We start from the raw sequence: 71,420 nt of genomic DNA, 5'->3' as shown, positions 1-71,420 counted from the left end.
GGAACTGGGAGTCTACTGGGCAGTGCAGCATGCTAACTCAGGATAAGGTATTAGAGATTGGGTGAGAAGAATACTTTGTAATTGCCTGAAAGGCTTCAAGATAGGAACAGCCAGGGATCTTGAAGGGTGGGATTGAGAAGTATGGACAGACCTAGGCAGGGTGCTGAAGGCTGGGGCTGAGGAGTGTTAACAAAGCAGAGGGGAGCTTTATGCTTGGCTCTTAGAAGAACTGCTAGCTCTTTGCTTTCATGAGCATGAAAGTTATCCTGGTGTGTGTGGCGGGGGGGGGGGGGTTGTTTTGTGTGTATGTGTGTGTGAGAGAGAGAGAGAGAGAGAGGAAGGGGAAACAACAGTAAAATCTTACTGAGTAGGTAGCCTCTGAAATGTTCAGCTGCAATAAATCTGTTAGTGCAGGGCCACGAAAACCATCCCTGCCTGTGGGATGTGAGCTGTGGTGACAGCAGGTGTTTAGTAGTAGTGGTTTAGAAGCAACCTTATTTGAAGTGCTTCCTTCTGAAAATTGGCAGCTGTACTGGGTTTGATGCTGCAAATACGTGAACTGGCACTTCAGACAACAAAAACAAAGGGTAGGCAGAAACTGTAGTTATCAGAGGATGGCTGAAGTGGCATTTTGTGCAGTGAAAAGCTACATTTGTCACTGCTTTAAAGGTGACCTACAGAGTAGAAAGACTTGTTTGTACCCCTCATTTTTAGACTGGGTAAAGGAAACGTGGAAGTTTAGTAAGAAAGTCCTCATACAACAGGCTGTCAAAACTTTGTTTCCCTCAGTCTTGCCATAAGACTTCAGGGCTGAAATAGAAGTCTTCTCAAAACTTAGGTAAGGGTTAATTGGGGGTGGGACATGAATCTTCCGCAAAGTAAGTTTGTCTCAACTGTCTGCCAAGTGTTAGAGCTAAAGAGAAGCTAAGTGATTTTTAAGCAGGTCAAGTAAAAAGTGAGCACCTGTGCAACTATGCAGGCATTTATCCAACAATGGATGACATTGGGACAAATCTGCAGACAAGCCCTCAGCTCACTAGCTTAAGAGTTAGACTTCCTGAGGGTTGCCAGGTCCTGCATGGTGGGTGGGGAATGTTGGGCCAAGTGACTTGCAGGTGTGCTATTTCAGATTGGGGTGTGTGTGCCCTGTGCATGCCACAATGTATGGTGCAGGGAGAGAGAAATTGGGCAGATAATTCAACAATTAGCTGACAGGATCACTGTATCTAATTTCTATATAAAAGAGAATTAAATGTTAGGCCTACTCTGTTCTAATACTAACATATTCTGACCTCTTGTGACAAGTCACTTAAGGGACACTGATTGGTCTTAAAATTTTAATATATTCTCTGTTACTAACTCTGCAGAGTGAAGTAGAACCCAGGAGTTCTGACAGTGTAGGCCCCACTTCCCTTCCAGAGTGGAGATAATGGGTTACAACAGGGGGCAGATACAGTGAGGCTCTATATAAGAAAGTTAGACCAATGGTTCATATAGCCCAGTAGACTATCTTCTGGCTGTGGCCAATACCAGGGGTTTCAGAAGGAATGACCAGAAGAGGCAATCATCAAATGATCCGTTCCCAGTGCCTGCAAACAGAGGGTAGGGCACCGTCCCTGCCCATCCTGGCGAGTAGCCATTGATGGACTACCTTTCTTGTTCTTATTGGAACCCTATTATAGTTTAGGACTTTCCATCATCCCCTGGCAAAGAGTTCCACTGGTTGTCCACAAAGAAATAACTTTTGTTTTTTAAATCTGATGCCTATGCATTTCATTGGGTGAGCTGCTTCTGTTAGTGAAGGAATAAGTAATGTTTCTGAATTCTGTTTTTCCCACACCATTAGTGGATTTTTCTAAACCTCTATCCTCATACCCTTTAGTAATTTCCTTTCCAAGCTGAAAAGTCCCATCTTTTTTTTCAATCTCTCCTCATATGGAAGCTGTTCTTTACCCCTTATTCATTTCTGTTGCCCTTTGTTTACCCTTTCAAACCAATATCTTTTTTTAGATGGAGTAACCTTTTGTTATCTCAATCACCTTGCCTCCCTCTGTTTATAAAACTCCCTGCCCCAAAGGCAAAGCTGAGAGCAGCTGTTGCAGTTGAGAGCTGCCTCTGGAGCGGGGACATGCCCTTTAAGCAGACCTTAAATATGAAATCCAGGGGTTCAGAGTTGGCGGAAGCCTTACAGATTCTGCTCTTCTGCTAAGAGATGCCTTTGGAGGCACTGCCACTCTAGTGAAATAGCACGGTCATAACAGCGAGAAGTCCTGTGGCACCTTAGACTAACAGATATTTTAGAGCATAAGCTATTGTCAGCAAAGACCTGCTTTGTCAGGTGCAATGTAGTGGAGATTCCAGAGGCAGGCCTAGTTATAGAGGCTCATGAAAAGGAGGGAGTCCCATGCAAGAGGAAGGCCAGAGCTGATAAAGGTCAATTCAGTCAGGGTGGGTGTGTCTCACTTTGTGACACTTCTGCATTAGCTGCTGGAAGTGGGGCATGTCCTATCTGAGCCTGTATAATTAGATCTGTATCTGGAATCTCCGCTACATTGCATCTGATGAAGCAGGTCTTTGCCCACGAAAGCTTATGCTCCAAAATATCTGTTAGTCTGTGTCTGCAGAAACAATGAGACGTTCTAGGGCACCTTATAGACTAACAGGTCTACCCCTCTGAAGTGTGCCATAGGGATATCATTGTTGAGGTGGCAACTGTACATGCTTTTTGGTCAAAAGTGTTAAAACATCCACTTCCTCTTATCCCATGACTGCTTACTTTGCTTAAGAGCCTTTGGTATAGGGCCTTGTCAAAGGTGTTCTGAAAGTCCAAGTACGCTGTATCCAGTGAACAGCTGGAGGTGTATGAAAGGACTCCCAAGGGGGCACATGTCCCCCAGCTGCTGTATGCAGGACTGGGAAGGGGCTGGCCAGCAGCTGGTGGGGTCAGAGTCCCTAGGTGTCCTTGGTGACTAGTGGGGGGCCTAGTATTTTCAGCAATGGTCCACCCCCTGCACCACTTAGCAGGGGAAGGGGAACAATGCAGCTCCAGCTAGCTCTGCTCTTCCAGCCTGTGCAGGTGGGGGCAGAGCACAGAGCGATGCGGCCAGAGGAGCTGGGGCCACTTTGTTCTGTGTCCCCTGCTGCTGTCTGAGTGTGGGGGATCTGGACCCCAATTGCTGGCACCAGCCCTCTGGCCATTCTATTCCCTGGGCTGAATTGCTGGGGGAGGGGCGGGAGGGACGAGGAGAGGCAGAGGTGGAAAGAGTGTGGAGAAGGGGTGACGAAATGGGAGACCTAGGGCAGAGGGCGGTTGTCCTGGCCCTCCACCAAGCTGAGATGGGGGAGTCATGTGGCCAGTGGATTGCCCTTATTGACATGTTTGTTGATTCCCCCTCACCTTCCCCCAAAATTCTAATAGATTAGTGAGGCATGATTTACCTTTACAAAAGCTGGGCTGACTCTTCCCTGCCATGCGGGGTTTATCCAAGTACTGAGAATTCTCATACAAAAACCAGCACCCCCTAACTCAGGGGTGAGCAAAGTGGAGGGTAGGTCCCCTTGGGGGCAGTGTGAAATTTCTAAAGGGGTTGCAGCTGCTTGTCAGGTGGTAGTAGTAGTAGGCATCCTTCAGTTTGCATAGACTATGGATTGCGCCAGCTAATAAAAATGTTGAAATGTGTTAGTTTTTCTCTGTGTATTCACATTTACATACCAATTAAGTTCTTATATTCTACAGACTTATTTTCTTACATGTGCCAAAAGGTATTTTTTTTCTTATGAAAAGAACTGAAATTTGTCTGCTGGGGCTACGTTGGAGAGGTTGGGGGGGGCGGGGCTGCTAATTGCAGGGATGAAAAATGGGGCCTGATGTAAAAAGTTTGCTCACCCCTGTCCTAACTCACACATCTTGGCGGAGACAGAGACTGAGGGATGAGTTCCACCTATTGTGTAAGAAGCATCTCGGTCTGCAGGGCATAGCTGTTCTAAGTTCCTGTTCAGAATATTGCTTTGCCCTGACCTCGTTCAACTCATGGGTGGACAGAACAAAATGACATGGCAACTGCTCAGATATAACCAGTTCATTCAGCTAATCCAACAGGCAATACAGAAAAAGGGTTAAAATGCAATTCTGTTCTTCATATCCAGGTCACACAGTCCTGCTACTGGGTAGTTACTATACCTTCCTCACTAATCTGAGCAGCTGTAGAGCCAGTTAGTTTATTCTGTGCAGCTGAGATGGAGAAAACCAGTCTAAGGACATGATTTACAAACTTCTAGAACATAATGTGAATTATTTGTCAGTTTCATTCAGCTAGCACTTAACCAGGCCAGACTGTACTTACTGCATGAATAGCCACAGAAGCAGTGGGAAGGAAAGTCATAATCAGCTTTTGTGTTCTTAGATTATTTTATCCAGACTAAGCAGATTTGTGCTTTGTTGGTGTCCTTCCTTTGCCTGCATTTTATGCTTGACTGTTACACCCGGTGACATTGTCTCCACAGAGTGATATTATAGGAACCTGACAGAGAGAGAATCTTTTTGCACCTGAACTTTAATGTTCCTCCTGACCTTTGAGAAAAATCTGTCATTCTATTTCATTATAACTTATATTGCAAGACTTTTGGAGCTGCAACACTGCCTTGTGTTGTCTGTAAAGAGCCAGGCACACTTATGGGTTATATAGAAATTATAATAAAACACTGTGTTAACTTGGAAAGTATGAAGGACCAGACTCTTCCAAATCTAAATGGAGTTGTGGATTACACTGTTTTACTGCCAAGGACATTGGCCCAGATCCTCAAAGGTGTCTAGGCTCCTAGCTTCCATTCTTTCCACATAGGAAGTTATGAGTCCAAATACCGATCTGGGCCTTTGACCCCGGTTAGTAACTAGATCTCAGAATAGACCTCAGGACAACCTGAGCTCTCAGTCACTTTAGCTGGTTGGACTCTTTCCTGGAGGCTGTGCTGTATGTAGCTGGAAAGGGGATTAACTTCTAAATGTGCAGTATGGTCTCTGATCTGGCCTGTGAACTCAGTGTCCCGACAATCTGACCACCTTTGATATGCTCATTCCTTGGATTTGTACCTCTGATGGCAAAGTGGAGTGTGATCGGATAAGGTCCGCATTTAACGAAGCAGTTATTTCTGTTGAGCTATTGCATTTTATTTCCTGGTACACTGGAAGACAGGTCCTTGAATAGATGTATTCCTTGGTAAGGTCTTTCCTGCACTTCTGCATTGATTTCTGCTTGCTGCACAGGAATAAGTAATCACTGAACAGCAGTATGTGTGTTTCCCCATTTGAGAAGGGGGATGGTAATGCTGCCTTAACACTTCTGATTAGTTAAGGTCTGCAAAGCCTTTATACACAGCAAGAACCACATCTTCCAACCAGTCCTTATCTCAATGAGCTGTTCAGGACACTGGGCTGATGTGCAGGAGGAGGGCTGAGAGGGAGATGCCCATACCACATGGAGCTCAAGGCTGAAGATGCTTTGGAGGGTTCCACCCTGCCATGACTATGGGGATTCAGCCAGCTCTGTCCCTCCTCTGCACAGCCCCTGCAAATCCTGCTCCATTGTGCCACTGGTACGGCCAGAGAGCCGCCTGGAGCAGAGGGCAGGATTTGCTCTATATGAATGAGATGACAGCGATCTGTCTCCCTCTTTCTATATGGGATAAGCCAGCTTTCTAGCAATAGGGAAATCTCTCATTTTCAGAAGTGATCCCATATGTAATCATGCTATCGTTATTTAATGTCTTCTCGTCGCCTCAGCGTGTGCGTGATGGTGAGCAGGAGGCATGAGAGCTAGGTTTTTAAATGATGCTGAACAGGTGTAAGCTGGCAGAACAGCTCAGCAGGGAGCGGGGAAAAACCTGTAATCAGCTAGGCCTTTTCCTCATGTGTTAGTGTTCACAACAAGAAAGTAAGGTAAGCCAGGCTCGGAAAGGGAACCTGGAACTTTCCATACTGTCTGAGGTGCTTCGAGCCCTCCCTTCCCAATGGTTTTGTCTCCAAAGCAGCCATTTATAACCCTGCTCCTCAGCACCTATAAGGGGGAAATTAAATTGGGATTAACCCCTCGTTAACACTGAAAACAAGGTAAATCCAACATTGGGAACTGGAATACCCATAAATCTACGGGGAACACGTAATCTCTCTAGACATTCAATAATGGATTTAAAAGTAGCTGCTGTTCTACAAAAGAATTTTACCACAAGATTACAGAGGAAGACATCTGAACTAGAATTCATTTACAAATCTGACGCATTCAACCTAGGCCTGAACAGAGATCTTAACTATCTTATGCATTACAAGGACAATTTCCCCACCTTTGATGTTCACAGGAATGGGACACATCCTACTTAATTTGCTTCTATTAGTGATAGACAACAGTTTTTTTCCCCTTCCAGCTTCACCCCCATCTCCGCCGCCCTGCTATATAAACCCTGGATTCTGCTTTTCCCACTCTGTTAATCTGAGGAAATGGGTTTTACCTGTGAAAGCTCCTGATCTAATAAATATGTTAATATCTAAGGTACCACAGGACAGCTTGTTATAAGGCAAGGGCCCTGTGCACTGTGAGAACAGGGAAAGCCATTTATTAGTTAAAATTCAAAATAAGAAAATTTGCCCAGCCTCCTTTTGATGAGCTGAACCCAAATAGCACTACGGCAATGGAGACAGATTTTTCAGACAAGATGTTTATTTCAGAAGGGCTCAGACTCCCACTGGCTCTTATTTATTGCTGTTCCCTTCAGAACAGACCACGTGATGTCATTGGTGGCCATTGTGAAATCCCAAATTCCAGGCAGGAACCAGGAACACTTCCCAAATTAAGCAAATGGTATTTGAAATAGCAGCAAATGAGCCTTGAGAAAAAACAACTTGGAAACTGCATAAAATAAACGAGGGAGCATTCCAAAGCTGTCCTATATCAATGACTCTTTATTTCAAATGCACTTACCCCCAAATTATCCAGCACCCTGCCAATAAAGAACTAGGATTATGAAGCTGATTCAAACTACAGGGGCTGTGTTTTAAGTTTGTTTATGTGGCATCAGTATATAAAGACTTCCTAGGCAACTTATAATATAATACAATTTTAAAAGGCTCGATACATCCAGAACATGAGATAATCAGTAAAAGCGCTTTTCCCCGAGCTGCTCCTCTGTTAGAAGAAAAAGGGAAAGAGCATAAAAAGGCCATTCTGGCACATTCAAGTGCATGCCCAGCAAAGAACCATCAGCTTGTTCTACCCACAACCCAGAGTTAGAAGGATGATTTAATAGGCTTCTAGACCAGGAGATCCAGGTTTAATTCCCTAGTTCACCACAGACTACCTTTGTGACCTTGGCAAAGTTATTTTGTCTCTCAGCTCTTCAACTGTAAAATGAGGACATCACATACAGGCTTATCGGTTTGTCTTTTTAGCCCTCTGTTGAGCAAGATAGTCCATTAAATACCTTGTTTTGGCTTTCTTGGTGGTCACTTGATAATGAGTAGGATGTCTTCATGTCACCCTTCTACTTGTGAATCTGTTGATGGCTGATCAGCCCAATTCTGGAAATGCAAGTCTTATCGCAGAAGAGGCAGGTGCTTGTAGCTGTTGGAGGGGCACAGGGCAGTTTTTGATGCTCTTTTCTTCTCCATCTGTCCTCGTCTGCACTGCAGCAGAACCTTTCAAATTGCACCACCCCCTCATGGATTACTGTTCTCCAGTGGGGATGGTCTTGGGCAAGGTTCTCCCAAGTGTCAACACTGATGCTGCACTTTTTCATGTGTGCCTTCAGCATGTCCTTATACTGCTTCCACTGGCCACCAGCACTCCTCTGTCCTTCCTCCAATTTGGAAAACAGATTCTGTTTTTGGAGGTGCTGATCAGACATCCAAAGTAGGTGACCTGACCAACAAAGTTGTTGATGAATGAAAATGGCTTCAATGCTGGTCATGTTCGACTCTTCCAGGACACTAGTGTTTGTGCGTCTGTCCTCCCAAGAGATATTTAGAATTCTCCTAAGGCAGCGTTGATGACATTGTTCAAGCACTTTCAAATGATGTGTGTATGTTGTTCAGGCTTCACATGCATATAGTAGCACTGGAACAACCACTGCACAGTACATAAGGAGCTTTGTCTAGGGATAGATGTCCCAGTTCTCAAAGACCCTTTGTCTCAGGCAGGAGAGCAGAACTTGCACGGCTGAGACGATGATGGATTTCTGCATCAATGTCAACTTTAGTGGAAAGATGACTTCCAAGGTATGTGAAGTGCTCCACATTTTCCAGCAGTTCTCCATTGACTTCAATAGAAAGTGAATGAGATTGTCCCACTGGTGAAGGTTGGTGGAGCGCCTTGGTCTTTTTGATGTTCAGTGTGAGGCTGAGACTCTCGTATGCTTCAGCGAAGGCACTTTAGATGGTCTGAAGGGCTTTTGGAGAAACAGCCACAATCATATGGTCATCTGCATAGTGGAGCTCCATGATCAAGGTTGTGGAGGTCTTGCTTTTAGCCTTCAGTCTCCTGACACTGAAAACCTTCCCATTCCTCCTATAGAAGGTCTTCACACCATCTGGAAGCTTGCCATCAATGAGGTAAAGGAGCATGGTTTAGATACGATTTCTCTTAAGATTCAGTCACTTGAGATTTCTGTGAAACAGATGGGGGAAAACCCCAACTGGAAGTGATTTCCAGCCTGGAGGTACACCAATAGTGCAGGATCCACAGCAGCCTGTCAGGCAGATGGGCACCCTCTTTCACCCACCCTGCCTCAGGTCCCGCCCTCCTGCGCCCAGGGAGCATGGGGCTGCACCATCCTCTTGGCACCCTCCCCTGCTGAGCCACTTCTCTGGCCAGGCTCCCAAGGCGCTGGTGCAAAATGCACCCTCAGGGCTTAACCTCTTCCTGCCCATGCTATAGCCAGGGGATAGGAGGTGGCTGGATTATGTCGGTGGCCAGCAGCAGCCTGGAGGTTTTAGCTGCCTTTCAACACTGTGAGGGCAGGAAGGGCAAGGTGCTTCCAGCCATAGAAGTGAGGGGATTGCAGGAAGGAGAAGGAAGAACTAGAAAGACATGGGCCTGGTAATCCCATCCCACTCTTCCCGCTCCTATCCTGTGATTGGATGCAACTCCTGCCCCTTCCGTCCTGCACAGTGCCAAAAGGCTGTTGCTGGTCACATTTTGGCATAAACCCTGGCAGAAATCTGGGGAGGGGAGCATGTGACCCTGAATGCCCCCTGTGTGTTGCCTTGGGAAGATGTGTTGCCAGGCACCAGAACATGCAGGTTCAGCCCAGGGACAAAGGCAGGCAGGGACGGCAGAAAGCCCCTGGCAGAGATGCTGGGTCCCTCTCTCACATGAGTTTGGCTGGTCACTCCATCTCCTGTGAGAGAGTTGTATGGGTTACCTCCCCCATGTGAAACCTAATGTCTCACAGGTAAGAAGGTAAATGAACAGAATCCGACTATGGAGTATTTATTTTTAACAGGGGTCAATCAACTTGATATTAATTTGAACATTTGTCCTGTGTCTTGCTGATTGCTTGCCATTTAACTTACTTGAATATGTGTAATTTGACCAGGTGTCCGGTCTTCAGCACAGGGAAATACAGCCACCCTGCACTTGCTGATTTCCTGAGGCAACATGAAGGGCCTGATCCAGCACTCACTGGAGTCTATGGAAAGACTCACACTGACCTCAGTGACCTGTGGATCAGGATCTCAGCCTTGTTCTCGCACCTTCTCTCCCAGAACTCTAAAGCTTTCTGCATCTCTGCCCACGGTTCTTTCCAAAAGCTTAGTCTGGCCTATGTGTTCCTGGTGGCCCATGGGGCTGAGCTGACTGGACAAATTAATTACCTCTCTCCTACCTGGGCCCATTTCCAAACTCAGTTCCCTCCCTCTGTGGTGATGTGTGTTTCCAGGCTCCACACTGGACCAGAGTGTTACTGAGTGCAAGGAAAAAATAAACAAAAAATCACAAGGAACCAGGCAACTGCAAAATAAGAAACAGCTAAATATGAAAGCTGAGTATTAGGGAGACATACACACCTCTCAGGAGGTCACTGAGTTCAGTCCCCTGCCTTCTTGGCAGGACCAAGCACTGTTTTTTTGGTTCCAGATCCCTAAATGGCCCCAAGGATTGAATTCACAACTGTGAGTTGAGCAGGTCAATGCTCAAACCACTGAGCTATCCCTCCCACTTCATGAAAGAAATCATTGAAGGAGAAAGGTAATAAGGAGCTAACTACATTCTGCAAATGGATAACAGCTCCATTGTCTTCACTCGACACCACAGTCCCACATCAATCATGTCTGCACATCTCAACAACAAAAAAATTACTTCATTAAACTACCCCAAGCAAACAAAGAGAATGTCTAGCTCCATCATTTCCTCGTTGCCTGCAATACATTTAACCCCGCTTGCATTGGCACATCTGTCCCTTGTGGAAGAGAGGAACTCAGGGCTGACAGAGCGTGATAATCTTTCCTCCTGGCTTTGAACTTCGGGTTTGAGGAGATGGAAACATCTGACAGATGAACAGTAAAAGTGAAAATTAAACCATAGCAACAAAAAAACCAAACAAACAGGGAAGCAGGTGATAGAGGCACTGCCAATATCATGGGTCAGGTCCTGGCTCCCCAGCTGGCAACTTTACAGTTCTCAGGAAGCAGAAAACAAGAGGTGACAGTATCGACAGGAAGGAGTGATAAAGAGGAACCTAAATCCAAGCCCTAGCACTTTGCTAGAAGCTCTGCTGCAAATCTGCATAAGCCTGATTCAGTTGCAATGGGGTTTTTAAGCAATGCTGTAACTTTTAATATTTTTTCCTCTTTGATTTTCTATTAAGTGGGTTTTGACATACCCTAAATTACTGCTGACAGGGATCCTTTAAAGGCCTGCATCAGGCTAGCAGTATCAATAGAAGATTGAAGTGAAGTATCAGGACTAATGTACAATACACTGCCATGTGTTGAAATGCGGCTCCTTAGAGCTGCACACATGGAGCGCCCTCTGCCTGCTCTGCGCATGCGTCCCATTGCTTGGTGGGACAAGCGTGTGGTGGCAGTGGCTCCTCCTGGGTTCTGGCCTGGAGCCACAGGGATCCTGCAGCCCTTGTGTGGGTCTAGCCCCAGCCTGACAGCTCCAGCAGCGGCTCTGGTGAGTTGTGGGCACTTGGGGTCAGGGGAGGGCTGTGGCGATCCTTTAATTTCTATTGGACGCCGCTGCTCTGGATAAGCCTGGTACATTCAGAATCCAGGCATAGAGCAGGTCGTGTGGCACAAAGAATGGGGTGTGTAGCTGCAAAGAGCAAAGGTCGCACTCCATCCTGAGTGTGCTGTTCAGGGTGTGGCCACAGCTGGGCTGGCCCCAACTAGGCTTTGTCTTTAAGCAGCACAGTCCGTGGTCTAACTTCACTGGACAGTTTGAGTGAATAGCATTGAAAAGTTTAACAACCAGGGCTGTCTCAAGGTGGGGGAAGGCCTGGGGTAACCTCCCCCCGCCCGATGCCCAGCCACAGGGCCTTGGGGAATCTTCCCCACCAATGTGCCAGGTCCTCCCTTCCCCACCCTCCAGCAACAGGGCTGGGGTTGGTCACAGCAGGAGTAGCAGCAGGGGTTGCCTCCCCTCCTCCTGCACTCCCTATGCAGGCGGCGGTAGCAGCATCCTGCTCCGCTCTGCTACCCTCCCTCCCGCTGAGCCTAGCTTCTCTGCAGTGGGCCAAGAAGGCAGTAGAGAAGAGCAGGCTGCCGCTCCCACCAGTGCAGGAGGAGGGGGATGACCCCTCTGCTGCCATAGCCACACAGAACACACGGCCTCAGGTAATTCCCCCCACCCATAGGACATCTGGGGCGGCTACTGTGGGGCCCCCAAAGGAGCGGCGCCTGAGGCAGCTGCCCCACCTCGTCCTGTGGACGGGATGGCTGTGTTAACAACTATGCCATGAGGCAGTTTGTTCTTACAGAACCCAGCTCATGGAGCAGGAGACAGGAGCACTCTCAAAATTAGATACAGTTTGGTGCTCTGCATCTGGTACCACGAGCTTGAGGCTGTCACACTGGGCAAGCCCCACACCTCTTGCTCCTGCCTATGGAGGAGCTCTGCATTTCATGAAAAACACCAGTGGCCAAAATCAGAGGGGTGAGGCAGCAGCTGGCTGGGTTTCACAGAACAGGCTGGGCTCAGCTGTGGGGTCATTGTTTACAAACAATAAATCACGCAAGGGCTGCTCACACAAACATTTGGGAAAAGTCTGCATCACCACTTTGACCTCTCATCCAGCTGTTTGTTGCTACATAGAGACAAATTGGGGCCCCACTTCAGAAACTGAGAAACTGTTACAAATGCAAGTAGCAAGTGGCACATGGAACAATGACCAGTTCAGAGAATTTGGGGACCTTTTGCCCATTACATACGTCAATACTTCCTCATTCTGCAGAAATTCACATTAAAACACACAGTGTCTTTATTGTGGAGTGGGTGGAATTGAACACAGCATCCTGATTGGCTGGAGAGGTTTATAAAAACAGGCATTATTTCATTGCATCATCTCAGATGTCTCCCCTATGGGATTCTGTCAAGAGTTAAAGATCAGGATCTCTGTTTGGCAGTGTTGACACCTACTTTTAAATACTTCCCTGACACACTAACCTTAGAAAGTTGTCATGGTCTCATAAAGTCTAATAGGAACACACACTCTGTCTTCTCCTTCATTTCAACCACAGCTCCCTCGTTCTGAGGCTACTTGGATGGTAAAAAACCCTCCAAGGGTAAAAAAAAACCAAACAACCCCATGCTGGGACAGGATAGCTAGGGAAAGGAGAAAGCTTCCATAAAGCCCTTCTTAGCCAATTGTGCACTATTGTATCTTTAATAATAGGAATTCCCCACTTCCTCTCAACTCTAGCTGATAGCCAGTTTGTGCTGAAATAATAAGATGGACGAGGATGTCTCTTTTGTTTTGGCTAATTTTTTTTGTCTGCTGAATACAGGAATTAATTCAGGGAAGCACTAAGCCATGGGTTATGCAGGGGGAGATGATCCCCATGTTCTCTTCTGACTTCATAATTTAGGAACTGGAAAGTGACACTGAGTAGTTAAGTACCAGTCATTCCCCACTGAACTTTTCAGTTCATGCTGTTTGCTTGTTTGGTTTAGTCAATGGGACTACCCCTGCCCCTTTAAATTAAGCACATGTGCAGTTATTTGCTGAATCAGGACCTCAGCCTGTACACTCTTCAGAGCAGGGACTCTGCATCTATAGATGTCAGTGTTTAACAAATGTTAATGCTAGACACTAATAATAAACCACGGTGAAAACATCTGCCTGTTGTCATTGCTCAAGCCCAAAGTAAACAACAAGATGGACAATGAAAAGTAAAAGTATAGATCTAAAATCATTCCAATACTAATGATATAAAGCACTGATACTAACAACACAAGGAAAGATTTTAAAATGTGTATTGGTTAGAACATGATAATACCCATTTCAGTTGAGCACCTCATCTTATATTTGGACAATTGTTGCATTCTGTAATTAAAAACAACTGTTGTTTGTTAGAAAGTAGTAGAAAAATAAGGGGCAGATGAGTTTTAAGGAACATAATGGGACACAGTGACCCTGTGTTCCTTCTTGAATAAATGGGCATAACAAGGATAAGGGTAGTCTCATCTGTTTTCAAATCAGTGTCTCTAAGTGGTGGTGGGAAAGCAAAACAAGATGATTGATCTCCCCTCCCAAACATATGACATGTATAAAGAATGCAGAATGGTTTCTAAACAGGATGTGTTTTGAGCTGGCCCAAGCTTTTAGAAAACTTTCCAGCTGCTGTGAAAGTTTAATGGTGAAACATCTGAAATAAGAATGATAACAGGAACAGTTTCAAGGGCTAGCTTCTGTACCCACACACAGCCCCAGGACAGCACATGGGTGCTGTGGTTTGCCTGAACAGAACTGTTTGCGGGATTAAGCCCTCTGATTCCCAAATGAGAAGACGTGACTTTAAAATAATCGGGCATGTGACTGTACTGAAAGATATTTGAAAATCATCTGCTCCCTCTTCTGTTTCCAATGGCATCAACTGCAGCTGTTGCTGAGGATGGAACAGGCATTGTGAATGCCACGGTTACCAAATAAGTATGTATTTGTACTGCAGTCATTCCTGACTATCAGAGCCTTTGACCACTAACGTGTGCTGGGCAGGAAGTGCTTTTGGTAGTTTCCTAAGCATTAAGCACACAGAATCATAGAACACTAGAACTGGAAGGGACCTCAAGAGGTCGTCAAGTCCAGCCCCTGCCCTCAGGGCAGGAACAAGCACCATCTAAATCAGTGGTGTCCAATAGAAATGTAAGGATTGCCACAGGCTGCCCTCACCCCCACCCCTTACAAACTGCTGGCGACTCACCAGAGCTGCCGTGGCTGGAGCTGTGTCTGGGGCACGCCGTGCCAGGCTGCAGCTGCCAGAGCCACAGAAGGAGCTGCCACTGCCACGTGCTTGTCACACCATGGGGCATGCGTGAGGAACAAGAACAGGGCGTGGCACATGTGCAGCTCTAAGGAGCCGCATTTCACCACTCCCTGGTGTCCAATTTGCCACATGTGGCAAACGGAAAGCGCATTGGACACGTATTGTCAGCTCTGGCCCTGCCTTTTACTGGGACCCCACTCTTTAAATACCCCTCTGAAACCACCCCCCCACTTATGCATCTGATGAAGCGGGTCTTTGCCCACGAAAGCTTATGCTCCAAAATATCTGTTAGTCCCTAAGGTGCCACAAGACTTCTTGTTGTTCTCAAAGCTACAGAATAACACGGCCACCTCTCTGATACATATTGGACACTGTGGATCTATATCATCCATTAGACATTTATCCAACCTGTTCTTACACATCACCAATGATTCTGCAACCAGCCTAGGCAATTTCTTCCAATACTCAGCCACATTGTTCAGAAATTTCTCCTAGCGCCCAACCTAAACTCCCCTTGCTGCTATGTAAGCCCATTGCTCCTTGTCCTCTCGGGTAGGGTTGAGGCCAAGAGGGGAACTAGGAATCGGGTCCAGCAAAAGGACAACTGTGGGAGTTTTGGTTTCCTTTGGAGGGGGTCGGGAGAGGCACAAGAGGTACCCAGGGGAGATCCAAGGGTCAGGAGGTGAATAGGAAAGGAGAGACCCACGTGGTATGCGCACGATTTCTTCAAAGCCGCAGCAGGAGGCCGAGCAGGGGTCAAGTCCCCAGGGTGCGGGACCAGAGGTTCAACTTGTGCCGCTGTCGGGGGGGGGGGCAGGAGGCCAGGCACTGACCCAGGATCAGTAAGAGGAAGGCACTAGGGACCTGACTTTCACAGCCAGCTGTGCGGGCGCCGGGCCCTGCGGGGGGCGAGCCCCTGTCGGTGCCGTTGTGGCTGGGGGAGGTGCAGCAGCCGGGCAGCGCTGAGCCCAGGGGCACGCACAGCTCGGGCGGGTGCGCTGGGGGTCAGGAATCGCCTGGCAGGGGGGCGCCTGGTGGAGGCGCTCGGGGGCTCCCCGGTTGCTGCCGCGGGTGACCCCCGCGGCTCCGTGAGTGGCGAGCCGGGGGCGGGCGCTCGGGCGGGGTGTGGCCGCGCCCCACGTGGCCGGGCCGGGCCGGGCGGGAGGCGGCGCCGCGCGGGGGAGCTGCTCGGGGCGCCTGGGGCCGTCGTGTGTCGCAGGCCGAGCCGAGCCGAGCAAGATGCGCCTGGCCGCTGCGCTGTTCCTGCTGCTGCCGCTGCTGGCCGCGGTGCGCGCCCGCCGTGAGCCCCCAGTGCCCGGGACGCCGCAGGCCGCGCCGGGCCCCGCGAACGCCAGCCGGCCGCCGCCCCAGCCCCCGGGCAACCACAGCGGCGCCCGGCTGAGCCCGCTGCCCGCGCAGCCCCGGGACCTGTTCGCGCTCAAGGCCGCGGTGATCGGGGCGTGCGCCCTCAGCGCCGGCCTCGTCGGCTGCTTGCTGCTGCGGGTCTGCAGGTACCGGCCGGGCCGGGTGGGGTCCTCGCCGGGTGCAGCCCTCTCCCCAGGGAGACTGGGGGCCCTGTCTGAACCCCCCCGGCAGGGTCTCTCCCTTGGGGACCCGTTTACCCCCCGAGTACAGTCCTCTCCCCTATGCACACTGGGGGTCCCTCCTGTCTGTCCCCCTGGGGAGGGTGGGGGTATTGCTCTAAGTAAACCCTGCCCCCCCCCCGGTGAAGGGTCTCTCCTCACATGGACACTGGGGGGCCCTGTTACCTCCCAGTGCAGGTCCTCTCCTTGCCGTGAAGACTGGGGGGCCCTCCTGTCTGTACCCCTCCATGAAGGTCCCCGTCCCCTAGGGAGGCTGAGGGGGACACTCATGGAGACAGGGGGCTTTGCTCTTGGTATGCCCCGGTGGGGGCTCCTTTCTGCCTTACTTATTAACAAAGTGGGTTGTCTTAGTTGCCAGAGGTTTCCCGGGTCTGTATTCACCAGGTAGAAAGCTGACTTGGCCCTGGTGGGGACCGAGAATGTCCACCCACGGCTATAAGATACCCCCTTCAAGCGGGGAGCCACTAAACACAGGACCCCAAACGAACGTGAGGGACAACTGAAAAAAAAAACAGGGATGGGCGTGGAAGCGTAAGGGACGTTGGCATGGGGCTAGGAAATATCCAGAGAGCTGTTGATCGCAGCAGTACTGGTACCTTTCTAGGCTGTGGATGAGGGTCTCTGGGATGTCACACAAAAAAGTGAGTCCCTGACCAGCCGCTGTAGAACCGTGGTGTCCGACCAGTTCTGAAGTAGTAGCCACTAATAGTGGCTGTTGTTATAGCAAGCTAGCCACATAGTTCTATTTATTGTTCAAGCCAGCTAGCCACGCTCAACTGGCCAAATAGCCACATGTGGCTAGTGTGTTGGACACCATGAATGTTCTACAGCCTTTTAATTTCTCTGTACTGCTATAGCTGCAGCTCTGTTGGGAGAGACCTGTCCTGTTGGCATAACCCCCTCTGCATCCTTGCGCAAATGGCAAAAGCTGTTGGTGGGAGAAGCTCTCCTGCTCCCGTAATGCTGTGCACATGAGCACTTATGCTCTTGTAACTTAGGTTGCTCAGGGGCATGGAATTCATCAAGGTACATGGTTGCATAGACATGGCTCAAGTTCATTTTCCCCCTATAGTAAAGGCACCCAGCACACAGGGGAAAAGGCAGATACTGGCCAGGCCCCACCACACGTAGGTTTCAAAATGCTCTTGCTCTGTTGTCAGAAAGGGGTTGTGAAAAGTGGAAAATAGAATGTTTATAGCTTTGACTTGTTTAGTTCCATCTCTTTCCAGAGTGCTCTATGTTTGTTCCCTAGGAAGAAGTATGGTTCTGTTTCATTAGCTAAGGCTCAAATAAGCTCTCCTGAAATAATCGCCATAAAATGTGCATATGTGATTTAAAGCCTAGCATCTAGGCTTAGCAGATACTGTAGTTCTGACTTGAAAATTGATTTCACAGTAGTTCTCAATAACCTCTACGTCTTAACTGCTGTGCCAGGTACATCAGGCAAAACTCCCTGCAAGCCGCTGCTTATACCTGATGTTTCCTTTGTGACTTTGGTGGACTCTGAACATCCTGGCGTTATATCTGTGTACATAGTAGAGTGATGGAAATGCAGGGAAGAATGTAGGGGTATGCAGTTGCTTAACTGGGGTAACTGATTTCATCCAGGGTTTATCAGGAATAAACCTTTATTCTGCTCATCTGCATGTATAGCATGCTTGCCTATTTGTGTCCCTTCTGTGATGTCCATTGTTTGTGACTAGAGAAGTGACAGGAGACTCTTGGCTATGGAGGTTGGAACACCCACCCTTTTCACACTTAATCTCTCACATTTTGCTCTGTTGATACCACTTCATGAACATCCTGCTTCGGATAAAACATTTTTTGATAAGTTTGTGGTGTTAAGAAACTGCTGTTACTTTGAAAGTGATACTGAGGGTGTTACTAAAAAAGCCCAAACTTGCCGCAGTGTTTTTTCCACCCCAGTTTTAAAATAAACTCAAAGAAGAAAAATGGGGTGAAAATGTTCTTGGGCAGTAATTTAGGTGGGGAGTAGGTTTCCTTGAGTTTAACCTGTTCTGTCATGTTTCCAAAGGGCAACTCTTACATGCGTGCGCAGATGGGGCATTGCAGGCAGTTAGGCTGCAGTTACCCGACTGGAGCGTGCAACTGTGACAAATGTTTGCTTAGTGCTAGGATAAAGTTGAAATAAATGGGCTGGATTTGGGTAGGATTCGGAGTTGGGGCTAGATGGAGTTCTGGGCCGTAGAACTGCTCTGTGGCCACTGGGTGCTACATTAGCCTTCAGTGCTGCAAGGCATAGTTGAATGGCCAGGAGGGAATGGAGGATTGGTTAGTGAATCAAACTCTTCCCTCCTTCCCCCATCTACTACATGTTGGGTTGATGGAAGTCTTGGCGCAACACTGTTTTGCAGTCTGCAAGAGTCTGGATCCACCTGGTGTGAGCCTTGTATATATTTTTTTTTCTCGCAGCGTAATGCAGCAAATACATGGTGTTCAACCTCCCCTCTGGTAGAAAGTGGCTTGGACCTAGAATGTGCTGTGAGCAGCACTGTAATAATCAAAATTTTCGTACGATTGAATGCTGGAAAGAACACAAGCAAAGCAAGCGCAGTCATGTTAGAGAGCTGATCTCTCTATGGGCTTGTTGCCGAGATGGGAGAAAGTGCCTTTGTTGTTATGTGTTCATAAATTATTATTTCTGTGGCGGTAGCAGCTAGAAATCCAGTTGTGCTCAGCCTTCTGTGTACACACTGTGAACAAAGTTCTTGTCTGACCATATAAGAGAGTATGTAGCTATGGTCTGTTCACTCCTGATTTTCTGGTGGAAAACTACTAACCTTCAGTAGTTAACAGGAATTCTTTATTACAGGTGTGTACAAAAGAAAACAATCTGCAAGGCTGAATCATCTAACTGGCTCTCTGGGAAGCTGTGGTTGGCAGTTGCTTGTGTTGGGCAACAGAGGTAGTTGAACAGGTGTATTTTGTGAATTCTTTCTCCGTCCTCAAACAACTCCGCCACAGTCACGTGGCTGTTCCAGTGAGCTGTTCTAGTTCTCCCCTGCTTCTGAGCTCTTTATAATCTTAATTTATTAATGCTGAGGACCAGAGTTTACATGAGTAATGTTCTTAAAGGGTTCCCTTCTATAAGTGACCCCTTTGAAATTGGGACACCTCATAAATCTGTCCGGGTGAACAAATTTCAGAAGATTTGCTGATGCTTGTCAGTGACTGGCACAACATAAAAAGACTCAGCTTGCCGATGGCAAGTAATTTGTTTTTTTGGGCAAGCAAATAAAACACAGCTTAAAAAAATCCTTCTCATCACTATGGTCTGTTCGTTCAGCCTTGCAAAGTTGTCATGGGTTATACATCAGGACAGCTATTAGGTATTTGGGTGGGTTACATTATAGAGGAAGTATAGTCTATGGGTAAAAGTCAGTTTAAGGTGATCTCAGTTCTATATCTAGCTCTTTTAGTAACTGGCGCTGCAGAAGTTTAGCCTTGCTGCCTCAGTTTCTCCATATTGAAAAAGAAAGAGCAGGGTTGAGTTACCTTTTTTTAAATCTTTGAAAATATAAAGAACAAGCAGCACAAAACCTAACTTTAGAAATATTTTTTCTATGTTTGAAGAAGACAAGGGGACATGAGCCTAGTTATTTTATAAGAGTCTTTGCAAGTCATCTTTACTAGCAAGGACTGGTGGTTCTTCCATGCCGAACTCATTTAATGTGTACACAGCTGTTAAAGCATAGCTCGTGTGAGAGATTCTGCCTGTTCCTTTAATAAACACAGTGGCTCCAGTGGAAAATGGAGCTTTCAACTTCTACGTGCAGTTGTTAATTTATCTGACACAGCCTCAAGTGTGTAAACAAAGATTGATCTGAGTTGCAAAATAAGGCAAGAAAATCAACAAATATGTTTGTACAATTTCCAGTTTACAGCTGGCAAAATAGATTGGAGAAGAGTTCTCGTCTGTTGCAGAAGAGAAATCATTTATTCAAATGAAAAGCCTTTCTTGATCAAAATGAGATGCTTTGTTCAAATCTGTTTAAGCAACAAAAACAAAGAAACTTGCAGCAACTTACGTAGTAGATTGCTGAAATCCAGTATTTGATTAAACAATCATTATGAAATTACACTGGTTTGCTGCAAGTAAATTATCCCTTCAGGTAGGGATTGTTGAGTTGAAGTGAATTGACAGCCCAGTATTTTATCACAGGCACTGGCTTGTGATATTTCCAGCTTTGTTTTCTTTCCAACTCCCTGTTTTGATGGGAGCTTTCAAAGATGACCTGTTCTTCCTTAGATGTGTTCTGACTGGGGTAGTTTTGGTGGCCCACTGGATTAGAGCTTGGCACTGCCATAAGAGATCTGAATTCCAGCTGCTTCTTCCCCAGGGCTGCTGAAGCCTGCAGGGAGCGTGAAAGTAGTATATGCCACAGTAACAGAAGGCAGCATTTAGTGTGCTACAGTAACCTTTCTGGGCTAACCCTAAGTTTTGTTTTTTTTTGTTCCTGGGTGCTTAGCCCCCTCTGCTCCCATGAACGACAAAGTTTTGCCATGGCAAGTGACAACATGAATGCTGCTTTGTAGGTAGGAGCACTCACCTGCTGATGAAGTGAAACCCCTTGTAAGGGATGGAAATGGTTTGCTGACAAACAGCATTTGTGCAAGCTGATTTTTAGCAACAGGGCTGAGACAACATAGCCTTGTCACTAAAAGTTACGTAGTGTAGACCTACCCTCAGAGAGAGCCTGGAAAGGACACTCGTTCACTTCCATTGGCGGGGGAGTGGGTTATTTTCTGAGCATGACGTGTGCTGAGCATCCTATCCTCTTCCACCTCCAAACCAAAACATGCTCCAGGATACGCCAGATACTGAGAGTCACAATCTAAACACTGGCGTGGATTGGGTTACTAGGATGCACGCCTTTCTGAATACTGAAAACTTGCAGGTTGTGAACAGCCACTGGGGCTACTTCAGGCAGTGCTCCTATCCATGGTTTGATCCTCCCTTTTTTTGAAACCGCTGTATCTCTTCATTGCAGTGCAGTTAATCCAGAAATGAATTTGGCCCCTAGCTTGCTAAATAAGCTGTCAGGGTTAACACTCAAAGAGGAATTGAGAGTTTGGAAAATTATCATCTGTGTAGCCACTGAGGGCATTGGAAAAAATAAGCAGATTGCAACTGCTGTGTCATAGTGGGACAATAGGAATGCTGAGACATGCTTAGTAGAGTTTGGAGTGAAGTGTGGAAATGAGTAAGGCTCAAGCTGGATATGAGTACTGTTTTACAAGGTTCATAACCTTTCTTTACGAAAACAGCTAAGATCTACAAATGAAGAAAAAAATCATGCTTAAAATATAGGTTTTTTTGCTTGTCGCTTTAAATCATGATGAAAATTGGTGGCTAAAATTGCTTTGGTTTAAAATCAGTTCACCTAGTTTGAATGATTATTCTATGGAAAAAAATAAACCAAAAGGCCAAATACAGTCCCAACTGGAAACCCCACTTCAAGTGTATGTGTGTTTTAATGGTCACAGCAGTATTTCCTATTTCTGGTTTCCCCACTGTCTTGCTTTATGGATTTAAGCAAATCACTTACGCTATCCAAGCCTCAGTGTCTATAAAAGGGGAATAATACAGAGAAGTAATTGATGTTATGGGCCTGGTGCTTGAAAGTGCATATTGGTTTTACTACTATGCACAGTATGTGAATCCAGGCTTATTCTAACTATTTTCAAGTACTGCCTTTTAATTGAATCATGGCAAGATCTCATCCTGATGTTCCTGATGTTTTTCACAACCTTCCAGACCTCTTACTAACAGTTAGCTCAATTGATCAAACATACACTTCTGTTCTCTATGGCTGAGTATGTTCCATCTCAAGGAGATGTATTTAGAAAAATATGGCCTGCCAGGTCATTACAGCATAACGAATGCCTCAAAACATGCACGAGGACTGATTTTAATAGCTTCTGGTTTAATTTCTGCATTTAAAAAGAACTTGTGAACAGAGAAGCTTGGTTTAATAGAATTTTGTAAAATATCAGTGGTATTAGTGATTAATAGGTAATAATAGAGGTAATAATAATTAATCCATTCAGTGACTTGTAATGAGTTTGGCTTTTTCCTAGGTTTTTTATTTGGAATCTTGTAAATGTTGTGGGAACCAATTATTGCTCAATGTGTTGGGCCCAGTACATTCCTCTTAGAACTTAATTGGATCTTCAGCAGAAGTGGGTTTAGTCTATTGTTTCTGATGGAACTACAAATGAGAAACAAGCCTATAGGCAAAGATAAATTAATCCCTTCTCTCTCTGGCTTCAGGAAGTGTTAATGCTGGATTGGAAGCTCTGAGATGGTTCTCTGTGAGGTCAAAAGAAGTGTTATTTCTGAGCATCAGGGTTGTTGACTAAAATAAATTGGAGTTTTAGTGTATAATGAAGTAGTGAGTTGACTAATGCATTTCTCCAACCACATGATGCTTCAGTAAGGAACATGAAGCACTACACATGACTAGTGTTTGACCAAAACAGCCTCTGGTCAAAAGACAGACATGAGTCATAAACTTTCTCTCTCTTCTAGCCAACTAACACGCAATCTACACACTGCATGGGACAAGATGCCACATCAATGGTGTGCAGATAGAAATATGAATAGGCAGGGCGTAAGTCGATTTTTCTGTTCTAGTATAGACTAATCTGGAATAACTCTTTCATGCTTAGTTCTTACATTTCAAACCCTCTCTCTTCAAGTCAGCAGCGGTGATCAGGAGGGGTGAGCCATGGCTCTGTGTGTTCTCCCTTTTCGTTTCATGATTGCTGACGATTAAAGAGATCCTGCCAGGAGGAAGTCTGACCAGTGCCACAGGAAGCAGACTGGGCAAAAATCCAATTGAAGAAACCATTTAGTACGTGGGTGGGAAACTTGAAAGGTTTCCATGTACAGCTAGCTTGATTTAAGGTTTTTCATTGTCCAGACCAAAAAAAGAAAAACAAAAACCCTTGTTTCATAAACAAGCGTGTTTGTGCTGGCAGCTGTGAACTCAGGTTGACAATAATTTTGGTAACCAAATAAATCAATACAGAATTAATTGAAAAGAAATGAAAGTGCCTTTTTGTCTGCACCATGACACAATATTTGCACCTAGATCTACACTGACAGAGAATTTCTACAAAACTTGTTTTCCATTTTTTTTTTATCCACCTTTACTGTTGAGCGTTGTCATATTAATGACAGTGCCTTTGAAAGTCTTCTTTAAATGGTAAATGAATAGAGAGACAGAAAAGTAGGATTACTCAGGCACTGGCTATTAGGTGCCTTTAAAATAATACAGTATTCTCTCAGTAATTGCCCAAAGTATAAGCTGTATCTGCTGCCATAGGGGATGAGAACTGATTTCTTGCAGGAAAAAGTAGGTCTGATTGCAGACTGACATGTTCTTTTAACATGCAATCCAGTGTAACCTTGCTAATTCATGCACATTTGGGAGAGTCATTGTAACTTGTTTTCTCATGGCTGTTTGACGTGCTCATTCAATTGCCGATTGTGCCTCATTCACTTTGAGGAATGTGCAGTTAGTTTTAATGATAATGGTGCTTCATATTGTCCGAGTAAATGTTCTCTTGTACATGCAAAGCTTTCCTTGTAAGATGAGCTCTCAACACATCGCTTTCCTGACTACATCACTTTGCTGTGAAGTCTTGGCTGAAAAGGAGAGAGGGAATTGCAGGTGTGTTTGTGAGGATTATTAGGTGTCTGGTTACTGAGGTCCTATTACCTGAAACAACAAGTTTAACAAGTTAGGATAACAAATCAAAACACTGATGTGATACAGGGCAGATTGTTAGAGTGTAGCTTGGACCATGAGCATTTCTTGACATTTTTTATGCAAATTAGTCCTTTAGAATGCTCAGGAAATGAAAATTGTATTGCTCCAAAGTTTGAAGCTTGCTGAATTCTGGACCAGTGCCCTGAAATAATGCTATTCCCAGAGGCCATTGACAGCTTGTACATCAGATATTTCTTAAATGTGCATGGAGTTCACGGCCAGAAGGGACCACTATGATGATCTTGTCTGACTTCCCGAATAACACAGGACAAAGGATATTCCCCAGTAATTCCAGCATCAAGCTCATGTCTATTTGAGCTATAGCTTTTAGGAAGAGGTCCAGCCTAGATTTAAAGATTTTAAGTGATGGCAATTCCAGCCCATATTGTGTGGTTTTTTCAGGGTGAGCCTCCTGGACAGCAGGCATGTTTTCATGACCGGTTAGTGCTTCTGGGCTGATAGTTTGAAATCTCCAGACATTTGGTTGACCTTGTATTTTGCAGCTTTTCAAACTGATCTTTTTAAAACAGAGGCTATAAAGAGAAATATTCTGCACTGTGTTTGATAAATCATTTTCAGAGTGCAAGCAGTTATGGCAAGCTCTTCATTTTTTCCCAGTTTCCCTAAAAAGATGGTTGTATTGCTGCTGCTTTATTTAAATGCAATGTAACTGAAGCACTAACCAGTGTAACCAACACAAACCCAGGCTTATATCTGAGCGTTGTGAAGTAGCTCAAGACCTTGGGTTAATGGAAAATCTGGAGTAAAAAGAGCCTGTCTAATAGATATGCTTTGAGATAAAGAACAGTGTCAGGTTAGGTACCACATTTTGTATAATTTTGGCTTTAAAGTCTCAATTACTTTTAATGTACGTAGATGCCTGAAAATGAGCGTGACAAGAGTTAATGGTGCACAGGCATATAAATAACTGTGCTACAAAAGAATTGTGAGTATTATGCCAAGGGGAGGGGCATTTGGCTATACCTAAGTCTTAAAGCATGGCCAGTGATTTTATTTCATGATGCTTGCATTGTAGTGAATATAAAATTGCTCAAGTAAAACTGATGGTATTGTGGAGTGTCTGGAAACTTCACTTTGGTGTCCAGAAAAGGTAGAAGTTGTTGTCCCCTCATAAATATTATGTAAGATGCCCAGTCCTCTTGTAACTCTCTTCTCTGAACCCCTGTCCGCTTGGTAGACATTAGGTCAGCTGGAGTGAAATGATTTGCTCATCTAAAGATGTTAGTTAACCTGTCAGCTGCCTCCTCTGATTAAGTCTCTGTCTGAGTTATTGAGCGGGGCGGGGGTGTGGTTCTGAGCTGCTGTGCCAGCACATTTGCCCCGCACACTCAGGGATCAGAAACAAAGAAGACTGATACTGAGCTGGATTTCAGCTGACAAGAAACTGAGCTCTCCAGTGATGGGTACAAGTGGTGGAGAGGAGGAGGGGCTAATGCCTCAGATTTGTGTCAGGATAGGTCTCGGCCATCTGGGCTGTACATAGAACAGGTGGGTACCACTCTCTAGAGAACGCTTTCGGAATGAATGTCCCTGTCTTTGTTTCAGGTCTGGCAGAAGGATTAAGAAGACCCGGAAGTATGACATAATCACAACACCGGCTGAGCGGGTGGAAATGGCCCCTCTGAACGAAGACGAGGATGATGACGAAGACTCAACAGTGTTTGACGTGAAATACAGGTACTGACACCAGTGGGCGTTACTTAAAGGCTGCCTCCAGGGGGTTCTGTTAGCTGGGTGGATGGCTCTTTCTGCCGGCTCACAATGCCTCACCAAAGCTTAGCTCCTTTGCTGCTCTTTTCCTCAATGTACAGAAGCTCCACTACTGTCCTGTGCCTGGCCCCTGTGCTTGAACCCAGTCCACTATGCATCCAACCTCTCCTCCTTAAAACATCCAATTAGCTTAGAAACTCTGCTAGTCTGTGCAGTGAAGTGCCCACAAAACAGGTGTGCCCAAACACAAAACTGTATAAAACTAACAAAGTTAATGTATTGGATTTCCCTGCTCATTCTGTTGTGGCTTGTTATGTCCTATCCTTCATCTTTCCTCTGTACATGGCGGCTGATTGGGGAAATTGCATTCTTCCTGTACTCATGTTTATGTGCAAAGTGCGTAGTTCATATCTAGCACTCTTCATAAACCGTATGTGTAGAGGTAGGTGGGTCAAGCCTTTCCGGTGTAAAGCTGTTTCTCTCTCTCTAGTGGGGGCGGTGAAAAGCAGTGAGGAGTGCGGTGTGGAGCGGGGGGCTGACACACTTTTCTTCATGCTCTCTGGATTTGTGCATTTCTGAGTTCGAGGGAAGCTCAGTTTGCGTTAAGGAAACTTGCTTTGCCGATGATCTCTTCTGCGATAAACAGAGCACTTCAGTCACCAGCGCTGTCAGCCAGGCACCTCCTCAGCAGCACCAAATCATTACCCTCTTTTTATTATTTTTAAAGCCTTTGTCAGGCCAAAGATTTCCATGCCTGTCCTGTTGGAGAATGTACAGCAGCCTCCCAGTGCAGGTGGGCTGTCATACTTGGATTTGTGATGTCAGAGTATTTGAATCTCTTATTTTTATTCACGTCAGGTGGTGACAGTGTGAGAATCATGTTTCATATTTAAACAGATAGCCCAAGCTCCCTGATGCAGCAGCTGGGAAAAGTTCTGCTAATGATAAGGCTGTATCTGAATCCAGGCAACTCAGAATTAGGAGCCTGTCAGCAGCTTGCTCCTGTTTCCTTTCCATGCGCAAATGACTACCTGTAGACTTCTAGCCCTTGAGAAGGGGGAAGCAGGGCATTCCTTCCACGGGGCACTCAGTGGGCACTTGAGCATATGGTGCTGTATTTTGCTTTGGTAATTTTCTAAGTGACTGAAGATATCTCACGCTAAAAGAGCCCATCGGGATGGGGAGCTGGTGAAGAATGAATTGTTGGATATTTTTGAGATTTGTAAATAAAGCACACCCCCCCCCCCCAACCACTGCACCTGAATAGTCTTATCTTCTCCTGACTTCTAGGCCAGCTGTCAGAGCTCCATGCGCACACCCCCAGTGGTGCTCATCCCTGATTAATTGTTGGCTGGAGGGACATGCTGTTGCCATTCCTACCTGGCTTTCACCAGTACATTTGGGAGGGGTGTCACACAAGTTGACAGTAGAGAAGAATAAGGACCTGTGTGCTGTTAACACAGCCTGGGAGGGGCATGCATGGTCCTTCAAGTAGAACGGATTTGTGGTACTTAAAATGAGCAACGGCGGGAAAACCAGTGTCTAGATTTAAAACTCTGGTATCGTGTTTATATTGCAGTTGTGCCTGAAGACCCCAGTTGGAGGTTGTCTTGTACTAGGCATTGGGCAATAGGTACCCCCCCCAAAGATGGTTTCTCTAAGCCGAGCACTCGGGTGGACACTCAGGAGAGATTCAGGTGCTGCCCAGCTGATTACCAGCTTGCCCACTGCTGGCAGCATGGGTTTCTATTAGTGGTGCATGGTGGCAGATGCTTTAGTGCACCGAACAAAATTTATTCTGCACATCGTTGGAAATAATTAAAAGGATCATTGGTCCCTGCCCTAGAGTGCTTACGGTCTATGTGTCTGAGGGCAGACTAAAAGTGAATACAACAGACAGATGCGTAGGATAATAGTGAGTCCATGATGATTAAAGTAAAAGGCAGTGTTCAGGACTTTCTTAATATAGGTGTAGAAATTGAAAAAGCCCTCGCTGCAATGATTTAGTTGGGGATGGCCCTGCTTTCAGCAGGGGTTGGACTCAATGACCTCTTGATCTTTTCCATCCCTTTGAGTCTAAGCTTGGGTTATTTAATACTCCCATTGGAGTCTGCAAGCACTGCATTTGGAGCCACAGTTCTGTTGCAGAATTGTAACTGTAGTAGTTGAAGGCTGGAAGATGAGCTTTTTCCTTTCTTGTACCATTCAGTGGAGCCCTGGGTGGATCCAGATTTTGACCTGTGGATGTGGATATCTGTAGATAAGCCTGTGTCTGCTGAGCTGCACAGCTCTACTCCCAGGAGACGCAATGGCCAAAGGAGAGGAACATGGTGCTGGTGCTTCAGGGAGCTGGCGTCCCACCTGTTCCCAGTGGGAGGGCGGGACGTATGATTGGCAAGCAGGGCCGGGGGGCTACAAAGCGGTGCTGACTGTTGGGAATGGTCGCACCACTTTGGCTGCAGTGTCTCCTCGGAGTAGAGTCTTGTGAATCAGCAGATACTTGTAGATGGAGATGGGTATCTGCATCCCCTGGCAGAGATTTGTAACGGTGTAGAGCTTTTCCATCGGGGGTATTAGACTGACTGTAGTGTAGCTTTATAAGAGAATGAGATGAGGTTTTACATGGGGAAAATTTAGACATCAGTTACTAGCTCTGCTGTTAACTTACTGTGTCATCCTGGTCCTCTGCCTGCCTTAGTTTACCTTGCTGTAACAGGGCAGGTAGTGCGAACTGCTTGAAAAAGTGGCTTGAAAGGGGGAAGCAAAGGGCGCTTTAGAAGTGCAGGGCATTGTTTTAATAAGCAGGGTCTACTTACACCTGGGTGTAGTTCTGTCAGACCATCTTATTTGTTCTCATTTAGATCCCTTCTGAGAGGCACTGTTTTTGCATTGTTGGTGTATGCTCACTAGCGCATGGACTCTCTCATTTTGTCTTCTGCAGCACTGAGCATGCTGTCAGTGTTAGTAAATCATGTACAGGGCATTCTGCTTTGTCTCTTGACCAGTCTGGAGTGTCAGATTGTGCGGTGGGATGGCTTGAGCCTGAGGTGGGGAGTGGAATTGTCAGAGCAGAAATAGGTCAAGTGCTGACCACTTCTGTTTTTCCACCCTCCTCGATGAGTTTAGGAGAACTTCCTTTGCAGGCATTTTCAGAGGAAAGATTGGAGAGGGTTTTCCTTACACAATGAACAGGAAAGTCTCAGGAAATGGTGGGTGTGTAAATGCTTCCAGTAATAAAACATTAGGCAAGCTCATTGGAAACAACCGTTCTTGAGAGTCATAGCTGTGTCTTTTACTCTTTTTGTTCCTGTCCCCAGAGCATATTGTACTGCTGCTTTCATGGAAATGAGCGAAGTCATCTTAGCTGCCTTACAAGTACAAATAGGCATACGTGCTCGCTTGCTCACACTCTCTCTCCCCCTCCCCCGATACACACAGTAATATCACCAAGGGGAGACAGAGACCATAGATTTTGTGCCCAATTCTCTATCTGGACTTTTCTCTTTCTTTGGTCCCAAGGAAATTGTGGAACAACAAACACCAGATTCTCTGTTTTCAAAACTCTGGGCTGCTTTAGGGGTTGTGGTTCCTGATCTCCACCAGTACTGTCCTAGTTTATGGGAAGTTAATTTCAATCTCCTAGTCAAATTGAAGTGAGGAGAGGCTCTCCAGAGGCTTTTAAATGCCATAAAAAATAACCAGGTCTCTGAATTGTGTGTTGAGGTGAGCGAGCGGTTCCCAACCTTTTCCAGACAGGGACCCATTTTGACAATTCAGGAAGACTTGGTGACCCATGGCAATTCAATAATGGGGGGTGGGGAGAGACATTTTTTCAAATTCAGTTACAAAATCAATACTTCAGGAGCTGCAATGCATGTGAATACAAGACAGTCCTTAATGTCAAACGGTATCTTTGGTCACCCCTATTTTAGGAACAGCGCACCCATGATTTGTACCTATTAGAAAGTTGTTACCCCCATCTCCAGGCTTTACCCCCACCATCCCACAAACTTACCCCCCGACCCCCACGTTTAACCTTCTCAGCCCCAAATTGCCATCCCAACCCCAGGTTTAACCTCTCTCAGCCTCAACTCCAACCCTGAGTTTAACCCCATCAACCCCAGGATTTACCTGCCTCAGCCAACGAGCTCCATGCATTGCCACTGCTCCTGCACAGCCCCTAATCCTCCCCACCTGGCTGCTTCTCCCTCCCACCACCTTCTGTGCATGGCTGTGCAGTTCCAGCAGGGCAAGCTCAGTTCCCTCCCCACGCCCCCACCCCCCAGTTCTCCTGCAGGCTGACTTCCAGCACATGGACGGCTCCCTTCCTGCCACAGCTCGCTGCTCAGTGGCTCCGGAGGCTGCTGCTGCTTAAACACAAAACTGCTAACCACAGTTTTAATGGCGGGCTTTGTTTAAGCGGCGGCAGCCTCCGAAGCCACACATGGCGGCATCGTCGTCATCATCATCATCATCAGCGCTCAGAGCTCCCAGTGGCTCCTTAAAGAGCTGCAGGTTGCTGACCCCGGCCTCGGTCATTTCAGCATGTATCCCACCTTCATTAGAAAGCGGTTGGGCCGACAGCTACTGAGGGCATGTTCTCTCAGAGCTGCATGCGGAGTGGTGGCATAGCGCCCCTGCAGCGTTTCAAAGGGATCTCGAACTACCCTGCCATCCATGGACCTGCCAGGAAGGATTCCTCAACACAGGATCCATTGTCTGAAGAGAGCCGTTCCCCAGGTAACCATGCTTCATTAGCAAAGGAAGGATAAAGGGGCTGGATCTCGAAAAAGAGCTGGCTCAGAGCCCTACCTCAGTGATTCCTGTTGGAAGACATCACTGATGCAGTTACTCTTGAAGTCCCAAGCATTATGTTCAGCCTCATGTTCTGTAAGCGAACTGTGGCCTTGTGCTATCTGCAGCCTACAGTGCAGATGACGGCTGACGTTCATGCCAGGAAGAGAAAGAAATGGAGAGCTAACGCTTACTGACCTTGCACAAAGGCCCTGAAGATCGGTGCCTCGGTTCAGCTAAGCTGTGATTCAAATAATGAAGCTCTTTGAATATTTACCCCTCATTTATGGTTTTGTAATAATGCTGCTTTAGGAAGGCTTTATTTTTCTGCCTGACGCCAAACAATTTTGCAGGTGCTGAAACGCAGATGTCTGGTGACGTGGCAGCCATGTCTTCAGGTCGGCTGACTAGGGAAGGGACAAGACTGTTTCAGGTTGTTAGCTAGTGAAATCCAGAAGTAATGAGCTGCCATGAGCGGAGCTGACGACTGGCGGATAACGTCACATGACACGTGCCTTTCATGGGCGGGAAGATCCTTACTCACCTCCGCTTTTTGTCGTCTGATATTTGTAAATGTCTGGAGTGTTGATGGGAGAGTGCCTTTCAACTCAGCCATGGAAGTGCTGCTGCTTTATGCCACTAGTCTGACTGTCTTAAAGCATTTCTCTTCCGGATGAGAATCACTAGTGTAATTACTTCTTTGGGGCAAAGGGGCCTCTGCTTATGGCTGTGCAACATGTTGGTTCATGTCAGACAGAGGTGGCTAATGGGTGCGTGCTACACTGACGCTGTTAATAGTGGGGCAGTCCTACTAGTTGAATGGTCAGTGGTTTAGTTCTGTAATGCATGCATTTTGCTATGGTGAAATTTCATGCAGGAAGGAGAGACCAGGTAGCGTTCTAGCCTCATCAGGAAAATAAATGTTAGTTTTTTCCTAGCAGAAAATTGTCTGGTTTTAAGAAGTGAAAGCCACCATGATAAAACTAATGGACAAACTTAAATAACCGGGACAGGTCATGCCAGTGAAACTTGGGCCTTGGCGTTGGTGAAGTTGCATCAAAGTGCATCTTTTTAAAGATAACAATGGAAGACTAGGTTCCCACTGTCACTGGGCCCTTCTATTTTTCTCCTCCTTTTTTCTTTTTTTTAAATGATAATTTAAACCTCCCTCTCTTGTTTACCAATTTGGCACCTTCCAGCAGTCCAGGAAATGGAAACTTTCACAGGTTTCTTTGTCTTCCTCTAGGATTTGGCAGAGCTTTTTTTCTGGCGGAACGTATCCAAGTGGAGTTTCAGCACACTTTTCCATTGGAATACCAGAAAAATTTACACTGCCAGTCCCCCGGCAGCACGGGAACCGGGGCAGGAGTTGCCACCAGTCCTGTGGCCTTGTGGGGACTGGGGTATTAAGCCTAACCCTTATGACAAATTATCAGCCTTGAATTCCGGTACCTTTTTTTTTTCCCCTAGAAAAAAAGCGCAGGGATCTGGCATTTTTTGACCCCTTTGTTTACTTTTGTGCTGTCCTTGTAGCCGAGAGTACAGCGGTAAAGTGGAGATGATAGGTGGCAACACAGGAACATTGCCAGACTCTCGCTGCCCTTGTCTAGCACTGTAACTAGAGAAATGTAAATTAAAATGCCATCAAAATGAAAGTCTTTCTGGAAAGGTAATTAAAAGTGTTGGGTTATTAAGATCATTAATTGCCTTATCCAGTGGGGGAGTTTCATGTCAGCTTTCCCAGACCACTTAAAAAAATTGCTGAACAAATGCTCACTGCACTTTGTGTCCTGAAGGCTCCTAAAGCAACTCTGAGCTGGGATGTTTGGTGCATCCTTCTTTCAGTGCTCTAACAGAGCTGCTTCTAGACTAGACCGTCACAGCCACACATTACTTCTGTTGGTGAAACGTGTCCAGCTGGAACTGTCCTCACTGAAAGGTGCTGAGATACCACAATGATGGGCACCACGGAGAGAACCCAGGATAGAAGAAGGGGAGGGATGGCAGGGCACTTAGTGAGGCACGATGTAAAACCAGATGTAGAATTTTGTGGCCAGGTGACTGAGGCCCCTAAATAAATACTTAGAATTACAGGCATTTCCTGGTCATACTGGTCCTTTAAACTAGTTGATGCTCTTCAGTTTTTCAGTACAGATTCTTATTGTTCCTTTGAACAGCCGCAGTGAGAATGAGGCAGCGTGGAAACGTGGTATCTTCCCCCATTGTTACCTGGTGACCATGTTGCAGTTGCATATCTGGGGTGCGACAGTGGTGGGTGGGTCATCTTCAGCTATCAGTGTAATTAACTTCAAACGGGGTGCAGCAGTGTAAGCCCAAGGCTGCTTTACTGGGTATGTAAAGCATAAGTTTGGGATGCAGTGCAGCCTGCACCTTCGTGTCAGGGAATATGTAGGAATTAGTTCTGAAAGGGTTAGTGCCCCATGAGGAATTCTGGATTTACCACTCCTCCTAAAGGGTTACTTTCAGGTTGGTATTTAAAACAGGTGCCTCAGAATTCTAGGGCCCAGAGTCCTTGCAGTGGTTGAGAGGTGTGAGGCCTTCATGTCTGTAAATAATATAGAGTATCTTACATTACTCTCCACACAACATAGCCCTCCTAGAGCTTAAATTGCACGCAGAGCCTTCAGTGGAATGCTCCGCTGTGTACTTGTTACAGCAAGGTGTTTGGTCTCCGGAGAGCAGCTTTAACAGATTTCTGGCGAGTGGAGCTGGAGGCCTTTCTGTCTGATGCTAGGTGAATGTTGGACTTCTGTAGCTGCTTAAATGTATCCCTGCCGCCCCCCGCCCCCAGGTTGGCAGAGTAGAGAGAGATTCTGAAAAAAATGGAGGTATCATTTATCCTCATGCAAAGGGGTGAAAATCCCAGTGACTCATTCAGCCACTTACTATAAATATAACAAATTGCTTGAAGTGGTCATGCTGCTATTATGGTTTTTCTGGCCAAGTGCCGCTGTGGATAGCCTGTGGGCCAGAGGCATTTGTGAAGTCTGCATTCTTCCGTTGTGCTGTGAAAATCAGGGCTGAACACAAAGGCTCCCTGGTGGCTCCTTGGCTCAATAAGCTGCAGTAGTACTTAAAAGTTCTCCTCAACTCCTGTCTGCTTTAACAGCTCCTGCTGAGGCAACTGTATCTGTCAGGGTTTTGTCCCCACACTGGTACTCTGAGTGCAGAAATTGGGGGTCTGCAAAAACTAAAAAACCTTGTCTGTACACAGGCTTTGCTTAAAACTTCCCAGGGTCACAGATCCCCTGGACAGTATGCTGTCACCACACAGGTGAAATGAAAACTCCTTTATCCAGGAAGATACAGCTGGGATTATCTTCCTGTGGGGCACCCCAAGGTCTTAACCCTCCCTCTGGAGAGATCTTAAAGAAGTGTAATTCAGTTGCTGGCCTTCTAGCACAAGGCATACATATACATAGATTCTTCTTAGGACATGGGTATCAGATCAATTGCTTAAAAAACAGTGCTTTATTCACAAAACAAGTTAAATCATGGGGTTGCACACAGAGAAAAATATTTTCCTGGGATTGAGCTTAAAAGTTACAAGAAGGAAAATAAAATCAAAAACAACAAAAAAGAACAGAGCAGCAAACAACAAAACAAGGTAACAAGCAGACAATAGTAGCTAGTCCAACCAAATGCAAAATAATCATAACCGGATTGTACCTAACTATACATTTCCCTTTTACTTACATCTCAATGGCTGCTCTTGAGACCGTCAGGATATTTATAGAATTCATTTCAAGTTCTGGGAGAGGATCCTGGGAGACATCCTCTCTCTCTTTTTTTTTTTTTTTTTTTTTTTTTCTCTCTGTCTTCCCAGTAGAGAAAAGCCCCTTAAACTGCAAGTGTTCTCAGTTCAAAAAAGTCACTCCACTCCCATTGGCTCACCTGGGCTCAGTTACTTCAGGAAGAGATGAACCCCTTCCCTACTCATTCATGACACTATCTCTTCCCTTTTCTTACCTGTGGGTGTGTGCTAGAGGAAGGGGATGTGAGGGCTTCAAGAAGAAAATAGTCTGGGCAGCAACTAGAAGGACCCCAGATGAACTGGTTGCCCAGAAGACTGTTGCTCAAAAGCTGTGCCATTCTGGGAGAGCTGTCTTCTCTGTTTCAGACTGTGGCTGTGATTGACTTAATTCTTATTTCTGAATTAATCTTAGCTGGTTGCTCAGACTGCTTTGGCTAATTTCTTCATGCAGAAAATCAAGCCGGTGACCAAAATCACCCCAGAAATCAACCGCTGCTTGAGGGACCCAATACTGATCAGAGGAGTTGGTGTTTCTTTTGTTTTACCTCTTGTATGTAAATTCCCATAGTGGACTGAGGTCTCTTTGACCATATTAATTCTTTTCATTGGCTCTTTTCCTTGCTAGGTAAAGCTGTTCCACGGAGCCCTGGTTTCCTGTGAGAAGTCAGTCAGCTGTCAAGAGCCCTGCCAAAGCCTTAACTGTGAAGGGGAAGCTTTCATCTCTGCAGTGTTGAAAACAAAGCAAACATCACCATGTCGGTGATGTTATTTATACAGCACACAGCAGCAGGGTGTTTGGTCCTCTGCCCAGAATATCACTCTTCCACTCCTAGTTTCCAAACTCCCACAGTGAAGCAACCCAAGTTCCTCTTCATAGGTGCTGCTGTGCTGCTTGAAAAGAGGCATGGTTTGTTAAAAGTGTGAGGGGCAGATACAACATTGTGTATAAGACTTTCAGCGCTCAGTGGTCCAAATACATCTTGTAAAAGGAGTGGGGGAAGAAAAAAAAGCAATCAGACCAAGATGCCCAAAAGATTCTCTCTGAAAGCTGAATCAGATATTTTTGGTCTCTGCTAAACAGCTCTTGTGCTAAGGCTTGGAATTGTATGATCCTGGGCCTACAGAAATACTAGCCACTCTGACAACTGGTAGCTGAAACTGTTCTGAAATGGTAGTGGGTGTTTGGTTCTCTTTTATTTTGTGACTTGTAAAAAAAATTGTAATAACTTGCTACTGATCTGAACAATTGCACTAAGCCCTCCTACATACTAATTTTTTAGTGGAGCTCTGGTCAGCCTTAAACAACACAAGACCCCAGGGGAGCAGAGGAACTAGGTAAACAGCATACTACAGGACTCATGGATTAGAGGAAATACATCTCTACTTTTGTAATTCCTCACCCTTCATCGGAAGTAAAACTCCAGATTTTTTTTTGCTATGTTATGTCCTCTCCATGCTGTAACTCTCCTGCTAATTACATGCTATGGAAGATCTGACATGCAGTTGTTAAATTGCAGGAAGGGAACACTGGTTCTCTCTGCTCCCCTCTCCCTACTTTTGGAAGCATTCATGCAAAAAGTCATTTCTGCATCAAACTGGATTCTTCCCCCCAGCTGACTGACAGCTCCTATATTACGCTAAGATATATTTTCTGTCATCTGCAGTTCTTCACGCTTCAGAGGGCAGAGCTGTGGGACGTCTATTTTTAAAAGAACTAGAATGTCTGTAATCTAGGCTCATTAAGATCCATAGCCTAGGAGTTCTGTGCATAAATTTGGTGCCATCCTTCGAAAGCTTTGAGTTCAAAGTCATTAGTGTGGTTGCTCTGTTTCATGGTGTTTCTGAAAAGGAGCTACAATTTTGATGAGCTTTGCTTGATATATTGTTTCTCTTGTGTGTTCTGCCCACAGTATGTCAAATACTCTTTTGCTTTGGGTTTTTTAAGCCACCTGGAGTCTTTCCTGTCTTTTTGGTGTTCAAATTACCTCTTGATTTGGGAATATACTGAGATTTGCTTAACTTTTGCGAAATTGTGCAGTATGACTGGTGCGTTGTAACTGCTAAATAGCTTTTGCAAAGCTGCCTCTCTGTAATGACTGCTCCAAGGCTGCCCATGATCATGTGTGTTGGAATTCTTGATTTGTTATCTTGACCAAGTACTTTAGAGCACTCCCAAGGCTTGCACCCTGAAATGGTCTGGCATAGATGCTGCACTTACTCTTACCCCACTTCATTTCATCCCTTTGCAAGAAAGCTGCCATATTCTGCAATAGCAGTTTGCATTGACACAAGCAAAATTTTAGCTGTCTTCCAACTAATGTACAGTTTGGTTGTATGCCCCCGGGGCTTTGAAAATTTAGCCCCAGCATTCTAACATCCTTTCCCCTTACCACCTACTTAATCCAGTGTTTTCTTACTCCCTGCTTCCTCTTTAAACTGTAGCAGTAGTTGGAAAAGTGCCTTTGTAAAACATACACCTTCATACTCAACAGATATACTCAAGGTGTGTCTGGTTTCATATCTGCTTGCTTCCTTAGCCTGTGCGTTTTTATGTATTTTGATGCTGCTGAGCTTATGCAGCTCTGGAAGAGTGAACAGTACGCCGTTCTGCTTCATGAATCCTTGGTTACACTTTGAATTCCAACGGGGAAATTGTTACTGCTGGTGAGAACATGGTGGGCAGAACCCAGCTGCGTTTTCACATCTCGGGTGGAGTTTCCGGTATTGTCCAGTGAGCAAAACCTGACATGCTGATTGGAGCATGTTTAGCTGTGGAGCACAGCGAATGCAGAGGACCTGCCTGAAGGATTTCTCCAGTCATTTTTCAGACTCTGCACTTCAAAATTGGAGTGGTGTGGAGTGAAAATCCCATTGTGTACAAAACGATGTCATGCATTAAAAGAGGGAACCAAGGAAGCTGGAAGTCAATAAAAGGCAGTGGAGGAAAATTCTTTGGCACAATTGTGCTTTTATGTGAACTCTAATTAGTGAATGCTTCACAGCTGTCTCATGGTGGAAAATCTCACAGAGGGCCTTTGAGTTACTCAGTCATGAAGGCGATATCAGTCTACTGTTTTTATCCTTGGAGTAAATTCAAGTCACACCAAGGCGCTGTTAATGTTGTCAGCTTGGAAATAGTAGGTGGAGAAATTGATTAGGGTAGATTCAAGTGCACTGAGCTCTGGATTGCAGGAACTGGAAGAAGCCCATAGACTAGGATGCTGCACAATGGCTTGGGAACACTTTCAAGAAAGCATGCGAGGGAAATGCACCAGGTGGCTCTCAACAGGCAACATGGTGGACCTTTGGAGTTGGTAAAGCACTACAAAGATGAGCTGAGTTATCGAAGTTCTTGGATAGGGATGAGTCCTGAAGTGAAAAATGGCAATACTGTGTGGAAGATTGGGTTCAGATGGCTTGTATCTTGTTGCTGAAGGGGGAAGAGAGGAGTGGCATGGCTGTTCTGTCAGTGAACAATCATAGCACTGGGTGTGTGTGTCTGTATGAAGATCATCTGGAGCTGCAGAGGACTCATCTTGGATTTGACATAGCTTGTCTGGAATGTCCCAAACCTTTTCTGGAGCTGAGCGTGCGTTTTACTGCTGAAGACCAGATCCAGGTTCTTCAGAACTAGAGAGATGAAGAAATAAGGCCTGTCTGGGTTTACCTGGTTTGTCAGAAGGCGAGAGCTAACTCCTGCTGAAGTCACAGGGAGCCTGCCCCTGGGATTTGTCAGGTCCTACAAGCAGTGCTGATTAGGGCAGAAGCAATATGCCTGACACTTGCCTATTGCTAACAACCAGGATTGCTTCTGTAGTCCTCAAGTAAAGCTTTTGTTAAACAATGGTGTAACTTTTTTTCCCAAAAGCGCCAAGGATATAAGTATCCAACTCTCTTTGGTATTAGGGCAATTAACTCCCTTGGGCTCACTTTGTAAATCCGACCTATGCACGTAAACTGATGGTGTTGGAGAGTTGGCTGCCTAATGAAGAGAAAACAATGACAGCTTCACCAGTGTCATTCACAGTCATGTCAGAGTGCTTTCTTAATGTTAAATTGCTATTGCAAATGTGGGATGGTATTTACCTCTCTGTAAAGGTTGCTGTATATGATTTAAGTTGTTTGTGTAGCTAAATTTTTCTAAGAGTTTATTTCAGGTAAAACTTCAAGAGCACTTGATGTGACTCATATCTATAGTACAACTTTTTTTTAAAGGTGGTAATTAGATACAACTTCTTTGATTTTTGGATATCAAATTATAGGTTTCTGTTGAAAACTAGCTAGCCATTTACTCTGGCTCTACTGAAGTAATACATGTTCTGTGTGTCTTACGCTGTAGTGTTCCAGTCAAGTTGTGATTGTAACATATTTCAGTGTTTGCTGCTCTTCATGCTGCATAGTCTTAAACTCACTTTGGTAGAAAATGTTTTTAAAGGTTCATTTTTATTTTCATAGAAAATGGAGAAACATTATTGTGTAGCGTTTGTATTAAATGTACCTTCCTCACCTAGAGGGTTTTTTTTGTTTGTGTTTTTTTTTTTGTTTTTTTTTTACTGGAACTTCCCACAGTGGGGAGACCTACGCTCCTCATGACTAATTACAGCTCTTCTTTACTCAGATGATTGTAATCCTTTTTGGGCGGGGGGGGGTCCCATGCGAGAACCCACAATTCTCAGCTAATGAGAGACTGTGTCCCGCTTGTTTCTCCTCTATGGGTTTTCCATATCTGCTCTTCTGAGAGATGAATCACTTGTCTGGAAATCTATGCGTCTGTGACCCTCTCAGCAAGCCAAACCAGGGACAAGATCTGTGTCACCGAAAGGAGTAAATTGAATCTGGATGGAACTTTTTCAGTAAACTGCAGAATTGATTGTACACCCTTGTGTAACCTTTGCTAGTTTATAACACTAACTTTATTCCAAACACAAACTGACAATGACAGTAAATGAACTCACAAGCTGGAGTTTATTTGGATACAGTTACCCAAGTATATCCTCTAGATAACTACTCTTGATGTTGTAATCGGGTGGAGGTTTTGGATTTAATTAAGGTTCCTCTGAGTTGAGTTTCTGCTTCTTCAGATTCTATAGGAGGCTTCGTAAGGCCCATGTATTCCCGTGTGTATGATTGCCAGGCCGTTGATGAAAATGTTGTGTTTTTTTTTTTTTTTTTTTAGAATTTGCCCTTGTGACCACAAAGGCTTCCATTTAAAAAACAAATGGCAATGCAAGTTTGGACGTACATCTCATGGTACAAGAGGAACTGTCATCATTAAACATGTTCTTGTAAATCCAGCTCTGTTGGGAGTTCTGTTGGGGAAGGATGATGTGAGAGGCCCTTCTGGAGAGAGGTGTCACTGGTGAAGTTGAGTCAACATGAAGGGGGACTCTTGCTTCATCCCCCATTTCTGATGATTACCAGAATCTGCTGTGTAAGGCCCCTGGATCTGGTGGGTGGTGGGCCCAAAATCAATGGGGATACAAAGGCAGGATGGTGCAGTGATGGACTGAATCAGAGGAAAATGCATCAGTGCAGTCCAGCTCTGTCCTCACCGCAGCTGAGATCAACCGTCTGGGTTTGGGCAGAGAAAAGACTGAGGTTTCTTCAGCTCCTAGGCCATGGGTGTCCAACCTTTTGGCTTGCCTGGGCCGCATTGAGTGAAGAGGAATTGTCTTGGGCTGCATATAAAATATATAATATAGTTAATGTATATAAATCACATAATAATATTAAAAGTTTACAATCTTGTGGGGCTGCATTACTAGCTGTCTAGGGCCGCGGGTTGGACACGCCTGTCCTAGGCAGTAGGATGAACACCTTGCAGCCTGTGGTTTCCCTGAGGGGGATGCCAAGCAGCCACTTTCAGCGCCGTCTGTACACTCTGTGCCACAGGTTTCCCATTTGTAAAGCCAGGATCCAGCCTACTTAACTTAACCGAGTTAGGTTGTCATGAGGTGCTCACGTGTTTAGGTGCAAGTCACTCTGGCAGTGAAAAACGCCCTTGTTATGCTGGATAACAAAGCTGCGGTTCAGTGCAGCATGTAGGTTTTATCTGTGACACACTGTTCCAGCGATGCTACTGTCATGGACGTGGTAGTCTGCCTAGTCTCCCTGGGCCAGAAGCCTATTACAGTAAACGTTTTCATATCTGGCAGCCCTGGGACTGGAGGGTTGCCGGGTACGAAAATATTACAGGCAAGAGTTCCCTGGCAGTGGGGATGTAGTACAGCAGTGCTCCCCTCCCTGAAACCCTCAGAGCCCTGGTTCCCAGAGCTCTGCCTCTGCCCACACAGCCCGCTCTGCACTGAGCCGGGGCTCAGCAGCTCAGGCCCTGGCCCTTGCTGCTGTGGTGGCAGAGGGGGCTCACTCCCCATTTCCTGTCACCTGTCCTGCCGCACTCCCCTGCTGGGTTCAGCAGCCCCCGGCAGCTCAGGCCCCAGCCCATGCTGCTGTGTGGAGAGGATGGCATGAGGAAAGGGAGGGCATCCGTCCACCTCCTACCCCACTGGCAGTGGTTGCCAAGCAGCCTAGAGACTCTGCAGCCCAGGCCCAAGGAGAGATGGGGAGCGGTGGATACAGCAGCTTCTTCTCAGCTCCCTACCCATGTCCCAGTGCCACTGTTTTTGTAAGAAGGGGAAGTGGCATCAAAGGCTTGGGGCAGGAAGGGATCCCTGCGGGGTCTGTGAGCAGCACAGCTGCCCCAAAGGGAAACCTAGGTGCTGGAATAGTGCTTGGTAGCAGCGGCGTGTTATTTGAGAGTACTGGTTAATCGAAAGCCGGTTAAAAGAGTGTGTGTTTCCTTTTTTCAGGTACAGGCTTACCCTGTCTACACTTTGACGCAGGGTAAGAAGAGCCTGCCAACCAAAGAATTATTGTATATATCATCCCTTGCATGAGCCACTTCCTTGCCTCTCCCTGTTGTTTGTTTGTCTCGGACTTAACATCGTCATTTCTCACTGGATCGCAATTGCAAGTGGGCAGTTGCTGTCCAGTTGGTGTCTTCAGTTCTGGCCTGCTGCCTGCAAAGTAAATTGAAACATCCTCATTCATAATAAACCTATTAAAAGTCCATCAGGAATGAGCCACCAGCCATAACCGGTCAGCTGTTGTGCTGCTCTTTGTGAGGATTTGAAGCCCCACCAAAGTGAATGCCATCTTGTTATACTTTGCTTAAGGTATGTAACTTGTTTCTGGTGGAGAAGGGCATGAAGCCTAGAGGTTTGTGACAGAAACAGCAAAACACAGAGTTATTGTTGGACTATTTCCACACAGCTTGTAGCTTCCATGAGAGCACAGTGCAGAACTGGGAGAATCTCCCTCCAGTTTGGGGCTGCATACATAAGGAACCGTGTAAGGACAGCAGGCAGCTGGTACAATTTCTGGGTTGTCTTGAGTAGTGAATTCATTTCCAGGCAACATCCCATTAGAAAGATGGGGACAAATGGGAAGGAGTTCAGAGAAGCTCAAACAATCATGGGCCTTGAGCAGTGTTGCATGAGGCAAGATTAAGAGCTTAAAACACCTTGACAGACCAGCTCCCAAACCCGTGGCTATAGGTGGGAATGGAAGGCAGCCAAAGCACCACATACATTTGAGCTCTGTATATACCAAGGAAGGAGCAGATTGACCGGGGTGCGTAAGTAGGAGTAATGGGATAACTGTGAGAGGATATTACAAGCATGTTTGATTCCTTATTAAAAGTGAAGTTTTCTTGCGGAGCTTGTTCTGATGTTTTGTTCAGATGCTTTGAAAACGCCTTTTCATCCCCTGATGTTTAGGAGGATTTTGTGTGGCGCTGAGCGCAATGCCAAATACACCTCGGTGCTTTCCCTCTGTCTTTGTGCATGTTTGTCTGCTGTCTTGTCATCTTCAGTGCAGCTGCTGCTAAGCAGTGCCTGGAACAGGGCTTGCAATGTCGAAACTGACTAGGTGCAAAGTGACCAAAATGCTTTTTCTCTCACTTAGTGCCAGTGATCCCCGGGATTTCTTGTTACTGCGGTTGGTGTAAATTAAAACTTCAGTGGCAGTGGTTTGTGATGCCCTTCTTAAAAGGATTGACTATTGAAGAGCTGACTCATTTCTGACAGATCTTTTCAACTATGAAACTATTTCCAAGGAAAACAGTGAAAACCGTAATTGCCTGAGACTCTGGTAGTTCGGACAGATTAGTCAAGTTAAAACTATATTACAGTAAACTCTTTCATATCCACCATTCTATTATCCAGAACTTTCAAATAAGCGGCATTTTAACCAACAGTAAGTTTTAGTTAATGTTTTCCATAAGTACAGGATAATGATAGTAAATACAAATACAGTATAAGTTTACAGTGTACAATACTACTGTTGTTGATAAAATACTGTGCATACATTTTTGTTTTTCTTAATGTCTAATCTTATTTTTCTTTGGTGTTATACATTGCTAGGTGTACCTCTCTGTTATCCAGAGCATTGAATATCTGGTAACCTCGCCTGGTCCCAGGGTTGCTGGATAGGAATGTATTTACTGTAGTGACTTGGTAGGGAACAGTGGAGTGGAATGTAAAGAAAAATAGGAGTCATTATTCAGCACACGCACAGCTTCCTATAGTCACCCATGGAAAAACTGTCATGGCTTTTGGGTGTGAGAGAGACCCTATCCGGAACCATTTTGAAGAAATTCATTCCTTGGGTAAAAAAGGAAAATGTGTCAAGGGTAAGCAGTGCAAGAAGAGTTCACGGGGCCTAGTTGCAAGAGTGAGACATCATAAGGAAAACTCCCTGCTTGGAGAAAATGATGTGGATGTGGCTGGGTGTTTCAACTGATTAGAAACTTAAAGAAATTGACTTCACAATGCGTCGTTCTTCAAAACTTCCTCTGCCTTTTAATATGTGTGATTTGACAAGTAAATTCTGATGTTTGCTGTGTTGGATGCAGCTAGAAAAAAGTTTAGCTTACCTAATCCTTGTGGTGTGTTTAATTAGTTAACTGAGTTCAGAGTCTCTCATTAAAGCACACAATACAGAAAGCTGCAGTAAAAGAGACCTAGAGTTGGTGGGTGCCACTGTCATTTTCTTATTTTATATTGCACAATACATGCCCCTTATTTTGCAACGTGATGGCCACACACCATAATGGTGATGCCATAACTCTAGCTGTTTTACATCAGCATAACTCAGCATCTGCAAGGAAACCCCATCCTGTAATTTTCTAAAATACAGACGTGCCATTAAGTTCAGTGGACCTTACTCCAAAATTAAGTGCGCTCTAAGCACAGTCAATCTTAGTTTTTTTGGTAACTTGATTTAAATCAATGATATATGTATATTTTGTGATTTTAAATTGCCTTGTTTTAAGTCAATTCACCCTGGACGAGGAGAACAGAGGTGGAAAAAGTACCCAGAAAGTTACTTGAGTAAAAGTGCAGCTTGTTTGTTTTTGTGTTTTTTTTTTGTGTTTGTTTTTTTTGGGGGGGGGGCGGGGGGCGGATGTTGGTGTACCTAAGTACGAGTTACCGATGTCCCTGGGAACCTACTGGAGGAAAAAGTACACACACGTGTGCACACACGCGTCACATCTGGATTGTACTCAAGTATCCAGAAGTAAAAGCAGTTGCACTTTTACTCAAGTAACTTTTTGGGTATCTTTTCTACCTCCAGTGGAGTGTCTTAGAACTTCAGTCACAGGTTAGAGAAGATACTAGATGACCTACTATTGGAGTTCCATTTCCGCTTACAGTGGTCCACCTTTCAAACTGTTTTGGTCTTCCTTCTACATAGGTCAGTGGTAGAAGCCATAGAATTAGACTATCTCAGACTTTTCTTGATTTGTATTGTCTGTCTCTCCTTTTAAATGTGTAACTTAAATTTATATTATGGCAAAGTCTTAGAGTTATTGTTCATCAACTACCTTTCATGCCGAAGCACTTTGTCATTCATAGGGCTTTATTTTAAGGGGCCATTGTGACTGTCTAGATTCCTGCACCAAGCTCAGGCATTTACGCTGAAATAATGGATGGCAGTACTGCCATTTTATAGATGGCACAGAGATGACAGAGTCTGGCCTAAGGTCATAAGAAGTCCATGACTGAGGTAGGAATTGAAATGTTTTCTCTTGCTTCCGAGTCTTAAGCCTGGACCATGTGGCATCTTTGAATGAAAACTTGCATGTAAAGGGCAGACATCTCTCTGGGAGGAGAAAGAAAGGGCCTACGTTTGCTTGTGTATTTAACATCACAGAAATAATCACTGTGCTGATGATCAGTGGAAAATGCTTCATCTATCTTTTTGGTTGTCATGCCCACAGCCTTTGCCACTGAATTTGTGGGCTACTTCTGCTTCCAGGGATAAATAATATTTTACAGTATGTGGCGTTTTGTCCAGTAGGCTGCTGCCCCGACAGATGCATGTAGTTGAAGAAAAGCTTTAAACCTCCCCCCCACAAACCCTGAACATTTCTTACCCTTTGCCCTGGGTTTGTAAAGGTTTAGATCAGGTTGACATTTGACATCTTCCTGCTTAATTTTTGCTCTCTTGTATCTGCAAGAGTCTATTACAACAGTGCTTTTAAGGCAGTGTCATGAATGATTGGTCTTTTTCTTGACTGTTTTATGTACTGTTGAAGAGACGGATCATAAAGCATCTGAATGCTTCCCATGTACATTAGAATGGCAAAGCATGTGTGTAGGGGATTTAATGAAATTTTCTACTATTGTCCCTTCTGTGGTCGCACAGCCCAAGCAGGATCTTCTGTATGAAGGACTAAATCCTGTGGGTTATGTTGGAAAAGCTTAGCCAAGGAGGAGGGCCATGCCATTCAGCATGTTCTGAAGATGGTCATTCTTCCTTGGCCCTGTGTCCCTCGGCACTGCAGAAGAGGCTGTCTTGTGCAGTCAGTTAGTTTGTGATGGAATTTTTATCAGCAGCGCTCGAGCTGTCTTCCCTCCATTTCTTCCAGTTGTTAGGGGATCACCCATGCATGAGCAAGGCTGCTGCAAAGGGGGTCTAAGGACCCTTTCTTCAATAGTGGAGTGCCAAAAGTTTGTCATAAGACCCTACAAAACCATTGATAGAGTGGTCTCGTTAGAAAAGCATTAGTTGCTACCAGAGCTTTGTGGGAATTCCTGGGCTCCATAAACCTCCGGGAGCTGCTCATCAACCAAGTCCTTCACTCCAGCAGGAGCTGAATGCCTAGGTGTGAATTAGAGGACATGATGTTCAGTCCATGATACTGATGAACTGTCCAGATGCTCAGGCTCTGATTCTGTCCTAAATGCTGGATCAAGATATCCTATATTTCAGATATCCTGCTACTGGATATGGAGGCCTGGTGGGTTCAGACTGTGTATCCCAGCATGCACTGCTCTCTCATGACCCAAGCTGTAAAATAGCATACTCTCTCTGGTTACTCCAGCCTGGTTTGCACAGTTATGTGCCATGTCCGTTTCCTGTATGCATTGTGGCTCCTTTTTGGTGGTCAAACTGAAAAAATCCTGAAAAGCCCAAATCATCCACTTCAAACCAAGACTAATTTTTGGTGTTTTTTCTCACCATGATTTGGGGGGGGAAAAAAAAAAGCAACAAAAATTGTTTAGCTCAAATATAAATTCCTATCATTCTGAAAATGTCAAAACATTGACATTTACTTCATTTTCCTTTTTATTTTTTCAACAAACTATTTGCAGAATTCACTAATAGTTTGGTGTCCTAACAAAAATTCACTTCATGGTAACCTTACTGTTTCCTGAAGAAATGTCACAGATGTCCATGAGGGTTGCACTTTGGACAATGATGCACCACTTAAAATAATTAATTCTACTTGAATTCTCGATTACAGCCTACTCTCCTGCCATTGAAAGCCAAACGTATTGTTGTAGGATTAGCACTCCCAAAGCCTGCTGGGCTTAAGTAAAATAATTAGTAGCACTCAAAGTACTTAAGGAATTGGCACGGTTGGTACGAAACAGCTGCTATTTACCAACCTGTTGGAAGTTGACGCTGTTGTCCTTCCATGGATATGTAATATTTTCCAATCCCATATAATTCTTGCGGCCTGGTGTTTGCTTTTTGTTTAAAGAAACAAACGGTTTGGTTTTAACATACTCGCTATCAGAAGTAAATCATCCAGCATTTGTTATTTGGTGGACTATAAAGACAATGGGAATTCTTAATTCTTTTTTATATGTGCAAATGCTGACGGGCACACTTGAATGCACCACAGCCAAGAATTTGTGGAATTGACTAATAGTCTGTGCTGCATATCTATTAACTCTTATGTGTGTATGGGGTGTCCAGGGAGGGGTAGCACCTCTGGTATAAGGGACTTGTTGTGTCTCTTTGGGGGCAGTTCATGTACCTTTGGTCCCCATCTGGCACTCAGCTCTCAAGTGTGGCTCCAAGAAGCTGTAGCATGTGCAGTGGCTGCACCCTGATAAACCGCTTCGACAGGTGGGCTAAACCAGGTGAGGGTAGCTGACAGGTCTGAAAACTTCGGTGTGATAGGGACTTGTTTGTCCCAGCATGTGAAGTTGGCTCTGGTGGACTGGACAGATGAGATCAACGGTGAGATCCAGCGACCAGGAAGGCAGCTCTGCAATGCTCTGTGGAGAGCAAAGGGCATGAGAAAGCACCCAAGATGGCATGGCCATCCACTGCAGCCTAGGAAGTGTCCAGCTGTGATGACTTTTCATACCACTAGAACCAGACTTCTGAGGCCAAGAGAGTGGAGCTGCCCCCGTGCAACAGCTTTTCTGCTTTAAACATTCTCCCACCCAGGTTCTTTGCATATTCTCATCTCAAATCAGTCTACTTTTATTAGTCTACTTTCTCCTTCGACATCTTCTGTTTAGGGGTGACTTAATAGCACCCTTCAACTTCCTGAAGGGGAGGTCTAAAGAGGAGAGCGAGAAACTGTTCTCAGTGGTGTCAGATGGCAGAACAAGGAGTGATCCTCTGAAGTTGAAGAGAGAGAGGTGTAGGTTACGTATTAGGAAAAACTACGTCACCAGGAGGGTGGTGAAGCACTGAAATGCGTTGCCTAGAAATGTGGTGGATTCTCCATCCCTCAAGGTCTTTAAATCACAGCTTGACAAGGTCCTGGCTGGGATGACTTAGTGGGGGTTGATCCTGCTTGAACTAGGGGGCTGGACTAGATGGCCTCCTGAGGTCCCTTCCAGCCCTAGGATTCTATGTTACTTCCAAGTCCTGTGGCGATGAAGGAGGGGCAAAGCAACAGCTGGAGGTGAACACTGGGAGTCGTGGCTCCAAACCTGCACATAGGTGGCCTGTGGAATTTGGTCACTCGACTCTGACCCCAGGACAACAGAAGAGTTTGGCAACATCCCAGGCACCTGAGGTCAATACTGCACGGCAGGATAGAGTCACGAACCTGGAAGTCCTTGATAGAGCAGGAACCACAAGCATTGAAGCCATGATTCTGAAAGCCCAGCTTTGCTGGACAGGGCACGTCGTATGAATGGAGGAGTCAAGAGTCCCTAAGCAACTCCTCTGTGGTGAACTCTCCCAGGGCAAAAGGAATCGAGGTAGGCCTCACGAGGTATAAAGATTGCGTGAAGGCCAACATTGCTCATGCTGGATTAAAACCAAAGCAGCTAGACCAGCATGCAGAAGACCGAACAGGCTGGTGTGCTCTCCTACGACACGTGTATGACAGCTTCAAAGAGTGGCAATGCATATGTCTGACTGATGCTAGTGAGAGGAGGAAAGCAACAGCAGCAGTTGCGCCGACAGAGCCAGGACAATTCCCTTACCCCCACTGTGAATGCCCATTCAAAGCTTGGACTCCTTAGCCACATGCGAGTCCGTAGCCGATGAGCCTGTGCAAGCTCAAGACATCATCGTCAGACAGGACAGACTACCAGGGAAGGATCAGTGGGGCATTGCGGGATAAGTTTATAATCCTGCCACTGGACACCAGCCTTTCAGAATGAAACATTGATTTTGCACAGTCTGAAACTAGAGCTGTGTGACAAAGGAATGAGTGAAAATAACTCGGTGTGAAAGCAAACGGTGGGGAAGGGCTTCTTGTAAGGCTGTATATGATTTAAAAATACAGGTGCAGTCAATGCAGAGGCGAGCAAACTTTTTATGTTCGGACCTGCTTTTCGTCCCTGTGATTAGTGCCCCCCTTCATCTAATTCAAACCAGTGGAAATTTCGGTTATGTTCATATTTAAAAAAAAAAAAACAAAAAACCTTTCAGCATGTGGAAGAAAACAAGTCTGTAGAATGTAAAAGCTTTATTAATGGATATACAAATGTGAATATACAGACGTAATGAGAACACATTTCAACATTTTTAATGAGCTGAGACCCAGCAACTGATTGTGTTGCATCCCCCCTATGAAATTTCACACCCCCAGGGGGTCTGCCCCCCCGCTTTGCATACTCCTGATGGATAGAACTCAGCATCCCAGGAGACCTATGCTGGGAACTGTGTGGGGGGGGGGGGGGGGTCGGGGGGGGGGGTGGAGGTGGAGCGTAATATGTTCTCGCCATGTGGTTCTTTGCCCCCCTCTAGTGGCCAGGCCAGGTATTTGCACTAGAGCATTTAAACTTGAGGCACCAAACCTTTGGCTACCGTGCTCTGCTGGGCACTCATCCAGCATAGAGATTTTGGTTTAGTTTGAATGGAAGGAAGCAAGCAGCAGCTGCCATTGTCTAATTTGCAAGGGAGACCTGTGGGGTGTCTGTTCCTAGCATGCAGTGCTGCGTTTTGATACAAGCCATCTTCACTAGGGTCAAGATGCAACACTGCGTAAGGGGAATAATCTTACTGTGTTTGTACTGCTGGTCGGTGCTGTACAATAAGCTTCCTCCACATAAGATCAGTTCAGATTTGGCCACTGTATGTATGGAAAGCTGCACAGCACATTAAACTGGCTGCTCCCATTGCAGTGGTTTTCTTGCTAGTTTGATCAGGTCTTTGTGTCTGTACTTGTTTACGCCCCATCACCCTACGGGTATCTATGCCTGAAAATAAATAGACTTGCAGCTCTCACTCAGCTATTTTGCACCTAAAACACTGTGGGCACTTCAAATCTACAGTCACTAAGTGGGTGAGCCATATTGTCTGTATTCCTCTTGAGATTGCCTCTGCTTGACTTGATGCCAGGAACAGGCAAAATACAGTCCACGGGCTGGATTTGTACCGGCAAATGGCTGGATCCAGCCTGCCACCGTCCCATGGCCCAGCAGGAGCCTCAGGTGGGCTCCCTGCCTGCCGTACGTATCTCAATGGGAGCTGCCTTGGCCATGTTTGTGGCCTCCTGCCACCAAAAGGGCTGATAGTGCCAAGAGCCCATGTGCCCGTACAGCCAGCCAGCAGGACACAACATGCGGGGCATAGCAAGCAGAGAGCCTGCCCAACAGTCCCGATGGGTTGCTGGTTGGGAGCCACTTAAGGTAAGTGTCTCCAGCCAGAGACTGCACCATATCCTGCCCCCTCCCCAACTCCTTGCCCCAGGTCACACACCAAGCCCTCTCCTCTCCTGTCCCAGACTGTCACCCCCTCCTACGCCTTCCTCCAGGTCAGAATCCTCTCCTGCACCCATACACACTCCCATACTTTGCATCCTCTTCTGCACCAGGTCACAACCCCCTCATTCACCTGAACTCCTACTCCAGACTCCCTTCTGCATCCAATCTCAGGGCCAATCAGAGGATGGGCCAGGCAGCCCATTTGACCTTGGCCTCCAGCTCAAAGAGGGCCTTGAACTCAGACACTTATTCATTTTTTGGCATTTGATAATTTTGCAACTTGTTTTTATGCACGCCCCTCGATAATTAGTGCACAGAAAAAGGCTAGAACAGCATTTGTTAAATAAAAATATTCAAATTATATCTTACTCGTTCTTTTGGTGTCTTACTTTGTTTTCAGGTGCTGCCATTTCTTATTTTTATTCAGCCTAGGGGACTTCAAAGGCAGAAGTGGCCCAGACCTCTGACAGGGCCTGGCCAAACTCTATCCAAGACCCCACACCACCTCCATTGATATCATTGAGGAGTGCAGCCCTTGACCACTTACCCGTGTTTTGTTGTGTCATAGCCTTATTTTTATCACACTTCACTGTTCTGTGGGACTTGCTTCTCAAGATCTCTTACAAGTGGTGGTGCTTCAGTTGAATCAGTTTCGGCTTCGTTTTTCCGCTTGATTTTTTTTTTCCCTGTTGCACAAATGAGCCCATGATCCATTGTAATACAAACAAAAGCAAACCGGTGACTGTGGTTGGTGCTTACAATCAAAAGTTCACATTGCATTGTAGCAAACTGACATATAGAGGGCAACAACTTGTTATACAAGCCTTAGCAGGAACCTGTCAACGTGCATGGTGCCATCTGAGGACTGGATAGGTCTGGACCGGAATCAGCTTTGCTGGTTGTGGTTTGCTGTAGGCAAAGAGTGCCTAGTGAGTCCCTCCCTCCAAGCTTCTCAGGCTGTTCCCCACCACACCCTGAATATATTGCATGCACCCCCCCCACTTGGAAAACATTTGATGTAGAAGATATGTCACCTGTTGGCTAAACTCCCTGCTGACTAGTTATCAGTCTGCTCATCGGAAGGCATGCTATTTCAATGGGCACTTGGGTTGAGCAAACATAGATGTTTGTACAGCAGTTTGAATCCGTGCAGTCTGAGTGGGTCTGAAAGGCAGTGGATCCTAGCTGCGACTGGTTAGAATAAGTCTGCTTCCTGCTGGAATGTTTGCCAGAAACAGTCAGTCTGGCTGAGGTGCTGCTGAGTGAGCAGATGGGATGTTAGATTTAACATTAGATTAATTTCTGGTCAAATGACTCCTTAAGATGCACAGCGCGTTCTACAGTCTTACTGTGCAAATTGCTTTTTCCCCTTTGCCAAAGTGGCAATAAAAACCAGTGGGCTAGATCCTGCTTTGCTAAGCTGGTGTAAATGTGGAGTTACTCCATTTATTTCAGAGACTATTGAGAACCTGTTGTATATTTTCCAGGCTTGAATAAAACACATTCTAGTCTTTTTTGTTCATCTGTACCAAAAAGACTAGAAACACACACCACACCGGCAACTGTGGGAAGGACCTGCCAGTGATCAGGAACTAACCCAGAGCTCAGTTCCCATCTCTGCCACAAATTCCCTGAGGGACCTTGGGTAAGTCAGTTAGCCTCTCTATTAGCCATGTGTAAACTGGGGCTAGCACTTGCCTGCTACCTAGGGATATTGTGAAGGTGGTTTCACTGAAGATGCTCAGGATAGTAATGGGAGTTATGTCAGAACCGTAGATGCTGAGAGTTTATACAGCTTGCTCCAGCTGACTTTGCGAAACAAAACCTCACAAGTAGGCATCCGGAAACACTTCCTGACTGTCAAGGAGGTTAAGCACTCAAATTGCCTAGGGAGGTTGTGGAATCTCCATTATTGGAGATCTTTGAGGGCAGGTTAGATAAACATCTGCCAGGGATGCTCTATTCGAGAGTCTTTTCAGACTCCTGGAGAATCTGGAGAGGCGTTAAGAACTTGGGCTCGCCTCTTGAGTGTTTTGCTTTGCTTGGGTTCCAGGCTGCATATCTGAACCATTCTGAAGAACGAAAGCTATCTCCAGAGTCAGGTGGGCCTGGAGAAACGTGAAGCAGTGGAGGGTAGACTGAAGGGAGCAGGTGGCTTCATGGACGGGAGGAAGAGGAAGCAGAGTGGCACAGCAAGCACTGTCTACATTTCACATTATTCAGGGATGCCAGCCTATCCACTTCTGCTCCAGAGTGGAGGGAAATCCTGAAGTCCAATGGAAAACTCCCAAGGACTTCGGTGCAACCAGAACATCGCCCCTGGAGTCCCAGATCCTAGAACTTCGGCATGTTCATGTCTCTCCAAGGCAGAGGTGCTGCTAGCAGGATTGTTATCCCTTCCAATTGATCCAAAACATGGAGCTGGGTCTTCCCTGTGCCAGGGAACTGTGTTTTGTGTGTCTGATTCCTGAGCTGATGGAATACTCCATTGCTGCTGGAGGGGCACTCCAGGAAACCCATCTGCTCTCCTACCCTCCTCCAGAGCCCTCTGACTGCGTAATTTTAGAAGGACCCAGCGTACGTTATAAAAATTCTTCAACAGGAGCGTTTCTATTCTATTTTAGTATGAAATAAACATGCCTGTATCTATAGAACTTGCTGTGCATATCTCTAATCTGTTGATCAATATTGTGATTATGTCTGTCAATGTGATGAGTAAGCACACAGCACTTTGAAGAAATGCCTGGGCTGTGCAGTGTCTGTTTAAGGAGATGGTTGTGGCCGTCTGTTTGGCTCTCCAGACAAGCTGGAACTTTCAAGTGTGCGATTCAGATCGTATTTGGACCTAGAAACCCTGATCTGGGAACGTGTTTCTCTCTGGGGCTCTGAAACTAGGCCACCTCTGAGCTCAGTGACCTACATTTCCCAGGTTTGAAATGGCAGAATAATGCAGTAATTGTCATGCTCTGTGATGTCTGGTAATGTTTCTGTGTGTGTGGGGGGGTCGGTCTTGAAGGTGTAGCTCAGTGGGAATATTGGGATGTGCTTAATTGGGTAAGGAAAAACGATGAATTTCTGCTGTTGTACTTCTATAGTGCCTCCTCGCCCAACGTCTCCCAGGATGCGTGTGAATGCACAGGGGTAGTGGAGGTTGTGCCGGGTGGGTGATGAGTTGAAAAGAGACTGTGCCATGCACTCCATCTGGTTCTTGCTAGCAGGGCCAGATTAACTCTCCTGAACACCCAGAGCTATTAGATTCTGTGGGGCTTGTGAGGCTCTGGACTGGAGCCAAAACTGTGGATTTCAGAGTGTGGAGGGGGCTGTCGGATGAAGCAGGGGGTGAGGGCTCCAAGTGGAGGTGGAGCTTTGGGTTAAGCAGTTTGGGGTGCAGGAGTGAGTTACAGGTTACACGGCTGCCAGACAGCCACATAGTTGAAGAAGCTACAAAGCCAGCCCCAATACCTAGCGTGAGCATCTCTTATGGGACAAGTTTACAGTAGCTTGAATACTGAAGAGAGACCTCAGGGTTGGATTATTAACTCAGTTTTCAAGCTGCTCAGAGGTTGAACATCAGGCTGTGTACTGCTTTGTTAGGCGCCTATGCAATTAGCATTGATTTTAAATTCCCAGCCAATTCACATACTGCTACTTCAGAGTAACCAAGTAGTCTCTTGTGGGCCCTTCCAAAGTTTGCATTTGCTGAGGTTGGAACAAGGAGCCAGTGCTAAAAACACCATTTGCTTCCACAGATGGTATGAGTGCCTAGTAATAATAACTTTGTACTCCATAGGGTGAAGTGCTTTGTAGATCTTGGGCCTGTAGGTTGTGAAGTCATTTATTTAAGAACACAAAAGGTGCCATCTGCAACTATTCTGATAGTCTGGCATTTCGGACTCGTGTGAATGACCTGACAAGAGGAAGGCAATGGAGAATCAGCTCCTCCTGTACAGGGATCACTGTATATGCCACAAATGTGGCCATCTCCAGGATGGAACGCAGGGGCTGTTTTTCAGCCTGGACACTGCACACCACTGTGTGTGGGCAAGGAAGGGAATGCTAATAGATGAAGTTGAAACTGTTAAAGTGCAAACAGCATAGGCAGCATACGTACGCTGGTAGGGGGAGAGGTGGATACATTGGATGGTAGGGATAGGGTCCGGCGTGACTGAGAGAAATTGGAAGATTGAGCCAAAAGAAATCTGATGATGTTCAACAAGAACAAGTGCGAAGTCCTGCACTTGGGATGGAAGAATCCCAAGCATTGTTACAGGCTGGGGACCAACTGGCTAAGCAGCAGTTTGGCGGAAAAGGCACTTGGGATTACAGTGGATCAGCTGTTGGATATGAGTCAATCAGCAGTGTGAGCTTGTAGCCAAGAAGACTAATGGCATATTGGGGTGCACTAGGAAGAGCATTTCCAGCAGATCTAGAGAAGTCATTATTTCCCTTTATTCTGCACTGGTGAGGCCACAGCTGGAGTATAGCATCCAGATCTGGGCCCCCCAGTATAGAAGGGTTGTGTATGCATTAGAGAGGGCCCAGTGGAGAGCAACCAAAATGATTAGGTGGAGTATATGACTTATGAGAAGGAGCAGAGGGATTTTGGCTTATTTAGTTTACAGAAGAGAAGGGTATTGGAGGGGATTTGATTACAGCCTTCAACTACCTGATGGGGATTCCAAAGAGGATGGAGAGAGGCTGTTCTTAGTGGTGAAAAGTGACAGAACAACCAGCAATGGTTTTGAGTTGCAGTGCAGGAGGTCTGTTGGATATTAGAAAATATCTTCCAGGAGGGTGGTGAAGCACTGGAATGGGTTATCCAGAGAGGTGATAGAATCTCCATCCCTAGAGGTTTATAAATTCCAGCTTGGCAAAGTCCTGGCTGGGATGATTTACTGTAGTCGGGATTGCTCCTGGCTTTAGCACAAGGTTGGATTTGATGACCTCTTAAGATCTCTTCCTCGTGTATGAATCTACCAAGAATCTGCCCTGGCTCCCTGCCTTACTGACTCCTGTGCTACAGGTTTGTATTAATATTTGTGAAATCGAATCCAGCTACACTCTTCAGCACACCAGATCCATTCAAACACAAGCTGTAAGTCATTAGCAAATGCCTTCATCTTCAAGTGTGATGTCCCAGTATTTGTAAGAGGAACGTCTATGATCATTGATTAAAAATGAGGTTCAAAAAGGATGAATCCCAGAAGATTAATGCTAATTTTATTATAATCATGTCTATGGTATCATCTTGATAAGCACTGATTTAACCAGATATCAGTTAGAGTGAACCTTTAATGCTACCAGAGGAAATACAATGTTCTGGTGAAAATACCTATAAATAACAGCTAGCTCTTCGTATGATTTTCAGCCATTGATTTCAACTGCTTTAAAAAAATAGGCAAGTAACAGACTATCCCTGTTTAACAGATAGGGAAACAGTTGCACAGGTCTGCCCAAGGTTACATGATGTGTATTTAAGGACCAGGTAACGGGCGTGGTCAGAAATTGTCCATCAATTTTTTTCCTATGGAAAAATGCGGTTTTTGCAAAATGACATTGTCTGCAAAAACACTTCGGTTTTGCCAACATTTCCATTTTCCGTGAAGAACATTAAAACACTTTGTTTCAAGTCAGGATGATTCAAATAGAAATGACTTGTTTCAGGTGTGTTCAGCTGAGATGCCATAATATATGCCCAACATGGGTTTTCTGGGAGGGAGGGGGGGCAGGTTGTACCCCAGTAATGCATCATGAGCTTCACATGTCCACAGTGTATCCTGGGGAATGTAGTCTAGCTGGGGAACTTCGCCAATACGGGCAAGTGGAGACAGGAGGCATGTGAACTACAAATCCCATGAAGCATCACACAGACTCAGAGGAACATAAACTAGTGTCAAACCTAGACAAACTGAAGATTCCAACATTTCTGTATCACAGTTTTTTGGAACTTTTTCTACGAAAAATTGGCACTTTTGTCTGGATTCAGGATGAATCAGGATGTTACAATAGCAGATTTTTCTGAAGGATGAAAAATCCAATGTTGTCCTGAAAACAATGTTTATATAGCAGATTGTTGAATATTGTGTACTGCTAACAACTCCTGTCCCTCTAATGCAATGGTTTTCAACCAGTGTGCCACTTGTGCTGTGACATTTCATAAATTTACCCCATGGTGGCTCTTTGCATAATTGCTGTGAGGGGAAATGCTGACCTGCAGGAGCCCGTTGGTGCTGGGAGGCAGCTGAAATGCTGCTTCCTGGCCCAGACAGACTGGCAGGGAGCCTGCCCCCCATCCCAGCTGTGGCAAGTGGGGAGGAAAGGAGGATGGGAGCCTGTTGAAACTCAGAAGCAGTTTCAGTGCCATATTCTGGCTCCAATGTACTGGCAGGAAGGGGAGCTTGCTTTCTGGACGTGCCTCCCCACCCTGCGAGTGATCGAACATTTCAGCGGTTACTTGATTACTCAACATCCCCTTGGATCCTTGTTTAGCTTGTTGTATGCGCTATGTTGCAAACCTCTGCCATAAGACCTTAAGCATAGTAAACGTGATGTTTATAAGCAATCGAGTCAGCTGAAAACAAGCAGTGTGCCGTGGAATTCTGTCTCATTGATGTGCGCCTTGTTACTGAAAAGGCTGGGAACTGCTGCTCTGATGGGTCTGGGCGCAGTGAGTTTCCCTGAAGTTCTGAGTGGCCAAACTATGCAGCTTAATGCCTACTTGTTGGGTTCATGGAAGGATACAGATTTTCTTACATTGCACATGTGGTAGACACTTGCTAATGCATACAATTAGGGATTCACAGAAAAGGATGACAATCTCCCCATTCCTCACTCGGGGCTTATTAGTAGGCATGGAAGGATTTGATTTTTATTTGCAAGCCTTTGTAAATAGCAATTTCGCTGTGTACACAGAAACTGAGGAAACCATATTCCTGTCCATAATCAAAATGTACAGCTAGAAAAAGGAAGGGAAATGCTAGTGGGGACCTTATGAGAGTTTGCTTTAAGGCTCTTTGCTTTCATATATTTTGAAGGGTGAGGCTGCTAAGTTGTTTTAGTGACTGCATAGCATGAACTTTTTGACTTTCAAGATCTGCCGTCATTAAATAATTATTGATTCGCCCCCATCCCTGTTGCTGGTCCCCCCCATAAATTTCCCACCACTCAAAGTGTAAATCGATTGGGGGGGGGAATAAAATAAGGTAACCCCTTAATTTTGTTCAACTATGAAAATAGAAAGAAAAATTGAAAAAGTTGAAAGATAAAGATGGATATTATGTTGAAATTATATAAAAAGGTTGAATTCTGCCCAGCCCACTTCTTAATGAGATGAGACCAGGCCACAGCTTCAACAGTTTTTTCCTCAGTGTGTGGTATAATAAATAATTAAAAATAACTACTGTCAAAATAAATGGCTCAAGTCCACTTGGGCAAGCCTATGAGACATTATTCTTCTGGTGTGGTGGTTTGTTGGTTATTATGTAACGCGTATGGCGTGGTAACTCACAACGTCAAGTAATTGGTAATGAGTTTCCCAGTCATTAGTTCAAATTAGTGAGGCTCTGATGACAAACAGAATCGTGACATCTCATTGTGGAGAAAGTTTCAATCTGACCCTTGATGGAGTCAGAACAGTGGCTTACTTCATTCATATTTTTGACAAAAGATAGAAACAGAACAGTTACATAAGAGTATCAACTCCAAGTCCATGGCTCTTTTGCAATCGGAGAATGTTCCTATTCGAGTCTCAGCTGATGAAACAGAGCTGTACTTCTTTCCTGAGAACAACTAAAGAACATTCTCTGGAAAGAGGCAGAACTAAAAAAGTCAAAGCTATACACATTCTATTTTCCATTTTTCACAACCCCTTTCTGACAACAGAGCAAGGGCATTTTGCAAACTATAGTATCATAGGGCTGGAAGGGACCTCAGAAGGTCATCTAGTCCAGCCCCCTGCTTCAAGCAGGACCAACCCCAACTAAGTCATCTCAGCCAGGACCTTGTCAAGCTGGGACTTAAAAACCTCTAGGGATGCAGATTCCACCACCTCTCTAGGCAACACATTCCAGTGCTTCACCATCCTCCTGGTGAAGTAGTTTTTCCTAATACCCAACCTACCTCTCCCTCTGTAATTTCTGCCATCTGTCACCACTGAGAACAATTTCTCTCCATCCTCTTTAGAGCTCCCCTTCAGGAAGCTGAAGGTTGCTGTTAAATCACCTGTCATTCTTCTCTTCTGTAAATTAAATAATCCCAAATCCCTCAACCTCTCCTCATAGGTCGTGTGCTCCAGCTCCTTAATCATTTTTGTTGCCCTCCGCTGAACCAAACTCTTTCATATCTGGCATTCTATCATCCAGAACTCTCAGTAAACCAACATTTTAACCATAAACAAATTTTACGTGTTCCAAAGAACAGTATAGTGAAAGTAATTACAAATAAATACAGTGTAAGTTTACAGTGTGCAATACTACTGTTGTTGGTAAATAAAGTACTCTGCATATATTTGTGTTTGTCTTAATATGTAATCTTGTTTTTCTTTAATGTTATGCACTGCTAGGTGTATCTCTCTATTATCTACAATATTTGAGTATTGGGCAACCACCCAGTCATGGGGCTCTCAGATACGAAAAAGTTTACTGTAGTCTTTCAAAATATCCACTCAATTTGCAGCAGTCAAAAAAGCAAACAGAGAACTGGGAATCATTAAGAAAGGTTTTTGGAAAAATAAAAGAGAAAATATCATATTGCTTCTGTATAAAGCCAGGGCGTTCCCACAGCTTGAATATTGAGCGAGAGAATGATTGTCCCATCTCAGAAACGATATACTGGAATTGGAGACGGTTCAGAAAAAGGCAACGCAAGTGAGTAGGGGTATGGAATGGCTTCCATATGAGGAAAGATTGAAAAACAGACTTCTTACCTTGGGAAAAGAAACAACTGTGGATATGATTGTGGTCTATAAAATCATAATGGGTATAGAGAAAATAGATGAGTGCTATTTACTCCTTCTCAAAGCACAAGAACTAGCGGGGGGTCACCAAATGAAGTTAGTGGGCAGCAAGTTAAAAGAAACAAAAGGAAGTATTTCCTCACACAACACAGTTAACCTGGGGAACTCCGTGCCAGAAGGTGTTTTGAAGGCCAGGACTGTAACAGGATTCAAAAAAGAACTTGATGTATTCATGGAGGGTAGGTCCATCAATGGAAGCTAGCCAGGATGGCCAGAGCTGGTGTTTCTAGCCTCTGCTTGCTGGAAACTGGTCATGAACATCAGAGAATGGATCACTTCATGGTAACCAGTTCTGCTCATTCTCTCGTGGGCACTAAGTACTTGTCCCTGTCAGAAGGCAGATACTGGGCTAGAAGGACCTTTGGGCTGATCCAGTATAGCCATTCTTGCACACTTAGTGACCTTTTCAGCCTTTTGCTCTCTTGAGCCACATGTCACACTTTAAATTCTAGAGTGGGGTCAGCAACCCCCTGGCATGGGTGCCAAGAGCGGTCTGCAAGGCAGGAGCTCAGCCCTGCCCCTCCTCCATGCAGCTGGGAGTGTACTCAAAGCCAGACTGCCTGTGGATTAACAAAAGACCAGCTAATGCTCCCAAGTACCACCTCAATGGTAAAGCTCTCCGTCTTAATGTATTTATTAATGAAGCTGTTGTAAGTAGGACTATTAGTGACTTTAAAGAGTATCACCAGCACTCGGACCAGCCTTGGAAAGGTTGCTGACCTAGGCATTTCTCTCTAATGGCGATTCCAACCAAGGGTGACTGGGGGGTGCGTGTGGGGCCACATGCACCCCCTGCAAGGTGGGAGAGACTGGCCAGAAGCCAACAGGGAGGCTTGCAGGCTGCAGCCCAGAGCGGGAGTACATGCCATGCCCTCCCTCCCGCACTCACTGGCAGTGGTGCAGCAAGGAAGGTGGTTTCAGCCATGCTGTGCCGCTTCTACAGGGGGAATGCTGGGGTGGGCCTGCCTCTCCCTGGAGGGGCACAGCCAGAGAGCACCGCCCCTCAAGCTGGGCCTTCTCTGCTATACTGCCAGTGAGTGCAGGGGATGTGCAACAGAGACTTCTGCTGCTAGTGCCAGCCCCGCAGCCCTGCTAGGCTGGGGGAAGAGGTGTGGAGCAAGGGTGGGGAGAAGTAAGGCCTGGGATTGAATGGGATTGTCCTGGCCCTTTCCTGGGCTGAGGGGGCATGTGGCTGGTGCTACCTCTCCTTCCCTTGTCGCCAGTTGCTTCTGAGCCCAACCTTTTCCTTTGATCCTCTCAGGCTCAGGGCAGAAACACGGGAATCAGGGTCTGCGCCAACAGCTGCAAAGAAAAAAGTGTGGGAAAAACAAAGTGAAGTTTCACATTGGTCCATGGAGCCTGAGGGGGCTGGAGCTTGGAAGCAATTCCAAGGCTCTTGCTGGGGAAAGCAGCAGGTGGCACTGATAAGCCCTGTCAGCCTTTGCGGGCTCCCTGCTCTTTTACCCCTTTCCTTCTCTGCCTTCTGAGCATCAGCACTGGGCAGCTCACGGCTATTACCCTTAATTTCAGACCTGTCCCTGCATGATGCCTCCTTGAGGGCAGCACTGCACTGCCTCATCACTGCAAGTTCCTGGCTGCGTTTGTGTGGCTTCAGGCCCTAACCTAAAGAGACAGAGCTGATCACAGTAAGGGGCCAAAGGGCCTGGTGGCCAGCCAACCTGCCATTCCTTCAGGGCAGCAGTTTCTCCCTAAGCCACCCACTTTCCTCCAAGAGGCCCTCTCACCTTTCCATGCTGAAATGGCATCTGAGGGTGAGGGCCAAGAGCCACGAGCTGTGGCAGGGGGGTTGGTTTTGCAGGGGGTGGTGGGGGGAACATACAGCCTCACACATGCCTCCAGGGAGGTGCCTTCTGTTGTGTCGTTCCACACAGATGTTCTGAGTCATAAGCTGAGCTCAGCTGTGTTAAGAAATGCCGTGGTGTCATCAACTCTTGTAAGTTCTACACTCCTGGAGTCCTAGAAAGATAGAGCTGGAAAGGACCTTGCTAGATCACGTAGCCCTGCCCCACTTTTCATCACTGCAGTTAGCAATCTCTCTAATGTAGCTCAGCAGGAGAGGGAAGGCTGGGGCCATGCGCTTCCCACAGGAGAGGGTGTCCAGCCCCTACAATGGGGGGAGGGGCTTGGCTCTCACAGGGGCACAGGGCAGAAGGGGCAGGGCTGGGGGCTTGCCTCCCCCAGCTCTAGGTTCACCCATCACCCAGGATTGCTCGCTATATGCAAGTCTGGCTGATTCTTTATTCCAGAATTAGCAAGACTCCAGCATGGCCATCCTGCCATATGTGGCTGATTGAACTCATTTCTGTGTGGAGGTGAGTGGTGGATCCTACTGGCATCTTTTGAAGGCACATCCCAACAGACTGCCTTGTTCTGTTTCCTTTCCCTTCAAGGATCTGGCTGAGCCCATCCAGCAGCTTTTTCAAATGCCAGCTCCTCTGGGACTCGTTAAAAAAATCCTTCATCAATGCTCCCTCTCCCTCTACTGGGCTGCCCTTTAAGCCCTTTGTTCTGTCACTACCTGCCTCAGATTGCTTTGGCAGGAAGGTTGCCATAGTGATCTCAGATTCACCTCAGTCCCAAAACCTCCAGATTCAGTGTATGAAGCACTCCTTTTAACGGGCCCAAGGGGAAGCCTGCCAACCAGTCACCCAGGGTCAGTGATACAGATTTGCATTCTCAAGACAGCTCAGCTGCTGGAGGGCCATCTGCTAACTAGCATTGCTTCCTTATGTCTTACCCTTTGCTGTCTGTATAACCAGGTAACATGGTCAGGTGTCAGCAGTGGTAGTAGTATTAAACACGCCTCTCTGCAAAATGCCAAGCTGCCTTTTCCAAAGGATTGCTTGGAAGCGCTAATCTAAACTGTTGGCCAGTGTCAGAAATGGCTGTATGATGAGGGGCTGTAGGAAGCCCTTATTGGATAGTAATTCAATGCGGGTTTGGGAGGTTGTTTTATCCTTGGGATTCTGTTTTCACACTGATTATTATTAAATGTTCAAGGCTCATATTCATGTGTTTCTATTGGTGGTGCACATAAAATTTATTCTGCCCATGCATGAAAAAAATTGGAGGGAACATTGGTCAGGACTGGAATTTGCTTCTTCATAGAGGTTTGGTTGGGTTCCCTGTGATATTTAGACTTCCTGTTAGTGAGAGCCCTGGATATGGACAGAACTCACACTCCCTGCTGCTGCTAACCACTGCTGTGCATGGGGGTTTGGGAGGTTGTTATTTTATCCTGGGGATTCTGTTTTCACAGTAAGTCTTGTTAACTTTTCAAGGCTAATTTTCCTTAAACTACAAGCTTAGTGCCCTTCACTCTTCAAGGGCTGCTCAGAGGCACAACAGCTCCTGGTGCCTTGCATGACAGCACTTTGAATTCCCTCTGTAGTAAGAGAGAAAATGCTCAGCAGTGGTGGGTATCTCCTGATACCTGGCAGTGCATCTTCCAGAGGCACCCTGTGCAGGGGACACACAAAATTAGCTGTCCACCCCCTCCAGCTTTTTCCAGGATTCACACTCAAATGTGGCCAGCTGCAGCCCAGGGAACCTGACTGCAGGAGCTTTGGCAAACACAGCCAGAGAGGTGGCTCAGCAGAGGAGAATGCCTAGGCAATGGAGCGGCCCTGCGCTCCCCGGGGCACAGCCCAGGAGCTGTGCGCGGTGGGGGAGGCGTGAGTGAAGAAGGTGCTGAGCCCTGACCTCAGAGGCTGCTGTGAAGCTTGCGCACATGGGGCATGAACAGACTGGAAGTTGCTTCTCCCCTCCCTCAGCTGCTCTAGGGTGGTGCTGTGCGGGGCTTTGGCACTTAGAAGGCTTGGCTCCCCGGCCAGCACCCTGCGGGGAGAGTCTTGGGTTTCCCAAGGTGCTGTCCCAACCAGAAGCAGTTGGGAAAGGACGGAGTCTGCTGGCCAGGCTTTGGAGAGCTGACGCTGTGACCAGGAAAGCTTCTCCACACATCACCGGGAGCAGGATGACCTGCTGGGGATACGGAGGAGCGACGGGGAAAGGTACAAAGCAAGGAGAGGCCCACACTCACCACCCACTCTATGCCCCCAGCCACTGCCAGCCAGAGACAGGACAGGGGTGGGGTCCTGCTGGCCAAGAACCAGTACACAGCAGTGGCTGAACTGACGGACCCACAGAGGGAGCAGCCAGAGCCCCCTGCACTGCATCTTGCCTCACCACCAGTCTTGCATCCCCACCCCATTCACCCTGAGAGGGCAGGCAGCTGGCGAGCAAGGATCCAGCTGCCAGCAGGCCCTACTAGCTCTGATGTGGGCGAGAGAGACAGAAAACATGGGACAATTTGCCCTTTTTTAAAGGAAAAGTCAGGACACCTGCAGGAGGGCTTAAATATACGACTGTCCCTTTAAGACCAGGATGTCTGATCACCAGTGGCTGTACAGACATGATCCTGCATTCCCTTCCATTGTGTCTATCCCTGGTACTTTCTACCAGGAAGACCTCTCAGAAAGGGCTTATTCCATCACCTGAAACAAACGGAGATATTTGCTATATAAATGATCCCGCCTTGATGTTCTTGCCTAAAAGAAATGGACAGCGAATGATTTTTTTAAAAACAACATTCCGGTTTTCTAAGGCAGCGTTTTATTGCATTTTTTAATTGCAGTCTCAAGAATGCCATAAAATCCACACCACAGACACAATTGTTTCCATTACCTGTTTGTAATAAAAAGCCATCAATGAACGGAACAGTCGCCTGATCAGCCTCCTCTGCCCCCTCCCTCAAATAGGCTAATCGAAGCTCCACTCCACAATGGTAATAAAACCGTTAGCCAAGAAGTGGTTTGTGTTCTGACACCCATGTAACACCTTCTCTCCCCAGCGTCCATCCCTAATTGCATTTCATTTAGCACACATAATTACTGAAATGACTTCTTCCAAAAATAAGCTGTGGAGTATTCAGAGCCGTCTTGCTTCTCAGCGCTGGTGCCGGTTTCAGACAAGAAATCTGTGCATTTCAGCTCCCCTTGGGAAGCTCGGGTAGAGGCCGAAGCACTTGTGATTTCTCCTGGTCACTAGAATCCTGGAAAAAGGCTAGAAAAACCAGGAGCTGGAGCAGGTGAGCAGCAATGAGTATAAAGCGTGATGCTGGCTCAGTCATTAGGCATTTGTTATGGTGCCTGAAGTCAGCAATCTAAACAATTCATCAGGTCTCAAGCCAGAAAAAAGGTGCTGGAGGAAATGAAGCCATGGTAATTTCCCCCAAACTAATGGGCTAACATGCATCATAATGAATTAGGTGGATTGAGGTTTACCAGCTGGCTTTGAACGTGCATAGGGACTGACACAAGAGTCCTCACATCTAGGGGTGGCCAGATGGCTGCCCACTGGCTTTGATCAGTTGTTCCATGCAATTCTACAATGAGTCCTTCAATGAACATTTTCCAGCCTTGGTTTCTAAATGTAACCCTTTTGCCAGGTGGAACCAGCATCAGCCAGGGCTGGGTTCAATATCTAGGGGTTCCTCTCCATCCATCCAACACAGAATTGGCTCAAGCCCTCACCCAGTAACCTGGGAAATTCCCACACACGGGGGTGCTCTGAGAAGCAATGCTGCCCCACTCATAAGCACCGAGTCTGACTGCAGAAAAATAAACTTTTATAAAAGTGTGTGTGTGGGTGGGGGATGTAACTTGGCATTAATTTGGGAAAACACCACAAACAGGTTCATAAACCATATGTAAAAGTGTCACCTCAGGTAGGTTGGTCAGTGTCCTTTTCCTCTCAGGTTCTTAGTCCAGCAATGCTCCGTCCTCCCCCACGTGCCACTCACAGTTGCTGCCCTTGGTCAGAGCAGCCCCAAAATTCAGAGGTGCAGCTGCAGAGTTCACCTCCCATCTTGGGTGGGGCGTTGGGGGGGAAAGAGGCATCTTACTCACTCCACAGGTCACTTGCCAGCCACCTACTCATTGCTCTCTGCCACTCAAGGCATCTCCCCACTGTTGTCCTGCTGGCTGCTCATGGCGTCTCTCCACTGCTACCTTGCTGGCTGTCAGTCACCATCCACTGCTATCCACTTTTTGGCTGTAACTTCTGCCTATCAGTCTGAAATGATTTCAGCTCACAGTGATTTCAACTCTTAGGGTTTGTCTACATTAGTGTTTTTTTAAATCCTTTTTTCCATTGCCCCCCCAGCCCAAAGTGTTCATGCAGCCAAGCAGGATAATTCCAGATAAGAAGGCCTTTCCCTCAGAATAATTACTCCATCCCTGTGAATGACTTTCGCAGGCCCCCCACTCTTTTAAGGTCGAAAAGGAATGTGTGTGAACAAAGCACAGCTATTACTGCCTCATGTGAAGGCTCCTTTTGCAATGGTGTAGCTGTGAACTGTGGCTGCAAATGAGATTGCTGTGGCTGTGTGGATGCGATCTTCCAACATTACTTATTTAGACATTAGAATGTCGAAACAGTAACGTGGAGACAAACCTGCAGCATAGACACAGCCTGAGCAAGCAGGGTAGAAGAAACACATCTCCAACACAGTTAATATAAGGAAGAGGTACCTAATGATGCCTTTGTTCTTTGAAGGGGGAAGGGAAACAAATCAAACCAGTCAAGGCAGGGAAGGCCATTTAGCTTCCTGACCAGAGTTATTTTCCATCACCCTTCTCTTCTCATATATCTTTGAAATTCGAGCCCCTGCTAAGCAAGGCTCTTTCTGCTAACAGCCCTTCCACTTTGGAACAGATTTACCACAGTCCTGTTCTGTATTCCCACAGAATTGCAGACATCGATAACCATAGTTCAACTATCCCTACATTTAATGCAAAAATAAGTAGGGTTGGGTCACAAACTAAGGTGTTTTGTTTTTAAACGTGGTTGATCACAATGATAAAAATACCACTCTGTCTGCTAAATATCTAACAAATCTAAGCAAACCAGGGGCAAACTGTATTTACACAGACATATGCTGGGTCTCTCTCCACCTCCAGCTAGCTATAAGAGACATTTCTTCAGATCCTGCTTACATAAAAATGAGGCTTCAAAGACATCCATTATTAAAATGGAGGTGTGCCCATTGCAGACTGTGTGGGTGAAATCCAGCTCCGCAGAATTTATGAGAGCTTTACCATTAAGTTTGACGGAGCCAGGCTTTCACCCTTGGTTTCCACCCTGCACAGCTACAGATGTAGCACTGCATTCTGGGACCTGTAGCTTTTTATAAGATCTGCATAAGAGGTAAAGCCTCCTGCAATCTGATTCACTACTTTGCAAACTGGGTGGTACTATAGGACTCCTAGCTACTGGCCATCAGGCTCATCCATTAAACAAAATTTGTCTACCCTGACTTGTATATCTCCAGATACAGAGGTGCTTCAAAAATGCCCTGTTCAGCTCTCACATTTGCAATTGAAGCTTTCCCCTTGGGTGCTTGAAAGCCTCTAACTCCAATCTCAGATGGCGCATAAATGCCACATTACTGACATTGAAGGACACAGTTTAGTTTCTGAGAAATAACAGAATGAAATAATTTGACAGAGAACAGCTAGACTTGTTTTAATTCTCTAGCCCTTCATGGGTGCTGTTGAACATACACCATCCAGCCACCCCCATAACTAATTCATTATTATGCAGCAATCGGGTGCCTCTAACATCAAATGCGTACAAATGGTGGGTGTTTAGTACCATTAGTTTCAATAGTTTTACACAACATTTGAATCTTTGGCTCGTTCCTTTTCTTTTGGAAAAATACCAAAGCCGGATGACTGCATTAGCATTATAAGCCATTCGTGGGGCCTGGCCAGGCCCGCCTAGTAGATGGAGGTCCTTATGTTTTGGCATTGCACCCATATGGAAGGCTGATATGCAGTCCAAGAATAGGATGTGTTGGTTCTCCTTCTCCTAGCAATCACAACTCCAAAGGCTCTTTCAAGTTAAGTACATTCATCTGGAAATTGTGCAGCAAGATGCTACAAGACCGAGGGTTCAGGCACGTTTTTCCTTTTGGTGGTTGATCTGAGCTCAGAAGCCTGAATTGTGGCACTTCCTTGAAAACAAAATCTCAGGTTTCAAAAAGATGGGCATGGCTATAACATGCTTAAAGCTTGTCACATCAGCAGATGGGGGTTCAAATTAGCCTGAGACCATATAGGAAAATGGAGTATTATTTCAATCCCATCTCAAATGCTGAACTTCACCAGAAGACTGAACCACCTGCAGCTGGACACAGGACACCGTGACAGACAGGTTTTATTCACTCAGAACTGGTGTAACAGGGAGTACTGCATAACCAGAGCTGAACATATGTGGCAGAGGCTGTCTGCTTCCTGGTTGTACCACTCTCAGGCCTTTTTATTCAAGCCCGCTTCAAAAGAGTCGGGCCAGATTCTCAGCCAATATAAAATCACTGGAGCGCTGTCTAGCTGCACCAGCTGAAAAGCAGAGCCATATACTGTTCTTTCTGGTGAATGCAGTAACTGGACTCCGTTTATTGATAGTTTTTACTCGACTGTTCCTAGAAGAGGAAGCACTGTGGGTTTCTGTCGTGCTAGTGTATGCAAGGAGTACAGTATTTTAATCCCGAGCATTCCAATCCTTTTGACTGTACTTAGCCAAAACCCCTCTCCTACTGACATCAAGTGAGGGTTGCCGCATGTGGCCCATTAACCGGTACGCTGCATGGTACATTGAGGTCCAAGAAATGTTACCCTGAAAATGTGTCTAATAATGAGATGGCTCCCAGGTACCTGCCTCCATGAGACAAGGAGCAAGAAGTGCTCTGGTCTAACCAGCCCCTAGGTAGATTCCTTCCACCCAGGCTGGGTGTTTGGGCCTGAAGGGGCAAGGGCAGGGTTGAGACTGGGTAGTTCACATATCCTGGGAAGAAACCCTTTGGCCCACTCCTGGATAGCACTCTACGGATGATGCTACCCTCCTTCCCTTACAGAGTGCAGGTTGGTATCTCCCTGTTGCCATGGGAACAGGCTGTTCATCCTGCTTCCGGAGGCGTGGCAGCAGGAGCTGAGCAGGCAAGGGCTCAGGCCAGGCCAGGCCCCCGCTTTGAAGTGCCCTTCAATCCTGAACTAATGTGGAGCGGGGTAGCCTGCAGGTCAGGGCACTGTAGTCTGTGGAGCTGGGTTGTGTGTAAGGAAGGGAGGATTTCCTGTTGCATTGTCCTTTGTTTGGTGCTGCAGGGGTTAGTACCAGCTCGGGCAGGGGAATCTTGTGGGTTAGGGGGTGGTTGCTGCTGCTATTTCCTCTGCTAGGGAAGGTGTTTGGCGAAAGCTCATTCTGTTATCAGCCGGGGGTGAGCTTTGATGCCCAGAGAGGATCTCTCAAACCTGCGTCAGTGCAGCGTCCCTCGGGAAGTGACAGGATGGCCAGTGAGAAATTCCCAAGATGATGAAGCAAGAGTGAAAAACAAAACCATCTCATGGGGGATGAGATTTCTGGGGACTCCTGCCATGTTTGGGCAGAGAGAGGGCAGATGATTTGCCCTTATGCCAGCCCTTCTCTCATCCTACATAGTACAAGGTATTGGTGCCCTGTTGTGTGCGTCAAAGCTGTGGAGCAGTGGCAATACGAGATGGGTGAGCAAACCCTCACTCGAAGTTGTGGCAATATTGGAAAAGGCAGCAGTGAAGAGTGAGTTTTGTGAATGGTGGACGGGGTGTGTACAGGATCTAGGCCTCAGAAGCACAATGTTCTGCTTCAGCTACGCTCATTTCTCCCAGTCACATATTTATCACCACCCAGAGAAGCTTGTTGGGAATGAATACAACCTGGCTGCTAGCCCTCGGGACCTGCTGGCAGCACTACCACGCCTCACAGCCGGTCAGGCAACCAAAAATGTCTAGGAACCAAATCCCATACAAACAGCTTCAAGCACTGGAGGCCACAGGATGACTTTGCATGTTATTGGAGCAGAATATATGATCACCTGGCCAAAGCCTATGCAGATCCACAGCCAATAAAATGGACCACCCGCCAAATGGACCTAGAGGCTTGGTACAACTTCCAGTGAACTGCAGCCAGTCTTCAGACACAATGGGTGGCGGAGGAAACCAGACAGTGCTAGCAGCACAGGGCATATTCTATAAGAAGCTGGTTTTGCCCCAGGTCCAGGGCTATGTTCAGGCTTCCTGGGTACAGGGTGAAATCCTTGGACTGACTGTGAACCTTTGTCTTTATTCAGTGGGGCCCTGGATTACAGTCAACTCTTTCATATCCAGCATTCTGTCATCTGGAACTCTCAAATAACCAGCATTTTAACTATAAGTAAACTTTAGTTATGTTTTCCATAAGTATAGTATAGTGAAAGTAAATACAAATAATACAGCAAATACAGTATAAGTTTACAGTGTACTGTACTACTGTTGTTGGTAAATAAAGTACTCTGCATACATTTATGTTTGTTTCTAAATATCTCATCTTGTTTTTCTCTAGTGTTAGGCATTGCTAGATATACCTTTCTATTACCCAGAATAATTGGATATCCGGCAACCTCCCAGTCCCGGGGCTGCCAGATGTGAAAGAGTTCACTGTATGTTGTTTCCAACCTGTGACCTGCAGTATATAACTCTGATAGTGGCTGTTTTGTCGAACTGCCTGGAACACATTATTAAGGCCTGTGGGAGCTGCCAGGAAGCAGGATAGATACAAGTGATTGCAAATTCAGAGGACCCTCCCCAGTTTTATGTTCCTGGCTTCACAGGAGAAGGTTCCTCCAACAGTTGGCATTTCCTTCAGGCTGCTGCATCTTTTGGCAGCTGAATTCATGAGACATCCTTGTGACCTTCTGGAATTGTGGAAACCCAGGCAGTTTGCTACATAAGCGCTCTTCAGTATGGATAGGAGGCAGGAATTGTAGGCCACGTAGTGACCCATGGCCTGTACCTAAGATAAGGGTGGCTGCTGCCTGTTCCATTATGGCCGTGTCTACACTAGCGCCAAACTTCGAAATGGCCACGCAAATGGCCATTTCGAAGTTTACTAATGAAGCGCTGAAATGCATATTCAGCGCTTCATTAGCATGCGGGAGGCCGCGGCACTTTGAAATTGACGCGCCTTGCCGCCGCGCGGCTCGTCCCGACGGGGCTCCTTTTCGAAAGGACCCTTCATTAGCATGCGGGAGGCCGCGGCACTTCGAAATTGACGCGCCTCGCCGCCGCGCGGCTCGTCCCGACGGGGCTCCTTTTCGAAAGGACCCCGCCTACTTTGAAGTCCCCTTATTCCATGGGAATAATTCCATGGGAATTCCATGGGAATAAGGGGACTTCAAAGTAGGCGGGGTCCTTTCGAAAAGGAGCCCCGTCGGGATGAGCCGCGCGGCGGCGAGGCGCGTCAATTTCGAAGTGCCGCGGCCTCCCGCATGCTAATGAAGCACTGAATATGCATTTCAGCGCTTCATTAGTAAACTTCGAAATGGCCATTTGTGTGGCCATTTCGAAGTTTGGGGCTAGTGTAGACGTAGCCTATGTGTGGCAAATTGCCTTTGTGGCCTGGAGCTGGGGTCAAGGTGGAGGCCCTTGGTGTATTGCCTGGAAAGCTAATTATGTTTTTTTCCTTCAGGTGAGGTAGATCTGGTATCCTCAAGCCCTACAACCATGGACAGAATGACTAGGGAACAGCCCCTGACTAGAGAAGAGAAGGTGAAGATTGTGAATGGTCTCTTGAGGCAGGCCCCACCTGAAGAATTCTGTGAGGCCTTTAGTGATCTGCACCTGCTGGTGGGAGACGACAACTTGATGTGCCAGGAAGCCGCCTCCCTCTGTGCTCTGCACAACAAGCTCCATTTCATCCCCATCAGGACCAAGGAGTGTGAGGTGCTGCTGACTCGCCACAATGAGCTGGAGGAAGAACACTTCTTTGACCCACAGAGACAGGTCTCATTTAAATTTGACCATGTGAGGCGAGAGGCAAGTGAGTTTCAGGCTTATCGACAAGAAGATGAGAAGGGTGAAGCATGGAGAAGGGCCCTCAATGAGAGTCTGAAAGCATATGTCAGCAGCCACTATTCTGAGGGGTTTTGCAGTGTGTTCATCAAGGACACAGCCATCCGGAAGATCCTCATTGCCTGCATTGCAGGTCGTCTGCACCAGCCCTCTGCCTTCTGGAATGGCCTGTGGAAGTCAGAGTGGACTTTCACCCTGACTCCCACTTCCACTTCCACCCAGGTGGCCGGGACCATCATGGTGCAAGCTCACTACTTTGAGGATGGCAACATCCACCTGACAACATGCAAGAATGTGGCTGAGACTCTTCCTGTCACCACTGAGATGCAGACCGCCCAAGACTTTGTGAAGCTGCTGGAGGATGCAGACAACAGGTTCCAGGATGGGCTGATGGAAGAATACCGGAGGATAAGCAATACCCACCTGAAGGCTTTCCGAAGACAGCTGCCAATCACCCACAGCATGATCGACTGGGAGAAAATAGTGACAGCGAAGATTGTGGAGGCAGCTGCTGTCCCATGAAAGGCTGGTTTGCATGGGCTATCTGAATAAGGGGTTCAGGAATGGGAGATCGTATTAAGAACCCTTTCAAATAAAGAGAGAAAAAGAAAATTGAAAAATCAGAGAAAATGAAGGATAGGAAGAGTTCTAGGGTGTCGAGCCAGGGCACTCTCCTAGGAGGTTGGGCGATCCCAGTGTAAATGTTCTGTTAACCGATGCTGAGAGCAGCTCATGTGCTCACATCGACAATAAGCGCTCGCAAGGGGTGTCAGCCTGTTGATAAAGTGGGGGAAATTCTAAGAAAAGCAACCAAAT

The 71,420-nt window shown here is 46.2% G+C and overlaps 1 protein-coding gene and 1 pseudogene across 2 annotated transcripts; both read left to right on the top strand.

Moving 5' to 3' along the window:
* Positions 1 to 15,636: 15,636 nt before the first annotated feature.
* Positions 15,637 to 70,326, top strand: FAM174B (family with sequence similarity 174 member B). Of its 2 annotated transcripts, none has more exons than XM_075006552.1 (3): positions 15,637 to 15,984; positions 25,443 to 25,574; positions 70,222 to 70,326. In XM_075006552.1, the coding sequence occupies exons 1-3, from the start codon at positions 15,713 to 15,715 to the stop codon at positions 70,223 to 70,225; spliced, it is 408 nt and encodes a 135-aa protein (XP_074862653.1). In that variant the 5' UTR covers positions 15,637 to 15,712; the 3' UTR covers positions 70,226 to 70,326. The 2 variants fall into 2 exon arrangements, with proteins under 2 accessions (XP_074862653.1, XP_074862652.1); XM_075006551.1 differs by lacking the exon at positions 70,222 to 70,326 and adding an exon at positions 34,802 to 38,062.
* Positions 70,257 to 71,126, top strand: LOC142019868 (F-actin-capping protein subunit alpha-1 pseudogene; annotated as a pseudogene).
* The last annotated feature ends 294 nt before the right edge of the window (positions 71,127 to 71,420 follow it).

The sequence above is a fragment of the Carettochelys insculpta genome, chromosome 12 (genome assembly GCF_033958435.1).
Source record: "Carettochelys insculpta isolate YL-2023 chromosome 12, ASM3395843v1, whole genome shotgun sequence".
Classification (NCBI taxonomy): domain Eukaryota; kingdom Metazoa; phylum Chordata; order Testudines; family Carettochelyidae; genus Carettochelys; species Carettochelys insculpta.
The sequence above is the reverse complement of the archived record's forward strand: the minus strand, read 5'-3'. Positions and strand labels throughout refer to the sequence as shown.

Excerpts from the sequence above, each read along its gene's own strand:
- FAM174B (XM_075006552.1), top strand. The coding sequence starts at position 15,713 with ATGCGCCTGGCCGCTGCGCTGTTCCTGCTGCTGCCGCTGCTGGCCGCG. Across the intron at positions 15,985-25,442 it reads TTGCTGCTGCGGGTCTGCAG|GTCTGGCAGAAGGATTAAGA; the intron begins GTACCGGCCGGG and ends TCTTTGTTTCAG.